The sequence below is a fragment of the Zingiber officinale genome, chromosome 6B, assembly GCF_018446385.1.
Source record: "Zingiber officinale cultivar Zhangliang chromosome 6B, Zo_v1.1, whole genome shotgun sequence".
NCBI classification, from domain to species: domain Eukaryota; kingdom Viridiplantae; phylum Streptophyta; class Magnoliopsida; order Zingiberales; family Zingiberaceae; genus Zingiber; species Zingiber officinale.
In genome coordinates, this window is record NC_055996.1 from 120,366,457 (window position 1) to 120,438,545 (window position 72,089).

General features: G+C 35.5%; 4 protein-coding genes and 2 long non-coding RNA genes across 8 annotated transcripts; all 6 read left to right on the top strand.

Annotated features, from left to right (window-relative positions):
- The first annotated feature begins 6,697 nt into the window (after positions 1-6,697).
- On the top strand, positions 6,698-9,091 carry LOC121991472 (52 kDa repressor of the inhibitor of the protein kinase-like). The gene has a single exon (XM_042545470.1). The coding sequence runs from the start codon at positions 6,698-6,700 to the stop codon at positions 9,089-9,091; it is 2,394 nt and encodes a 797-aa protein (XP_042401404.1).
- Positions 9,092-24,333: 15,242 nt separating this feature from the next.
- On the top strand, positions 24,334-24,874 carry LOC121990603. Its single transcript, XR_006114636.1, has 3 exons — positions 24,334-24,573; positions 24,653-24,782; positions 24,850-24,874. It is a non-coding gene; the product is annotated as an uncharacterized LOC121990603 (long non-coding RNA).
- A 34-nt stretch (positions 24,875-24,908) lies between these two features.
- LOC121990604 lies at positions 24,909-25,878 on the top strand. Its single transcript, XM_042544714.1, has 3 exons — positions 24,909-25,143; positions 25,226-25,327; positions 25,422-25,878. Exons 1-3 carry the CDS (start codon positions 24,931-24,933, stop codon positions 25,863-25,865), a joined length of 759 nt encoding a protein of 252 aa, XP_042400648.1. The 5' UTR covers positions 24,909-24,930; the 3' UTR covers positions 25,866-25,878.
- Positions 25,879-25,964: 86 nt separating this feature from the next.
- On the top strand, positions 25,965-26,282 carry LOC121990605. The gene is made up of 2 exons (XR_006114637.1): positions 25,965-26,003; positions 26,109-26,282. It is a non-coding gene; the product is annotated as an uncharacterized LOC121990605 (long non-coding RNA).
- A 4,409-nt stretch (positions 26,283-30,691) lies between these two features.
- Positions 30,692-43,869, top strand: LOC121989278 (transcription factor GTE1-like). Of its 3 annotated transcripts, XM_042543217.1 has the most exons (8): positions 30,692-30,906; positions 31,839-31,918; positions 38,210-38,274; positions 38,353-38,434; positions 38,599-38,697; positions 38,902-38,960; positions 42,892-43,042; positions 43,440-43,869. In XM_042543217.1, exons 3-8 carry the CDS (start codon positions 38,216-38,218, stop codon positions 43,611-43,613), a joined length of 624 nt encoding a protein of 207 aa, XP_042399151.1. In that variant the 5' UTR covers positions 30,692-30,906; positions 31,839-31,918; positions 38,210-38,215; the 3' UTR covers positions 43,614-43,869. The 3 variants fall into 3 exon arrangements, with proteins under 3 accessions (XP_042399151.1, XP_042399149.1, XP_042399150.1); XM_042543215.1 differs by having other exon boundaries at positions 38,210-38,434; XM_042543216.1 differs by having other exon boundaries at positions 31,842-31,918; positions 38,210-38,434.
- Positions 43,870-56,717: 12,848 nt separating this feature from the next.
- LOC121989279 (acetylglutamate kinase-like) lies at positions 56,718-58,185 on the top strand. The gene has a single exon (XM_042543218.1). The coding sequence runs from the start codon at positions 56,827-56,829 to the stop codon at positions 57,862-57,864; it is 1,038 nt and encodes a 345-aa protein (XP_042399152.1). The 5' UTR covers positions 56,718-56,826; the 3' UTR covers positions 57,865-58,185.
- Positions 58,186-72,089: the final 13,904 nt, after the last annotated feature.

Below are 72,089 nucleotides of genomic sequence, written 5' to 3' on the forward strand. Positions count from 1 at the left end.
TATGAAAAAACTCTATCTGAAGCATGAATTGCTGTTTAGGTTTTTATAATCTAAAACATGTATGCAGGCTGTTCACTATAACTCCTGTGGCTTGGGGTTAAACCAATGCTTCATTTTCAACCAAGATATTATCTCTTTCAAACAAATGTTGGTAGTAGTATTACTACCTATCATCGGATGCTTTATCTATCTGCCAATTGGATTTAAGTCAAATATGTGAGACACGTAACGAACCACTCTTTCCATCGACATTTTTCAAACAGATAGCCGTGATTTTTATTATTTGCCCTCGTTGAAAAAGAAAATGGTTTGTTGTCATTCTTTTTGGCCCTAAACCCCAACTTGAAGTGCAGCATTTCAAAGCATTTGTAGAAGATCACTTTGCTAAAAGATCACATCAAATCCTTATCGCTAGCAAGGCATATCTAGAAGGCACGGAGGTTGGACATGCTTTCGATCGGGAAATGGTGTCTAAAGGCAGCGGAAGTTGCTCCACTGGGTTTAAGATCATGCTTGCTAAACTTCTCCCAGAACTTGTATCCGCCTTCGGTGAAATGGGGATCGATTGCACTCTCTTCCTCAACCAAGGGAGTGACCCAAGAGAGGATTTCGAATAGCTTGGTGTTCTTGTAAGTTTCAATGATGTGCCTCGACGACTTGTAGTGTTATGTTGCCACTGTGACTCGGACAATCTTGTAGTATATTTTGGTGTTGGCTAAATGTGCTGGACTATCTTGTAGTATATTTTGGTGTTGGCTAAATGTGCTGGACTTCCGTTGGTAATTGCTTTGCTTAGTCTGCATTTGGATTTGTTTCAATCTGTCGATGAGTTCGTAGCTCAGCAGCATGTTCAGCCTGTGTAACTGGGCACTACTACTCTGTTAGCAGGGCCAACACACGCAAAATCAGCGCACCTCCTGACTTGATCCGAACTCATCGTCTCCTACATGGCAGCGGTCTAGTCATTCCGAGTCACCTCTCAACTCGACATGCCGACTTGAGTGCTCTATGCGACTCAATTTCCTGATAACTTGATGTATCATTCTGTGTTTTTCGATGAGCAATCAAAAATTTTTAGAGAGTTAACAAGAACCCAAAAATGGATAGAAATGAAAAAGAGAGATAACATCTTGCTAGCTGCATGGTCAGGTTTAGAGAGTTATTTTGGCTCTAAATTCTGCTATACCAACAGACTTATAATTAGGCCAGCTTAAGGTCAGATTTGACACAAATGAACCTTAAAAAAAATAATGTCAAAAAATAAATATAAATTCACCTTTATCAAATACATTCATTCAATTAAATAAAAAAGTTTACTGTCAAATATATTCATCCAGCTAAATAAAAAAGTCTACCGTCAAATACATTCATCCAACTAAATAAAGTCTATTAATTAATCACTGATATGAACAGAGTCCATTTTTTTTTTATCTCTTCACACATCTTGGCGATCTTAGCTGTATTACGACGATATTCATCAGCTAAATCTAGTTGACTTTTTATCAACTTCGCGAGTTCCTCTGTCTGCTCCATTTTTTCACCAGAATTTGAAGATGCAGTTGAAGTTGAACTCGATGTTGAGCTTGAACATTTTTGGACAGTAGGGGCAATGAAAGCATCTTGTTTCTCCTTGTATGAAATAAAAGCTCTAAATGCTTCTCCTTTACTGAGATATGATCTATGCAATGCACCGCTATATTTGTTAACTTGAGTATGAGTTTCTTCCCAACTATCATAAACACCGGGGTTTCGTCCAACAAAAACCACATATGTTTTTCCCTACATTACAATAAATAAACATTAAAACATAAATTCTAATCTTAAAATATAGATTGTGAAATTCAAATAGGAAGCTAAAATCAAATCAAAGGGTTTACCATTTGAGTATTCAAATCCAGCTACAACACCGACCTGTTTTATTCGATATAAAAGTTAAAAAAAAATTGAATCAAACAACATGCAAACTGATGTGTATTATAAAAGATAAAAAAAAAGCAAGAAATAGATATAAAAAGGGCACACAATATGCAAACTTATCATAAAAGGTCAAACAACATGCCAACTTATCATTCTCTCCGCATAACATGTATTATAAAAGGTCAAAAAAAAGCAAGAAACAAATATAATTTGCATCTAATTATATTTATTCAATGTCTATGATATCATAATCTAAAAATGAAAAAGAGAATTACATGAGTTCATCTCTTTCAGGTATCATAGTTCTTAGTGTCATAAACGTAAGTATTTTTACCCCAAATTGAATTCATTTATGGACACTGCTACACTATCAGAATCTAAGACATATCTCAATTGTAAAAGTGATCTGAGTATCAAGATTGTACCCATTTGGATAGGCATGAAACATCTTTGTCACAAATAGATAATAGAAACTTTAAACAAGAAGAAGCTTTCTCAATTAAACATAAACATTTAAAGAGGTAAGTGTGCGGAGAGTCAAACAGGAAGGTGATAGGCGATTCTGCTAAGGTTCGAGGAGAGGGAGGCGCCGACGCCGCTTCTGCTAGGGTTCGCGGAGAGGGAGAGCTTGCAGCTGGAGACGGCTCGACGACCAAGAAGGAGGTGGCTCGCGAAGAGGAAGGTGGCGGAGAGGAAGGAGATGGCTCGCGGAGAGGAGACGGCTTGCGGCAAGTTTTGAAGAGGGAGAGCTTGCGGCTAGAGACGATTGAGCGGCGCCGCACTCTGCTAGGGTTCGCGGAGAGGAGACGTCTCGCGGAGAGGAAGGGGGCTGGCAGAGAGGAGGTCGCTCGCGGAGAGGAGGTGGAGACGGCTCGCGGAGAGGAGCTGGGCCGCGGCAGGTTTCGGAGAGGGAGAGGAAATCGGCTTCTGCTAGGGTTAGCGTGTTGAGTTGGTTCGCGGAGTGTGCTCTTCGTGAGTTGCCTCAGCGTTTTTTTTTGTGTTTTCACGCGGCTGATGTGGCAAGCACCACACGGCACCGCACCTTATGCACCGTAGCATAAGAAATCTCTCTCTCTCTCTCTCTCTCTCTCTCTCTATATATATATATATATATATATATAGATAATGTAGGACTTTATTACGAGTCATAAGATTGAATCATAGTTTACTATTACTATTTAGTATAAAATATCAGTAAACATTATTTGGGCCCTATTTTGGATCTTAAGGAGGATCAATTGAGAATAAGTATATATAGATCATATTTCATGTCAGGTTCATACTATGCATTTATATTGGATTTATATCGTTAATGAAGTTAGTATTATAATTACTGTTAGATTTTGTTACAAGTAAGGTAACTCTGACTTCTTTAGTCTATATCATGAAATTAATGGAGAAGATTATTTAAAAGGGTATTTAACTAATAAAATTTTAACATTATTGAGTTGAACTAAGGTATTGTGTGGTATACATGGTATCACATATAGTCCAAATAAAAAATTAATGGATTAAATCTCCATTTGATGGACTTACTTGTGAATTAATACCATATATAATTGCCATTAAGAATTAAACCCTATAAGTAATTTAACACATTGTATTTTAAAGGGGTTCAAGTTATCGGATGTGAATTGCACGTGTAGAATTCAATAACTAGGTTCGTTATTATTAATTTACTGTTTATGAATCATGAAGTCAACATTCATTTGGGGATGCTGAAATTTAAAGCCGCTTCTTCCTCTCTCCCCTATTGAAACGATTCCGGTCATCTCCTCTTCTTTGTACTGCTGGAGATTGGTGAGTTAGTGGAAGCCGATCAGGAAGGGTCGTTATATAGGAACCTGGAGGCTTCAGTAGTGGACTTTAGCTTTTATTCCAGTTCGCCTTGATTATTTGCTTTAACTTCCACTCACGATACTTTAACATAGATTTTGGCCACTTGTTAACTGAAATGAAAACCAATATATGCCACAATTCTCACGTGTTTCTGGACTTGGCCGTGACCAACGATGACCATGCTCAAATACAAAGTAAAGAGGATGGCGGCCGGGGTGGCCCACATATGCTTGTAGGGTTATGAAAAAGAGGGTTTTGGAATGTGAGTGTAGCAGCCTCAGAACATTGAATCTGAGACATGCATGTCCCATTCCCCAATTGCGTGATGATTAAGGTACAAGGAACGTGCCATGCTTTTTAAGGTCACTAAATAAGATTGAATGGATCACATCAGTAGCTCTCGCTCATTGAGATCAAAATTTAAATATCATTTGGAATTGAATTAAATGATCGTCAGAAAACTAGCTCGTTACATTTGGGCTCCGCTACAGAAACCATAAAAGAATTTTTATTAAAAAAATGCATAAATTTTCTGTTATTCTCTTGATTTTCTTAATAAATTTTATCAAATGAAAAATATAGAAGTACTATCATAAATCATTTTTACTATTTGTGTAATGAAGATTAGTCTAACTTCATCGACTGAAGACATCGGCTTGAATACAAATATGATTTATAGATATATACACATAATTTAATTGCTTACTATAATTAGTTTTAAATTTATCAATAGCAGCGCAGGGACTCTTAGCTGTTTGCCTCGCCGACAACGTCTATCATTCATTCAATCATCACACATTTAATTGTGCAATCTTTTTTCATAATTCTTATGATAGAAAATATTCTCTATAGTTACAGTTAAATCAACAGATACATCATACATTTTTTTTTTTTGACATAATTATATTCTCTGAAAGATCATTATATCTTTTAATCTTTGAAATATTTTGTTAGAATATATATAAGTTTCAAATTGATCATCAAATATAAGGAAATCGAATTTGAGAAATCTTATGGATAAAATCAACTAGTTTCATCAATTTTTTCTTGTCAAAAGTTAAAAATGAATTTTATTATCACAAATATAAAGAAGTAACTTTGCATCTACCTCCATTTAACTCTTAAAATTATATATCAATAATACCATAAAATAAATCAATATAATAGTTATACAAATTTGTCATTTCTAGTATATTAGGATGGGACGACCATGTGGAACAAATCCAAAGTAAAACTCCATGTATTTTTAGTCATTGGACCCTTAAGCTATAAGAGATCAGTGGTAAGTTGTGAAGCCACATGTTGCATGTTCTAACTAAATAGAAAATTAAGATGGTATGTGAATGAGTATCATAAATGCGACTCCCAAATGACACTTAGAAATAAATTCTTAAGACCAATCTAGCTAGGAGCATTATATTTTTGAAATTAATCTTCTCTTAAAAAAATAATTGCACTTGTAATTCTCTTGATGAATTGGCACTTTAGTATCTCAATAAACAAAATATAATGAAATTATGCTTTTGTTTTGATAAAATATTAGAAATTGTAGAATGATATGATGAATATGCCAAGTTGCATTTTTCCTAATTGAAGAAATGCTTAAAAGGCTTGCCAAGGAGACCTGGTTGAATTGAATTACATCTTTTTTACGTCACCACTCAAATGAACTGGATCCTTCAGAATTCTGTAATGGCAAAAAGACCATCAAATCGGGTTAAATTTTATAAAGAAAATTTCGTGATGGATATATAATTTACATACTCATCACGGGAGCATTTGATGATTTTAATAGTCTACATTCTGAAATGACTGAAAGAAAACTTTCTTTTAAAAGAATTCTCGGCGTTTATAGAACACGTCCACTTTCTGACTCGAGGCCTAAACCAGATGCCTGAAACAATATCTGATGGGAGGCATCAAGGTAAATTGACAATCTCACTGACAGCGACAAATGCAAATTTGCCAACCATCATAAAATAATTTGACTTAAATTTACATGTTTACGGATAACCAATTTCAATAATTTCTTTAAATTGAAATGTTTCCAAGAGAAGCGTTTGTCAACTTATAGTTCACCAACAACTACACAGCGGTGAGTTTTCCTCCATCCCTCCATGTTAATTAATGGGCAAAAAATTATTTTGATGATTTATTTATTAGGTTGTCAAGTGTACAAAGTTTTTGCTTCGTGTGCCCTAGCATATCGAAGATCTATATGGTTACGTTGAAATTTCAACAAGATTGGTTTTTAGAACGACACAAATATATGCTAGCTTTAAGTGATGACGATTTTCATGTTGCCATGTTGGATTAGGTTATTAGGTATTTAGGTTGTCAGGTTGGGTTTTTTTTTGTGTAGTTTAATTTTCCTTTTAACTTGAAGGATTGATTATTGGTCTTTGAAGTAAAATAGTAAATATTTAGCTATTTCTTATTGATTTTTTCATTATTGATGGTTGCTTCATATGAATCCTTGTCAGGTGAAGACAATTCTCCTGTGTTCGGTTTTCTATGAATTGTTTTTTATTTAATTTGCTACTTTGGAGTGTTTTAGCTTTTCATCATAAATTTAGAATTAGTGTAGAGAACTTTATCACAATTGTAAAACCTATCGTCTACACTTTATAGGTTAGTATATATAATATATGAAATCTTTCTTTATACCTCTTGCTTAAATTATGATACTGAAATTAATTTCTAGGTTTTAGAATTGAGAAATTTTACAGTGAATTAATATTCTGAAATTAATTTTTAGATTTTGGAATTGGATAACCACCAACTTAGTATTGTGTAGAATACGTGAATTTTAATTTGTTGTGTTATAGGAAATTTGTGTATTTATATCAATGTGAATATATGTCTTAACTTAACTAAACTTGAGCATTTATCAGTAACTTGAAATTATATTTTCTTTATTTGTTAAGCAAATTCATATACCATGCCTCCCAAGTACATGTCTGGATATCAAAAGAAGAAAAGAAAGCTGAGAATAGAATCATTAATTCAAAGTCAAGCTGGAGATATTAATAAGTACTTTACTCCCAATCTTATAGAGAGTAAATATGTGGCTGAAAATTTGCTGAATAACGAAGAGGATATGGGATTAAATGATGATGATAAAGTGCTTGAACCTATCAATATGGATGAAATGGGTAACAATAATAATGAAGAGGTTCTTGAACCTCTCATTGTAGATGAATCCAATTTTTTTGAGAAAGATGATGAACTAGTTCAACATGAAACTTTAAGTCAAGAGACTTGTTATGATGATCCAGGAAAGTGGGGTAATATTGATCAAAAAATTAGAGACTTTTTGGTGGAGAGAGGTCCAAAGAGAGATGCTTGTACGTTGTTTCCAAAAGATAGTACCAACAGACATTTTAATGTATTGCATTATAAAAGAATTTTGTCAAACGGGGAGGAAAATGATAGAAGATGGCTATTATATTCAATTTCTTTGGACAAGATTTTTTGCTTTTGTTGTAAACTGTTCAAAAAGCAAAAGAACAAGATTGGTACTCAGTTAGCTAATGAAGGATACAACGACTGGCATAATTTGAGTCGTTGTCTTACAACCCATGAAGCGAGTAAGGAGCATATGGAGTGTATGGCTGATTGGCTTGAATTAGAAAGAAGGTTGCAAAAGAATCAGACAATTGATGCAAGAGCACAGGTACAATTAAACAAAGAAAAAGAACACTGGAAACATGTGTTGCATAGGATAATTGCTATTGTGCAAAGACTAGCCAAAAATAACTTGGCCTTTAGAGGAAAGCTTTATGTTGAAAACAATGGTCTCTTTCTGCAAATGGTTGAAATGATTGCTGAGTTTGATCCAATAATGAATGAGCACCTTCGGCGTATTAAAGACCATGAAACTTATACTACGTATCTTGGTAGCAGAATTCAAAATGAATTGATACAAATGTTGGCAGGTGAGGTAAGAAAGAAATTACTTGCAAAAGTCAAAAAGGCAAAATACTTTTCAGTCATCTTAGATTGTACTTCAGATATTAGTCATAAGGAGCAGATGTCTCTTGTCATATGGTGTTTGGATGAGTCAGAAAATTCAACAAAAGTGAAAGAATACTGGATAGAATTTTTAGAGGTGGATGACACTTCTGGGCTTGGACTTTTTATGCATCTTAAGGATGCTTTAATCCGTCTTGAGCTTGATATTGATGATATACGAGGTCAAGGATATAACAACGGATCTAACATGAAAGGGAAACACAAAGGTGTACAAAGAAGGTTGCTTGAAATAAATCTCAGAGCCTTTTATACTCCTTGTGGTTGTCATAGCCTTAATTTGGCATTATGTGATATGGTGAACTGTTGTCCTCAAGCTATGTCATTTTTTGGAGTGATACAACGCATTTATACATTATTCTCCTCTTCTACGAAGAGATGGAGAATTTTTAAAGATCATGTAAAGGGTTTGACAGTTAAGCCATTGTCACAAACACGCTGGGAAAGTCATGTTGAGAGCGTGAAACCTATAAAAGAACAAACTGCACAAATTAGAGATGTTTTACTTGACTTGACAAATGATACAGAAGATCCCAAAACAAAAAGTGAAGCAGAGTCCTTAGCATTATATGAACTTGAGAAGTTTGAATTCTTACTTGGTGTGGTAATTTGGTATAAGTTGTTATTCGCAATTAACACTGCGAGTAAATTACTTCAATCCGAAAATATGGATATTGATATTGCTATCAAACTGTTACAAGGAATTATTATATTTCTCGAAGAGTATAGAGAATCTGGTTTTGATAAGGCAATGGTTGAAGCTAAAGAAATGGCAAGTGAAATGGGCATTGAAGCAGTATTTCGAGAAAAGCGAGTTGTTCGTAGAAAAAAACAATTTGATGAAAGTAGTAGTACAGAAATAGCATTGTCAGCAGAGGAGTTCTTTAGAGTTAACTACTTTATCTTTATAGTTGATCAAGCTCATTCATCTATAGAGTCTCGATTTGCACAGTTTAAAAAATATCAAGAAATATTTGGTTTTCTATTCAATGTGGAGAGGTTACAATGTTCTGATGATGAAAGCTTATTGAGGTCTTGCGGGAATCTTGAAAGTTCTCTTGCACATAATGGTTGTTCTGTCGTTAATGGAGATGATTTGTTTTCAGAGTTAACATTTTTAAAGTGCTCTTTACCAAATGAATCAAAATCAGCTATTGATGTACTAGATTATTTGAAAAAGATGGATGGTTGTTTTCCAAATGCTCATGTTGCTTACAAAATCTTGTTGACAATACTAGTTACAGTAGCAATTTCAGAAAGAAGTTTCTCAAAGTTGAAGCTCATCAAAACTTTTCTTCGATAGACCATGTCACAAGAAAGATTGAATGGGCTAGCTATGTTATCAATTGAAAAAGAAATTATTGAACAACTTGATTATACAGACTTGATTAATATTTTTGCTGCCAAAACTGTAAGACAAGTTGTCTTTAACTGATCATTTTCAATATATTTGTCATTACTATTTAGTTATAATTGAAATATTCAAACTATTGTATATTGTATTGTATTATATATTGTCTTTAAATTTGTTGATTTAATTCAAAAAAAATTACTATAAAGTAGCATAATTAATATAGGGGTCATATTTTGTAAGTTAGACTCAAACCAAAAAACTAGTAGGATCGGCCCTGATTAAAGCCTTGAGTTTCCGTCTAATATATAATCTGCATGCGACTGATTGCAAATAGTTTGTGACTTTCTGATACCAACAAAGCATCCTCATGTGACATTTGCGCTTAAACTTTGCACATCAAATAACGGAAGCAAGGTCTTGGGCAACCTCAGACATTGGAGGCCTGAACTCCGGCACTTCCTGCAGACAAGAATCAAACCAACGAACTCATCAAAAACAATTACTATATCCACGAGATATAATAATAATAATAATAATAATAATAATAATTTGATCACCCGCTAGATTTTTATAGATGAAGCAAAGAACCCCTACAGAGTTCCAACGTTGTTGAACTTCCCCTTCTTGAATCTTGAGCAATTCAATAAACCTATCCACTTCACCCTGGGCCTAAAATTTAATATTATCTAGTACTCTCTAAATTTTAAAGACTCTGCTTTACCCAAAGAGAACCGAAATGATGTAGGGTTGAATGGCAGTGAATAGGATTACATAAACCGTGGGGCCTTGAGGATATCTAACTGTTGATTTTGTTTATTATCAAAATCTACGTAGTTTTTTTTTATAATCCAAGTATTCATGTTGTTGACGGATGACTCATATTTGGATGAAGGACAATGCGATAAATGTCATGGAAGAAAAATCTGTTAAGATTTTTTATAATAAAATTCTATTACGGTTTTATATATATTTTCATAATAGAATTCTGTTACGATTTTTCATAATAAAATTCTATTATGAGTTTACCGGATTTGGGGTTTATGCATTATTTATAGGGATCATTGTAAATCTATTGTACAACAACAATCACATGAATCATTGGATGTGATTCTCTTGTGTAGAGAGAATTCTAATAAAGCTTTGACCGTTTTTGTAGAGTAGGCACGTCGCCGAACTACGGTAACTCTTTTTTTTCTCTTCTTCTTCTCCTTTCTCGTGTTTGCTCTCCTTTTGTGTGTCTTTGTCTTGTTGTTCTGTGTGATCTCTTTCTTTCTTCCTCCTCTTCCGAACCACGAGGTTGAGAGGTGTTGTTGCCCTCTTCTTTGCGCAATAATTAGTATCAGAGCTACAGATTTTGGTGGATTTCTTCAACATGTCGAGGATGACTTCTACAAAGTTTGATAGAACCAGGAACTTCAGATTATGGCAGAGAAGGGTCAAAAATTTGTTGGTGCAATAAGGCATGACGAAAGCGCCAGGAGAATGGAAACCAAAAAGCATGGAGAGATCGGATTCGGAAGAACTTCAGGCGAAGGTAGTGACAACAATTAGGCTTTGTCTTATGGATGATGTGATGTACCATGTCATGGACGAGGAGTCATCGGCGGTAATTTGGCAAAAACTGGAAAGCCGGTATATGTCAAAGTCATTGACAAACAAACTATATCTTAAGCAAAAATTATTCGAATTGAAGATGATAAAAGGAATCGATCTGAGCCAGCACATCAACGTATTCAATCAGATTGTGAGCGATATGAAGTGAGTTGATGTGAAGATCGAAGACGAAGTCAAGATGCTGATGTTGTTGAATTCTCTACCTTTATCTCCTACATATGAGAATTTGGTTATTACTTTGATGTGAGGTAAGAAAACTCTTAAATTGGAGGAGATCACAGGTGCATTGCTAGGTTTTTACTAAAGGAAGAAAACAGGCGATGAAGTTTCTCAGGGAGAAGGATTTATGGTAAATAGCAAGGCAAAAGGTGATCACGTGCTATAAGTGTGGAGGCAAATGTCATATCGAGAAATTGTCCAGAGATAAAGAAACATGTTATAGAGAACAAAGGTAGTTTGACAAAGTCTACAAACATAGTTGAAGAGGAAAATTCAGATACCAGTGATGGAGATATGCTATCAGTTATGTCGAGTTTGAAGCAGCTGATGGATGCATGGATTTTAGACTCTGCATGTTCATATCACATGACTCCAAACAAGGATTAGTTTGATACCTAGACGGTAGCAGATTTTGGTTCGATATTAATGAGAAACGATGCGTCATGCAAAGTTATCGATATGGAAAACGTCAGAATCAAGATGTTTGATGGTGTAATCAGAACTTTATGTTAGGACCCTTTGACGACCGGCTAGAGGAGGGGTGAATACCCTTGCAAAATTAAACAGCCTTTCTCGGACTTTACAACTTAGTTAAATATAACACTTGCATAAAAAGAATTAAGAAAAATAAAGAAAGAAGATGCACAAACAATTTACTTAGTTACAACTGGCAAGGTTGTTAATCGAAGGAAGTTGAAGTTTACTATCAAAGTCTCCTTCAGGTGGAGAAGCCTCTTACAACATTGATGGCTCACAATAACAAAGCTAGAATCAAGTAGAATCGAGTAGAATCAATTACAAGTGTTTCTCAAGTCGTCTCTTAGCTTCTGAGACCAAGGCGGTATTTATAACCCTGGTCGGGGCATCTGGAAGGGTTCCAGGCGCCTAAAGGGGATAAAATTTTATCCCCGTTACAACAGATTGTGTTTGATACGTTCTAGATAAACATTACGGTCCGAGGCACCTAGACCAAAAAGTCAATATTTTTTTGACTTTCGGTCTCGATCTTCCGCTCTGGTTCCGCTCGCCTTGATCCAGATCTTCCGCTCCAGCTCTGCTCGCTTGGGTGATCTCGGCCATCCGGAATAGGACTCACTTGAACCCAACTTTCGGCCTTCTCGAGCAACCTTCCGCTCCTGGATTCTCATCTTTCGGAATCATCGCATGCTTCCTTCTAGTACGTCGGTGTACTCTTCCGCAACACCTTATCCTTTGAACACAGAGAGTCGTCAACTCTCTCTTGTGTCGTCCTTCTCTCTGGTTGCGTCTTTTGCTCGTCTCCTCAAGCAACCTTCCGCTCCGGCTTCTCGTCCCTCGGAAACATTGCACGCTCCCTTCTCATCCACCCATGTACTCTTCTGCAGCATCTCATCCCTCGGACGCACCGAGCCTATCGGCTCTCTCCCGTGTTGTCTTTCTCGCTAGCTGCGTCTTTTGTTCGACTTCCTGTGCTCCTAAGTTCTTGCACACTTAGACACAGGGTTAAAAACCAACAGGACCTAACCTGACTTAGTTGATTACATCAAAGCCACCTTGGGGTACCAACACTTTATATGATGTCAAACACATACCAGATCTAAAGAAGAATTGATCTCACTAGGTATACTGGATGGTATTGGTTGCAATTACAAATCAGTGAGCGGGATGATGAAGGTCAGCAAGGGAGCTTTGACGGTAATTAAAGGATAAAAGGTAGCAGAAAGCATCTACAAGTTGATAGAGACTACAGTTATAAGTGGAGTTGCCTCATTGGAATTTGAAATAGACAGTACAGTCTTGTAGCATATGAGACTAGGGCATATGAGTAAATGTGGGATGCTAGAACTTCACAAGAAAGATTTGTTAAAGGGTGTCAAGACATGTAAGCTTGAATTTTGCAAATTCTGTGTTTTAGGAAACAGAGCAAAGTACAATTCAAGATGATAACAAACAAGATGGAGGGGACTCTGGACTACGTACATACGGATCTTTGGAGACCAGCCAGTGTAGCATCACATAGAGGACACTTATATTTTATGAGTTTTACTGATGATTTCTCATGAAAGGTCTGGGTATACTTTATGCGTCACAAGTCAGAAACTTTTGCAAAGTTTAAACTATGAAAAATTGAAGTGAAGAATCAGACCAAAAGCAAGATCAAATGCCTTAGGTTAGATAATGAAACTGAGTACACAGATTCAAAGTTTCAGGAATTTTGTGAGCAGCATAGGATAATGAAGCATGTCTCGATTCGCAGGATACCTCAGCAGAACGGGGTAATGGAAAGGTTGAACAGGATAATCATTGAGAAGGCAAGATGTCTCAGGCTGAATGCAGGCTTGCAAAGAATTTCTAGGTGGAAGCGGTTAATATGGCAATGTTATCTCATTAATATATCACCAAGGGCAGCACTAGAAGGCAAAGTGTCAGAATAAGTATGGACAGGGAATCAAGTAGATTACTCTCATCTTCGAGTTTTTGGATGTCCAGCCTATATGCACATATCTAGTGAGGAAAGATCAAAGCTGGATGCGAAGTCAAAGTAGTGCATTTTTCTGGGGTATCAGAAAAGAGTTAAAGAGTTCAAGCTTTATGATCCTAAGGCAATGAGATGGTGATCAATAGAGATGTGTTGTTTGACGAGAAAACTATGCTACAACGTACTCAAGAAGAAGAAAAGGAAACACTACAGAGTAACATAGAGAAAGATGTTATGCAAGTGGAGCTAGAGACTCATGACTCCGATAATTCTAGCTCAGAGCACACCAAGCATCACACTATAGCTGGTGGTAGAATGAGATGAGTCATAAAACTACCCACTAAATACGGATTCAAAGACTTGGTATCTTATGTGTTTTTCACTAGTAGCGGCCAGCGGGGACCCTACATCTTTTCAGGAGGTGATACACAGCTGAGAAGGATAGGTGGACAGATGTTATGGCAGAGGAGATGGAATCGTTGTATAAGAACCAAACGTGGGATCTAGTGGAACTTTCTGAAAGAGAGAAAGCTATAGGGTGTAAGTGGATATTCAAGATGAAAAAAGCAATGTCAGAGAGAGAAGAAGTGAAGTTCAAAGCTCAGTTGGTAGCAAAGGGGTATTCACAGAGAAAGGGAATTAACTATGAAGAAATTTTCTCTCCAGTGGTAAGACACACGTCAATTAGAGTGGTGTTGGCTTTGGTGGCACATTACGATTTGCAGCTGGAGCAAATGGTGTTGGTGCAACCTTAGGTCAAGGTTGACCTGGGTAACCCGACTCGAGTTGACCTGACTCGAGGTATATTTTGATGTTTGACAAAAATAGAGAAGTTGTATTTTGATGTTTGACAAGAATAGGAACTTGGGGGATTGTGGGTGCAACCTTCGGTCAAGGTTGACCTGGTTGACCCGACTTGAGTTGACTTGATTCGGTAAAGTCCAAGTATGGAGACTTGGCACGGGAAAAGTCCAAGTATGGAGACTTGGCACGGAAAAGTCCAAGCAGGGAGCTTGGCACGGGGAAAAGTCCAAGTATGGAGACTTGGCATGGAAAAGTCCAAGCAGGGAGCTTGGCACGGGAAAAGTCCAAGTATTGAGACTTGGCACGGAGAAGTCCAAGTATGGAAGCTTGGCATGGGAAGTCGGAGAGGGCTTGGCAGCTCGTTCTCCGGACTAGGTCTGAGAGGGCTCGAGAGCTCGTTCTCTAGACCAGATAGAGTTGGAGAGGGCTCGGTAGCTCGTTCTCTGGACCGGATGAAGTCGGAGAGGGCTCGGTAGCTCGTTCTCCGGATTAGGTCAGAGAGGGCTCGGTAGCTCGTTCTCTGGACCGGATGAAGTCGGAGAGGGCTCGGTAGCTCGTTCTCTGGACCGGATGAAGTCGGAGAGGGCTCGGTAGCTCGTTCTCTGGAGCAGATGAAGTCGGAGAGGGCTCGGTAGCTCGTTCTCCGGACTAGGTCAGAGAGGGCTCGGTAGCTCGTTCTCTGGAGCAGATGAAGTCGGAGAGGGCTCGGTAGCTCGTTCTCCAGACTAGGTCAGAGAGGGCTCGATAGCTCGTTCTCTGGACCGGACGTGGAAGTCAGAAAGGACTCGGTAGCTCGTTCTCCGGACTAGGTCAGAGAGGGCTCGGTAGCTCGTTCTCTGGACCGGACATGGAAGTCGGAGAGAGCTCGGTAGCTCGTTTCTCCAAACTAGGTCAGAGAGGGCTCGGTAGCTCGTTCTCTAGACCGAGAAGGCTTTAGGATTTATGGCTGGGAAGCTCTAAGGCATTGGATCGGTCTGGTGACCGATCCAGTGATACTCAGGTTTATCTGATCGATCTGGTGACCGATCAGTAACCAAACAGTGGTTCGCTGTAGGTTATCTGATCGATCCACAGACCGATCAGAAAACGATCAGGAAGCTACTGATCGGTCCACAGACCGATCAGGCTTTAAAGCCAACCCTCACAGAGATGGCTGACCGGTCTGGGGACCGATCAGCCTAGGGCCTGATCGGTCCACAGACCGATCAGATGGCTCCCAGACCGATCAGGGTGGAGCCTGATCGGTCCAGGCCTAGCCGTTGCGACACAACGGCTAGATTTCTGTGTTGCTCTTTGTCTTCTTCACAGGTGCAGCAGGTGCAGGATATATATCGAGGTCGAGGGCCTCTACAGGAACAGTTCTTGCTCTTCCTCCTTACTGCGATTTGAGCTTTGCTGAAGCTTCGTGTGAGCTTCCCTCGACTGGTTGATCAGCTGCTGTTGGCATCATCCGTGAAGTTGCTGCTTCATCAACGGACTCCAGTCGACGAGAAGAAGGCAAGCAAACTTGGTAGAGTGTATTTACATTCATATTATCCATTGTTTCTTGCTTTATTTCTTGTACTCCTTTATTGCTGTTGCAAAAGAGATTGTGGCGAGGTTTCTCCACCCAGAAGGAGTTCTTATTAGCCGATTTTCCTGGGTCTCATCCACCGACGGATTGATAGGATTCGTCCACCTTACGGACACGCCGAGGAGTAGGAGCATCATCTCCGAACCTCGTTATATCGTTGCGTTTGAGGTTTGCCCTTTTCCATTTCCGTTTCTACGTTTATTTCTGCTGCGCTAACCTAAATTGTAGGAAGAAACGAAAATTTGGGGTCGGCTATTCACACCCCCCCCCCTCTCTAGCCATCCGAAGGTCCTAACAAATGGATGTGAAGACATTTCTTCAAGGAAATTTGGAGGAGCAGATTTTTATGTCACAACCTAAGAGATTTAGTCAGCCCGGGCAAAAGTGGTTGGTTTTCAAGTTGAAGATATTGCTCTATAAATTGAAACAATCTCTTAGGAAATGATATAAACATTTTGATTCATACATGATTCATAATGAATATAGGAGATGTGAGTATGACTGCTACATATATGTGAAGAGCCTTGAAGATGAATCACTTATTTTCTTACTACTATACGTAGATGACATGCTCATTATTGCGAAGAAGATGAAAGAGGTTGGCAAATTGAAGAGGTTACTAAACAAGGAATTTGTTATGAAAGATTTGGGAGAGGCTAAGAAGATTTCTTGGATGAAGATTCACAGAGATAAAGTTGCAGGGAGATTATGGTTGTCTCAATATAGCTATGTGGAAAAGGTGTTGGATAGGTTCAACATGAAGAATGCAAAGTCGGTGAGCACACCCCTGGCGCATCACTTCAAGTTATCCAGTACATAATGTCCAAAGAAGGATGATGAGATCCAAGAGATGACAAAAGTTCCTTATGCCAGTGCAGTTAGTTGTCTGACGTATGCCATGGTTTGCACAAGACCAGATTTAGCGCAAGCAGTTAGTATGATAAGCAAATTTCTCTCAAATCCTGGTCGACCACATTGGGATGCAGTGAAGTAGATTTTCATATACTTGATAAATACAACTGATTATGACATCATATTCAGTAGACAACCAGAAGATCTTTCAGTTGTTGGGTACGTAAATGCAGACTATGTAGGAGATTTAGATAACAGGAGGTCTACTATAGGATACATGTTCATTGTGGCAGGAGGACCTATTTGTTAGAAATCTATGATACAATCTATTGTTGCATTATCTACTACGGAGTCGGAGTACATGACAACAACTGAAGCAATGAAGGAAGCCTTATGGCTTACAGGATTGATCAGAGAACTGGGTGTTCAGTAAGGTGGAGTCAAGTTGTTATGTGATAGTCAGAGTGCTATCTATTTGGCGAAGAATCAGGTGTATCATGCGAGAACCAAGCACATTGATGTGAGGTTTTACAAGATCAGAGAGTTAATTGGTTCCGGGGAAATTCAACTTGAGAAGGTTCACACTGCAGACAATGTTGCAGACATACTGACAAAGCCAGTGACCACAGAGAAGTTCAAACATTGCTTGAACTTAATCCATATCTCTAGATATTAAAACAAGGAAGCTCATACCAAGAAATTTAGATGGAACTTTATTCAGATACTCATATTCTTCGAAGGGGTGAATATTCACCAAGGTGGAGATTGTTGACAGATGACTCATATTTGGATGAAGGTCAATGTGATGGATGCTATGGAAGAAAAATATGTTAAGATTTTTTGTAATAGAATTCTATTACAATTTTATATAACAGAATTCTATTATGGTTTTCATAACAGAATTTTGTTGCGATTTTTTATAACAAAATTCTATTACGATTTTACTGGGTCTGAGATTTATGCATTATTTATAGGGATTATTGTAAAACTATATTGTATAACAACAATCACAAGAATCATTGGATGTGATTTTCTTGTGTAGAGAGAATTATAATAAAAGGTTTGACCATTTTTGTGGAGTAGACACGTTGCCGAACCACAGTAACTCTTCTTCTTCTCCTTTCTCGTGTTTGCTCTCCTTTTGTGCATCCAAGCTCGAATTGAATTTCAACATTTGATTAATATATTTACTAGTTGAGCGAGATGTTAAGTAAGTCAATGTAACCGGATATTTAATAATGGAGAAGTTCAACTGTTCAAGTCAGCTATAGTTGACTAGACATTTGGCAGTTGAAAGCAGAGTTGTAAGGATGAAGTTCAAGTAGATTACGGTTGACGTGACACTTAGCAATTTTAAGTCCAACAAGGAGTTGGCAATGGAGTAAAGTCCAAATGGATTATGATTGATCGAACACTTAGCAATGAATAAAGTCCTAACAAGTCAAGGAGAACCAGATGCTAGGTATGAAAAGGGAAGTGCTAATAAGTCATGGAGGGTAGAATGTCAGACAAGAAGTTGAAAGTCCTAATAGGTCATAGAGAATCGGATGTTAGGCATGTGGGTGAAGTCCTAATAGGTCATAGAGAACTAGATGTTAGGCATGAAATGGGAAGTTCAAATAGATCGTGGAGAATCATATATTTGGCAATAATGAAATTTCGGTAGGTTAAAGTTAATCAAATGTTAAACATGAGATGAGAGTTCAAATAGATCAAGGAAGATCGGATGTTTGACAATAGTGAAGTTTCGGTAGATTAAAATTGACTTTAAACTAATAAGATTTTTTTTTCTTGACTTCATGCTTTCCTCCTAAATTATAGTATTAAAGATAAAAAAATTTAAATACTATGTAAAATATAGTCTTTATCTTTAAAGAAATATTATTTTTTTAAAAAAAACATTGAATTCAGACACTGAATTACTGTACCGTACACGGAATATCATAATATAAATATATAGATAAAGAAACACCTAAGTAAAACAACATTAAATATTCTTTTCCAATATGTGAGAATAGAAAGATATAAAGAATATACACAACAAAAAAAATAGCATTTAGCGACGGAATTAGAGACGGAAGTATAGTTCCGTCTCTAATTAGAGAATTTTGGCCGTTTTAAATTTGAAAAAAAATGAATTTGTAAATATTAGCGACGGAAATAAAGTATCCGTCTCTAAATAGAGACAGATATTTTGATTCCGTCTCTAATCAGGGATGGAATTACATTAGACAACGAAGAATTAGCGACGGAACTATAAGTTCCGTCGCTAACTAGCGACGGAATATAAAGTTCCGTCGCTAATGTCGCGATTTAGGGCACAGAACAGAACCCTCGCGTTCCTCTCTGCGCGCGTTGTGTTCTCGTCGGCGATCCCTCGCGGCTTTCATCTCCTCTCCGCAGCGGGTCGTCTCCTTCTCAATTCCCTCTCGGTTAGTTCGCAGCAAGCTACGCCCTCGCCTCCTTCTCCTCTCCTCTGCGCTTCTTCTCTTCTCATCGGTGCCACCTTGGTTTCTCTTCTCACTCGTCTCCTTCTCCTCTCCACAGACCGCATCTCCTCTCCGCAGCAGCTCCTCTCCACAGAACGCATCTCCTCTCCGCAGCAGCTCCTCTCCACAGAACGCATCTCCTCTCTTCTCATCGGTGCCACCTTGCCAGAAGTGTGATCGGTAATCTCCTCATTTGATTTTGCTAGGTTTAGTTTTAAGTCAGTTTCTTTAAGCTAGTTTACTCCTCTGGTAATTTTTATATCTCATTTAATTTGAATGTCTCTCTTTAAGCATGTTTAGAGAATTTTGATTTGGAGAATTGCTTTCTTTGTATGTTGATTGCCAAATGGAGATTTGGAGAACTTTTATGCCTCTTACTAGGTTCTTACTTGTAGTTTTAGGTTAGAATAATTGATTTCTTGTGAAACATACCTACTCATTTAATTTGAATGTCTCTCTTTAAGCATGTTTAGAGAATTTTGATTAGTTTTAGGTTAGAATAATTGATTTCTTGTGAAACATACCTACTCTTAGCATGGACTTTAAGAATTTTGATTTCTTGCTTGTGAAACGGTGGCATGGTTCTTACTTGTGAAACATGCCTCTTACTAGGTTCTTAAAGTCAGTTTCTTTAAGAATTTTGATTTCTTGCCAAATGGACTCTTAGCATGGACTTAGTAGTTAAGGACAACTTCTTAATTATATACTTAATATTTTGTATTCATGGTATGATTTTGGTTGGTCCTCTATTCTATTAATTGCATACTTAGTACCTCTATTATATTAATTGCATACTTACTAAGTTATTAATCTAGTACCACAATTCCTTCTTTTACTTTTTTTTTGTTGTGCCACCTCTTATGGTCTCACACCTACATATTACAAGTCAGTAAAAACAATGTCCGCCTTTAAAGATACTAACAATGTTTTAGTCTTAGTATAAATTTGAAGTAGTTACTAATTCATATTCTTCACACATTAATTGTTTTTTTTCACCATGGTTGTTTTCAAATGTATTGAAATACTTACAAATGCATATCACAAAAGCATTACGGCCAGCACTCATCGATATGAAAATATTTGTTTACTGATAAGAGTAAACACTCTTAACACTCTAAGTTGACTAAGCTATGAAGATACTAATGATTATCTCCTTACATGCTTGCCTTTGAGTATTCTTAATGTGCCATTGTGCCAATGGGAAATTTATTCTTCAAGCTTTTTTGGAATTCATCACATGCCAGTTTTGCTCAATGGTTATACAATTGTACTCATTTCTACCATATTTCTTGCTTTTGGTTAAATTTTCTTTTATGATTTCATATTTGATGCTTATTGAAATCATGTATATGTAGAATCATATAAACAAGAATGTAACTGAGAGTTTGAATAGTTACTTGAGTTATAGGAATCCACTCATTTGTATTGCTCCACAAAATGTGATTTCACCATCTCCTTGCGAAAAGTGCATATCACCTGTACTTGTATTTGCTCCTTCCACTAATACTGGAAGATACACTTTTGAGCCTGTACTTAGATTTTTGATGTCACAATTCCCTCCATTTTCCCTTCCAGGAATTGTCCTTGCAGCCTCGTTTGCAATCTTTTCCCATTCGGGGGTTCCTTCTTTTACCTACAAGTTTCAATGTACTTGAACAAAGATTGGATGTACAATAGATTAGAAAATGGATTTATCCGAGATGACTATTATGCTGGAGTTGAAGAGTTTGTGAACTTTGCGAAGAGTCATCCAGAATGTATGGATGGTGTCATGTTACGTTGTCCGTGTAATCATTCCAAATGTAGAAATAAAGCTTTTCATGACGAGGATACTGTCAAAGTACATCTATGTAAAAAAGGATTTGTTCCAAATTACTACAACTGGTACTGTCATGGAGAGCCTTATTTGTCTCACCGTATTGGAACCTCGGATGCTTCATCATCAGGCACAACTCCTTTAGGGGAATCATCATCTAATGAGAATGCAATGCAATCAATGGTTTATGACGCTATTAATGCTGTTGATCATTCAAATATAGATGATGTACCAACACTTGAAGTTCAACAAATGTATGACATGTTAAAGGCTAGTGAAAGAGAAGTGTGGGAAGGGATTCCATCTTGTCATTCTCAATTATCAGCTACTGCAAGATTATTGAACATAAAGGCAGAGCATCATTTTCCAGAAAGATGTTACGATGACATCTGTCAATTGATGTCTGAGTTACTTCCTGCGGATAACATAATGCCTGATAGCTTCTACAATACAAAAAAATTGGTGAGAGGTTTAGGTTTGCCGGTAGAGAGGATTTATTGCTGCATTAATAACTGCATGATATTTTGGAAAGAAGACAGTGAACTGATTGAATGTAGAATCTGTACTCACCCTCGTTATAAGCATAGTAGTCGAATTCCAGGGAAGAAAAATAAAAAGGTTTCATGGAAAGTTATGTATTATTTCCCGTTAACTGCTAGACTCCAACGCTTATACGCATCTACTGCAACAGCAAGCTACATGAGGTGGCATCATGAGCATGTACACGAAGAAGGTATAATGTGTCATCCTTGTGACTCGCCTGCATGGAAACATCTTAATACAATATTTCCCTCATTTGCAATGGAGCCACGTAATGTGAGACTCGGACTTTCTACAGATGGATTTCAACCTTTTGGTCAGTCTGGACAGCAATATTCATCTTGGCCCGTTATAATAACGCCTTATAACTTACCACCATGGATGTGTATGAAAGATGAAGTCATGTTCCTTACTGTACTTATTCCAGGGCCAACTAATCCAAAAGAGAAGATTGATATTTTTTTGCAACCTCTGATTGCCGAGTTGAATGATTTATGGAATATAGGGTCAGTAACTTATAATGTTGCAAGTAAAACTAATTTTAGATTGCATGCTGCATTATTATGGACGATCAGTGATTTTCCAGCATACTCAATGTTGTCAGGATGGAGCACGTCTGGTAAATTAGCATGCCCACATTGCATGACAGAGTCTGATGCATTTTCATTACCCTGCAGTGGGAAGGTATCTTGGTTTGATAATCATCGTAAATTTTTACCAGTTGACCACCCTTTCAGGCGAAATAAGAAAAATTTCATTAGGAATGTTGTAGTCAGAAAACTTCCTCCAACAATCAAGTCAGGTGAAGAAATCCTTGACCAAATAGACAGTTATGGTTTTCTACCAGTAGCTGAGACTAATTCTGATGAGATCAATAAATACATCGTTAGGCAGTGCAAGTGTGGTTGGAAGAAAAGGAGTATTTTTTGGGAGCTACCATATTGGAAGTATCTACTTATTCAACATAATTTAGATGTAATGCACATTGAGAAAAATTTCTTTGATAATATTTTTAACACTGTGATGAATGTGCATGGAAAAACTAAAGACACTGCAAAATCACGCGAGGAATTAAAAGAACTAGTTAGCAGGCCAGAGTTGCATCAGGATGAAACAACCAATAAATTCCCAAAGGCTTGTTATACATTGGACAAAGACAGTAAACAAGTTTTATGTAATTGGTTGAAAGAAATCAAATTCCCAGATGGGTATGCCTCAAATATGGCTCGATGCGTGGATATGAACAGGTTAAAGATGTTTGGAATGAAGAGTCATGACTGTCATGTATTCATGCAAAGACTTATTCCAGTAGCCTTTCATGACTTACTTCCTCAAAATGTTTGGCAAGCACTCACAGAATTGAGTCTATATTTTAGAGATTTGACTGCGAGGTGTATTATGATGGATGATATTCTTCGACTAGAAACAGACATTCCTCTCATACTATGTAAGCTTGAACGTATTTTTCCACCCAGTTTTTTTGATTCAATAGAACATCTACCAGTACATTTAGCATACGAGGCACGAATAGCTGGTCCTGTCCAGTACAGATGGATGTATCCATTTGAACGGTTTTTAAGAAAATTAAAGAATAATGTTCGTAACAAAGCTAGAGTTGAGGGGTCAATTTGTAATGCTTATCTGGTTGAAGAAGCATCCTCATTCTGCTCCTATTATTTTGCTGATAATGTAAAAACCAGACATCGCAAGTGTCCTAGAAATTCAGATGATGCACAACCTATAGATCCATCTATGCTTTCTATTTTCAAGTTTCCTGGCAAGCCAATGGGAGCATCTATTTCTAGATGGTTAACTCCACAAGAATATCATGCTGCGAGGACATACATACTCTTAAACTGTGATGAAGTCAAACCCTATATAAAGTAAGTTGACTTCTGGAATCAAACATTTATCCAAAAAAAAAGTTGTTTCCCGATACTGTCATTTTCTAAAAATTAGCTTATTTTCCAGCTTGTATGAACAACAACTACAAGTACAAAATCCATCAATTTGTGCAAGTGAGATAGCTGAAAAGTTAGAGACGGAATTTGCATTATGGTTTCAAATCTATGTAAGTTAGAGGATAGTTTTAATTTCTTACATCCATATTAAATTATCAGAGGCTTATTTTATATTCTACTATTGTTATAGGTGTCTGATCGAAGAATATCAAATGTGCAAGATTCCAGGATAATCAATCTTGCATTAGGACCTCTCCGTAAGATAGTAGTCTACTCTAGCTACTATGTTAATGGTTTTAAATTTCACGTAACACAACGGGATTCACGCAGACTAACTTTCAATTCGGGTGTTTGTGTGAAAGGATCTATCAACAACAATAATTCTGAGTTTGATTATTATGGGAGACATGAAGAAATCATAGAAGTTGAATATCCTGCTTTACCCATCAAAAGATGTGTGTTATTTAAATGTTCTTGGTATGATCCGACTCCAAGAACAGGTACCAGAATACATCCAAACTACAATTTAGTTGAGGTAAATGCAAACAAAAGCTTCAACAAGTATGAACCTTTCATTTTTGCGATACAAGCGGGGCATGTTTTCTATCTTGAATATCCCACAAAGAGGAGAAGAGCTAGTGAATGGTTAGCAGTTTGCCGAACAAAGCCACGCTCTACCATAGAAATGCCCAACTCTATCGTGTACCAAAACCACGATGCATTTCAAAATGATATAGTAGAGATATATTCAGTAGATTCTCAGATTCAATCAACATCTCAATTACTTGTAGATGTTAATGTACCTTATGAGGAGATAGATGATGGAGAAATATCCAGCAGTGAGGAGCTTATCGAACATACAGAGTCTAGTGAGGAGGATCTCCAAAATGTTAATGATTAAAATTGTTATATATCCAGATTAAGCATTGTTCAGTTAAATTTTAGATCTAAATATTCATAGTTATATCACTTGTCTTACTCTATTAGTCATTATTATTTGTTTGATTAAACCTAGTGTGCATGCGTATGTGTTATAATGTAATTCTGCATATATAGACATGTCTGATGCTGGTGGCAAGATTGTTCTACGGATTATCGGGGGTTGGTAAGTATTGGTGTTATTAGTCTTATTCGCTGCATCTATTTTTTTAACATATTTGGTTTATTTTATTTGTTAAATGCAGTTTTACCCCAGATGGTCATAGAGTAGCTGCATACATCACCTCGAAATTTAAAGAGCGATTTAGTCCCGCTGGTACTACATGGAAGCGGGTAGACCCAGATATGAAGCAATTTTATTACGATGAGTTTTTGGTAAGCCAATTTAATTATCATGATTTTGTTATGTTTTTTATAATAATTTGTGAATGTATTATTGCAGAAAAGATATACTTGGGAGATAGAGCACGAGGCAGAATTTTATGTTACCTGGAACGCAGCTTGTGCCAAACTATACAAAGACATGCTATATAAAGCAAGACAAAAGGGAATAAAACCATCCTATGTACCTGAGAACATTTGGGATGCATGGCGAGCCATTTGGGCTGTAGACAGATGGCAGGAAAATGCAATGAAAGCTCGAGCCAATAGAAAGAGTGAGCTGGCTGGCCCTAGTACTGGAGCAACAAAACATACCGCTGGATCCCGATCGATCGTCGAGCATGCCTTAGACTTGGTTAGTTTCCAATTTTAAAATTCTATAAGAGTTTTGTACCTAGACTATATCAATGGAATTATTTACATTCTTTAATATTCAGGAACATGATCTACAGCGACCTCCTACTTGTTGGGAGATATTTACCAAGACACACAAGTCAAAAGATGGCAACTTTATAGATCGTCGATCATCGGCATTAGACGTAAGATTCTACACTTGAATATATATAACTATTAACAATGATTACCTATCATTTTAGTAAATATCTGACAATACTTTTTTTTTAATGTAAATAGGAAGAAATTGCTGCTAGGGTTGCACAGGCGTCTCAGCCTAGTTTAGAGGGAGGTGAGGAGCAGACTCTATCCACTGACCAGATAAATGAAATTTATTATGATGTGGTTGGTGGAAGGAAAAAGACCTCCACCCTATATGGTCTTGGGGCTCAGGCGAGAGTTGTATATGATCAAGCGATGGCTCCTAGGGCCAGGGGTCGTCCCAGCACATCATCGAGTGCATCCGAATCATCTGCTAGAGTAGACGTCTTAGAACAGGAAAACGCAGATTTGAAGACTCGACTCTCGACCTTGGAGGCTGAATTTCGAGTAGAGCGGCAATCCCGATTGGATCTTGAGAAAATTGGGCGGGATATGCAGGCCTTCTTGGATCAAATGAGTGCAACGCCGCATCGTTTTGCCTCTCAGGAGACTCAAGACCCTAATAATCCTCCTGATCCATAGATTGTGATAGGTATCTTGATGTTTAACTTTTTAAGTTTTTTTTTCACTAATGAAACTATGTCTAACATTGTATTATATCTTTTCAGGAACGTTGATGTCTATACAACACCATCATCATATAACCAAACTAGCTTTCAGGTATGTAAAATAAATTCATAATATTAAATTTAATATGTTACTCATAATTGTGAATTAGTTTATTCTTTGTTTTATTAGTAATCTATCGTATTAATATTTTTGCAGGATTGATTACTACTTGCTAGCTTAGGATTGGATTTTCTTTGCTAGATGGTGTTGTATTGTGATTTTAAATTTCAGATGTTGTAGTACTATACAATCAGATGTTTATGGTTGGAGATGTTTGGATATTTATCTATGTTTTGTGATTGGATGTTTAGTTTAAATTTTGTGCTTGGATTATTGTTTTGTGCTTGGATAAAGTTTTTTGTATGAATGTATTGTTATTTGGTGAGTTTTGTGTTGTTTGTATGTGATGGTTTAGATTATTATAAAATGTAAACAAGGATGACTGCAGGAACAGAAATGTGCTGCTGAAATCTCCAGGTATTAGAGACGGAATTTTAAAATTCCGTCTCTAATTAGAGACGGAATTTTAAAATTCCGTCTCTACTTTCACCATGGAAAATACTGTTATAACGATATCTAGCGACGGAACTTTAATTTTCCGTCGCTGATTGCCCTGAAATTGTTTGAAATGTCGATACCTTGCGACGGAATATTTAAGTTCTGTCTCCAATTAGAGACGGAATATTTACGTTCCGTCTCTAATTAGAGACGGAACATTTAAATTCCGTCTCTAATTAGAGACGGAACATTTAAATTCCGTCTCTAATTAGAGACGGAATTTAAATGTTCCGTCTCTAATTAGAGACATAATTTTGATCAAACCAGAAAGAGGATTTTATTGTTAGCGACTGATGATTAAATTCCCGTCTCTAATATTTTAGAGACGGAATATATATTCCGTCTCTAATTAGCGACGGAATTTATATTCCGTCTCTAAATCCAGCCAACGACACAATTTGTATCGACGCAATGATTCCGTCGCGAATCAGTCGCTAAACTAGTTTAGCGACGGAATATTCCGTCTCTAATGCTGAATTTTTTTGTAGTGATATTTGATAGGGGAAAAGGAATATAAAAAATGGAAATATGAATAAAAGACTTGTTTGATTTAATAAGCTAATTATAAAAAAGAAATTAGAATGTAGCAGCATTTGTTTCATTCAGTAGTAATTAAGTTCGGTTTTGGAAGGGTTATTTTTCCAAAGTGTGGAGGTTGATATGAATTATACGATAGTATTAGAAGGAAAAAAAAGTGAATGTATATAAGGGCATAAATATTGCAAAAAATTGATTTTAAAAAATAAATTAAAGATAAGGTTTAAAAAAAAAAGAAATTAAAGTTTTTTAAGAATAAAAAATATTTAAACTTGACATGATTAATAAAAATAAAAAATCAAAATTAAAACATTTCTAATTAATATTTTTATTTCGATAATAAATATAGAATAACTATAATTCATATTTAAGGTTTATTTTTTTATTTTGAATATTTATTTTCATATTTACGGAGTGGAATCTATAAAAGCAACTGCAATTTAGAGTTTTATATTTAATTATATTTGAATTAATATAATTTTTTATTTTACTTCTTCTTGAGAGATTTTGATGCGGCCTTAATTGGTATCAAAGTCGAAATCTAATAGTTCAATTTCAATGCTATTTAACTTAATTATCTATCATCCTCAAATTTCAACTTTATGACTTAGTTACATTATGATATTTGATTTATTTATATTTTTCTTAGTCAATGTTTTTTTAACTGATATTAATATTCAACTTATGTCAACTAATTTAAAAAATAATCGTCATTATTTTTCTATTTACATTTGTCCTTGAATTCTAATAAATTCTTATACATTCTCATCATCTGTATCGTCAACTCTGTCATCATCATGTATCATGAGCCTCGTCAGCCCTATAATAAGAGAAAACCATTATTGTACTCTAGCAAAAAAACAAAAATTTCAGGCAAAAAGTCAAGAAAAAAAAAAAAGAGAGGATGAGACGGTGAGAAAAAAAAACAGAGAAACAATATTGTTGAAAAAAATAATTTAAAAAGTAGCATAGTAGATTTTGTATTGTTTCTAAATGGATCGAGTGACTAGTAATTTGACAAGACAAGAAGTCTAAATGATCAATTAAATCAGATAATTGACAAAGATCAGAAGTCATAATAAGTCAATCATGACAGGATATTAGACAAAGATAAGGAGTCTAAAAGAGGTCTTTAATCTGTGAGAGGGCAACTCTTAATTTGGGAGGAGGATAGCCACTTGCAATTTAGGCAATTGATTTGACCAAGCAACCAACATATATTTTAAAGTCAAAGTCAAAGTCAAATAGGCATTATACTAGCGTCCACTGGCTTGTAACAAAATATTTCACCAAATTTAACTTTTGAGTCATAATCTTAGAAAAGCAACAGTAATTTAATTTTTAATTATTATTCAATCGTATATTCCCTTATATTGTTTTCATTTTGAAATGTTACTTTGTACTCATTTTTATTCAAAATATTGAGTTTGGGTTGAGAAAATTGCAGGATCCAGAAGGAGCTTATTCATTATCTATCAACTCTAATTAAGCCACAATTGGTCTATTGGATGATGTTAGTGTTGGACAATCTATCTCGTTGAAGATTACTATAAGAGATTACATGGAAAATTTGTTAAATTAAAATTATATGAAATCAATCTTAGACTTATTTGTTGAGTTTTGAACAGATAATCTTAAGTTATTGGTGCTAGAAGTATTAGATAATAGAACCTGATTTTAATGTTGGCAAATATTCAAAGTTAAAATATATTGTTATTCTAAGGAGTTTGATTAAATGTGTAAGAAAGTCATAATTAAGGTTAGATAAAAACTTTCTAGTTAAATGGACTGGGCAAAGAAGTCCTGATTAAACTGACTATGCAGAAGACTTGGTAGATCGAGGACGTTGGACAAAAGTTACAGGAGTCGAGGATACTAGATGAGAAGTCTTAGGGGTTGAGAACACCAGACAGAAGTTTAGATAAGGTCGAGTACCGGACATCTAGCAGGAAGTCCCGAAGATTAAGATCAGATGTAGAGCAAAAGTCCAAATAGGTCTGAAGGACTATATGTTTAGTACACAGGTAATCTCTCTTTAGAGGAGTGAGTGAGGACATATTTGCTAAGAGAAAATAGTAGGCATCGATCTGATATAGAATTTTATTGAAAATCTAAAAGTCAAGACCAGACAATCCAAATTAGATTGACTACTTTGCACTTTATTATTATTATTATTTAGTGCTAACTCTGTGATGCAAGAGTTAAATTTTGAAATCAGCTGATCCAAGCGTTTGGAAGAGATTCAGACACCCTAAATCCAGTCTGACAGTACGATGAGGTGGCAACTTCTGATTGGCCGAAGCACATCAGCTTCCAGGCATCTAGAAGGGATACAAACGTCTGGATTAGGATAAGTTTTGACGGATAGAACTTCACTAAGATCACACCGTATCAACCTTGATTGAAGCGGCTAGAAGGGATCCAGGCGTTTCGAAAGAATTATAAAGAAGGGTTCGACCTACACCTCAATCATCAATTTCTCTACGGCTTTCGTATTTGTGTATTGCTCCAAAAACTACTCTACGACACTGAAATACTACTCCAATAACTAACGCTCAAGATTCTACATTATTCGGTTGTTCCTATAAGTTTTATTACCATCTTCAATTGTATTACATATTTGTACTATTTGTGGTTTGAGTGAATTGCCTAATGAAATCAATTAATCATCGTGGATCTTGGACTAGCAGTCGCTGGATTGTGAACCAAGTAAAAATAAATGTGTCAGTCTTGTACTTGCTATCTTTTATTTTCCGCTACGTAATCTCGAGTTTCTTTAAGAAAGTGAAAAAACGACGCACATTCATCTTTAATCCTACAATTGATATCAAAGTGTGGACATTTTGAATTAGTGCAACTACTGTTTGAGTAATTATTTTTAGTTTTTAAAATTGTTCAAAATTATCGTAACACTATTCGAGTTGATTTTTATTTTTATTTCTTTATTTTCACACTACTAATTTAAGACTAAGTCTTGACACTTTTCCGAGGAAGGCTTTGGCTATTCAAAAGGCCGAATAAAATTATTCAAATTGTTTATTTAATTGATATTAAATGAAGATAAATAATTATTTACTAATGAAATTTGTTCACGAGAATTAATGTATAACCATAACATAACACGGTGGCAAAAGATGAATACGTTCGTCCCCGTCAATTCGTCACAGGGCCAACACGGAGGAGATAATTCATTGACGGTTATTAGTCTTTGGAATAGTGACTAGCACATAAGGAAAGTATTTTCTTCGATTTTATCAAGACTCTAAATCCTAAACCTTATGATGACATCACCTGCTAACGACATAACATTATCCAACCGTCCCTGCCCCACGGGGTTATCCGAAGTGGTTAGGGTGTAGAAGTTTGTCCAATGAGAACGTGGGTTCGAATCGCGGCGGCAGCAAGAGCGTAAATCCCTTATCCCCGTGTCCCTCAACCCACTGCGCCCTTAACTCCTTCGATTACCGTGATTAATCCCCCTCATGATAGCCTTGGGCAAGGTCCACTGGGGCGAGCGTTATCGCCTTTTTGTCCAATGATCCAACCGTCCCTGTCATTAGCATTCGACGGACGAGAACGTCGAATCATTTCGGCTAGGGGCACGGACAAGGATCGGACGGTCGAGTTCCTTAGCTTCCCTACGCGTTTCATCCAGTTCGTCCCTCCGATACTGGGGCATTCGTAGGGTCACGCGAAATCGGAAGTCGGAACTCTCATCCCTTGTCTTCACTAGCCGCCTTGGCGCCTCGCCGCCGGTTGACGGAGAAGCGGTTTAGATCCGCCGCAGGGAGGAGTAAAGAACTATTCCTTCCTATTCCCACACTCCTCTCCACCGGTCCGACACTTCCCCCCTATTGCGGTGAGTTCCGACCAACATTCCTCCCTCCTCCTCCTCCATACCAGCTGCTTGATATTTACACCCAGCAGTCGTACCTTCCTCCAACATCTTCTCCCCTTCCTCCTCCATACCAGCTGCCGAATCCTCGAACATTGCGCTTCGCGTTCCCATCCTGCCACCGCCTTATCTTTGCCTTCCTCCTCCATCGACATCACCCCACCTCACCTCCTTTGTCGACGTCCATGCTCATTACGTTTTTGATCGATTCTAAAAGCATCAGGATGTTTTAAACACTTCCTTCGAATTTATTTCATAAGCAAGACTTCAACTTTGAGAGTGACACAAGTAGAGCACGCTTAAAGATTATCCTTGTATAATTTCAACGATTGATTCTGAAATGCATCTCTGCTACTTGCAATCAGTCTATGAACACCTATGGTTTGATTTCTTTCACTAAAATTCATCTGATTAGAGCAAGGTGAAGCAAATCTCTAATGTACCCTATGAATAAGGTGGAATTCACATGCTGATTAAATCATAGATTAGCTTATGTGCCAATCATAGTTAAAAGAGAACACAAATTAATGTTAAAAAGAACTACTACAATATTAATCCCACTTAATTGTTTGTTTCAATCATGTGGATGTTCTATTTGGATTCTCTAAGTGTGATTTAGTCATGTTTAGGTTAAATATCACCACTATATGTTATATAATTATGCTTAATTGTAATTTATTTTGTTGCCATATTTTACTCTATGCTTGCCTAAGTGGACAAATTTGCAAATTTACTTACAAATAACCATCTATATATTTTTGTTGCGTGTCTTAAATCAAAAGTTGCTGGAGTCTTAGCCTCTTTGCATAGACCTTTTGTTTGCCATGAAGTAGAAAAAATGATTTAAGGGAAAGTTGATATTTGGTTAAACTAATTCTTCTTTTCTTCGAACACAGAAGATAGCAATCCACTCAACTATCGCATTGAGAAATTCTAGACGTGTAAATTTGTTGTTGCTTTTGCAAATCGAACAAAGGTATCTTACAAACTCCTACCTTTTTTTTCTTAGTTGTGTTTCTTTCCTTCCAAATTTCAGTTGCATATCTGTCTTTGTAATAGAGGGTGCACTTACTTTTGTGTTTTGGTGATCTTTAGTATTGTTTTCTTAGTCATGTAAAATTAGTCTTCTTTGGGCCAAAGGTTCCTTTTGGCTGCATCTGTGAAATAATCAAGTACCAAATAGTAAATAACTAGTTCAAAGGGATGACTATTTTTTTTTTTGGATGGCAAAAAAAAAGTTTCCCATGGATATTGGGCTAGAAAATGATCAATATATAACTTTAACCTAAAATTGTTCATGATCTCATTTTCTTTTTTTTTTTTTAAATTAAAATCTTTGTATGGTGCATATTTCTTTGGTAGAATGGCAATTTTTTCATGTTACCTTTTGTGGTGCATATTTCCACTTGTAGGTTTGTTGAAATATTTTGTTGTTTAAAGAATTTTGTATATTGTGTTGGTGCAATTAGGTCCAACTTGGTCCTGATAGATGAAGGATTGCCTTTTGATGTTTAAACAATATGATGCTGTAATCATGTCATGGGCAACATAATTGAGGTAAGTATAAGTTAGGACTGATGTGTAAGTAGGTCAAGACTGATTGAACACTTGACATTGGACAAAGTGCAAAAGGGTTAAGGTTGACTAGATATTTGAGAAGTCCAATAGGTGTTAGCATTAGTTGAAGTCAATTGGTGTTGATAGTGGGTCTATGTAGAACGGATGTTTGGCAGTGAAAGTTCACCTGATAAAGTTTGACCTGAGATTAGGTAAAGGGGGAAGTCCTCGAGATTTGATTTATAGACATTGGAAGTCTTTGTAAGTCGAGGTTGAATTGTACTAGGCAATTGAGTGAGTCCTAGAGATATTGAATCTCTCAGCTTTAGAGTTGGATGGAGCCAAGGTATAACTGGACTGATGTAAGGTTTCAATCAGTTGCGTAGGTCAGGTAGTCAACTTAGGTGGAAATGCTAGCAAACAAAATTTTTTTATTCGGATCTATTGAGGTATCGCCAATCAACATTATTATAATCATTAAACAAAATATGATTTGAAGAAGTCGACATTTATCACCTAGAATCGACCAATGATGGCAGAATAAAATAGTCGCTAGAAGATTCGGTCAAGGATAGATAGTGGATAAATTGTCTACCAATGAAATAGTTAACAAAGGAAATGGTTACGAGCTAAAGGAATAGTCAAATTGATCTAGATAAGTTGACCAATGGTAAAGAATAGTCGGTTGATGGTAGAGAACATGATTGATGACAACCAACAGAAGGACCTACTAAATCTTAGGGAACTAATTTAATTGATTTGGATTAGTTAACTGATGATAGAGAACAGTTGATTGATGACTTAGCCAACAAAATCCAAGTGCACTGCTCGTGATCTAGATGAATTGGTCATGAGCTGATTTGGATCAAGAAAATTCTAGAAATCAACAAGTGACTATAAAAGGAGGAAGGCTTGGTTTGACATCATGTTATTGAATGCCTCTTTTAAGATTTTGACACGACTAAAAACACAATTTAAATATAACCATAAACTTAAACCCTTCGCCTAACTCATCAAAACACTTAACTGCCCGGGAGACGAAAGTCCTAACAATTTCCTCTTTTTGATGAATAACAATTCAATTAAGTTATTTAAAATATGATGCAGGAGGATCTGCAGATTATTATTATTATTTTTGATAATTTTTATTCTTTTGGTATTTAAGGTATTTTAGGTGTTTTAAGTATTTTTGGTAATTTCTATCTTTTGTATTTTGTTAGATTTGAGTCCGTTAGAATTTTTAGGATTGTGAGTATTACTATTTTTTCTTTATTTTAGAATTTTTTCCTTTCTTCGCAAGATAGGAATTCAATTCCATATATTAGGATTTGTTTCATTTCTTTTATTTTTGGGTTTAGAGTCTATATAAACATTTGTTTAGCTGTATGAGAAATAATCCTCTGTTATTAAATAATATTTCCTTTTTTGAAAAACATAGAGGACGGTGATTTTCTCTTCTTGTCTTCTCCTTAATTTCCCTCTTCTCGTTAGCCCGCACCTGCCCGATGTTAGTTGGTATTAGAGCAAGGTGCAGACCCAATGGATGATCGTTGTGCTCGTGGTCATGGTAGGCAGGTTCCGATAGAGGAAGCCGAGCACCATGAAAGACGGTTGAAGATTGAGGGCTTACAAAGGCAAGTCACAAATAGAGAATATTGTTGATTGGATCAACAAAGTGGAGCATTGGTATGGTAGGAGCACTTGGAGGAGGTAGCCGCCTCCTTAAGGCTGGGGAAGCTCTGTGTGGACTCACCGGCGAGGAGGGAGTTGGGTGGAGGCATATTCACGGCCATCCACTCGTGCTTCCGGGCTTTTGCTTGCTTGGCGACATTCGCGTATCGTCTGCAAAACATAGTCGTCTTTGGGATGAAGTTTGACTGTAGCTACCAGAAGAAAATTTTTCTTTGATGTGCTTGGTATATTGAATGTAGTGGTAAATCTCCTAGTGTGGCTCAAAATTTTAAAGTAATTCAAACCCTTATCTCGTAAGAGATAGACTTTGCAAAGTAAAGACAACAGCCACCACCAAACCTTATTCTACTATGTGGGGTCAGCTATATGGATTTTTCTACGCCATTGGGCTCTATCTGTTACTATATCATCATTTATATTCAAATAAATTTTATCTTATTTTATTGTTACTAATCAAGTCATTTCTATTCTTTCTCTTTCTCATTTGATGTACACGTTTGTTATAGTTTCATATCACCTAACTGCAACATTTATTGATCATCTAAGAATATACCATCTTAAACATGTCTCCCGAAATTTTCCCTCACTAGGTGTTAACCTCATCTCTTCAACTCTCATCTTTTAATCATGTGCTCGAGCCATAGCCAACATTTATCTCCATATAACATAGCAGGTCGAACTGCTATTTTGTAAAATTTTCCTTTAAGTTTTTTTACGATCACAAGACATCTGACGTTTTCCTTCATTTCAACCATCCCACTTATATTCTATGTAAGATATCTCTATCAATCCCTTTGTTTTTTTTTACAAAAATGATTCTAAATACTTGAAACTCTGAATTACATAGAACTTGTCATCTCCTATCTTAACAATTGTCTCATTATGTCTAATATTACTAAACTTAAATTCCATATTTATCTCTTTATTCTACTAAGCCTAAAACCTTTTTTGCCAAGATTCGAATTTAGCATTTACTCCTTCATGTGTTCATATACTAAAATAATATCATCTTTAAACAACATGCACCTACCTTGGTACCGTATCTTGGATGTGTCTAGTGAGTTCATCATGATCAGTATAAAAAGATAGAGACTTAGAGTTGATCCTTGATATAACCTTATCCTTAACGAAAACATTTCGGTTAAAAAGACTTTCCTTTTGTCATTACATCTTCGTATATATCCTTAATTAGTTCAATATACTATGCTAGCACCTCTCTTTTATAGAACTCTCCATATAATTTTCGTTGAGACTATCATAAGTTTTTTCTATGTCAACAAATACCATATGTAAGTCTTCAGTTCCCAATACTTTTCAATTAGTTGACTAAGAAGATGCATAACTTCTATTGTCGACATTCTAGTTTTCTAGAACTCTCCATGTAATTTTTGTTGAGACTATCATAAGTTTTTTCTATGTCAACAAATACCATATGTAAGTCTTCAGTTTCCAATACTTTTCAATTAGTTAACTAAGAAGATGTATAACTTCTATTGTCGACATTCTAGACATAAATCATAATTAATTTTTGGGCATATGCTATTGCAAAATTCAATATAATTTTCTCTTCATTTCTTGTTCCAAACCCATAACTCTTATGTCGCCTATCATATTCCTTATTTTTCACTTTTGCATGCCCATTTAGATCTCCTATTAAAATCATTTTGGTTGGTAGAATATTTTGTAATATCTCATCTAGGTTGTCCCAAAATCTAGATTTAGTGTGCTCATCTAATCCACTTAAGGTGCATATATTTTAATTATATTAATAGTTTTTTTTGGCGCTACTAGTTTGAGAGCTATAATTACATCCCCTTTCTAAATACGACTAGTTCATCTTTTACCGAACTATTGACAACAATACTTACATTTCTTGTTTTGCTCCCCGTGTACCATAACTTCAAATCCAAATTCTCTATTTTCTTTGTTTCTCTCCTACCCATTTTATTTTTTGTACCTGAAAAATATTTAATTTTTTCCTAATCATTATATCTACTACCTCCATTGCTTTATCAGTGAGTGTTTCTATATTCCATGTTCCAAATCTTAGAAAATTAGTTTTTTAACCCAACCTATGGTGTAAGACATCTTGTATATTTAACATTATACTAAGGTGACGTTTGGTTCTTTCCTAGGAATCAGAATGAGAATGAGTATCATAGTATTGTGGAATGAGAATGGGTATGAGCTTGGGTATCATTTTTAAAAATATTGTTTGGTTAGTTGAATATTTTCAATCGGAATGAACTTAAATTTCCTTTTTTACCCTTAGAGGAAAATAAAAGAAAAAATTAGATGGAAGAGAAAGTTGAATGTGAGAGAAACATATGATGAGAGAGAAAGTGTGATGAGAGAGAAAGTGTGATGGGAAAAAATGAAGAGAGGGAAGGTGTGATGAGAGAAAATGAGGAGAGAGAGCGTGATAGGAGAGATTGAGAAGAAAAAAAGTATGATGAGAAAGAAAGTGTGTTGAGAGAGAAAGAGTGATGGGAAAAAATAAAGAGAGAGAAAGTGTGATGAGAGAAAATGAGAGATTGAAGAGAGTTAGTATGATGAGAAAATGTGATGAGAGAGAAAGTATGAAAGGAAAAAATGATGAGAGGGAAAGTGTGATGAGAGAAAATGAGGAGAGAGAGTGTGATGGAAGAGAATGAAGAGAGAGAAAGTGTGATGAGAGAAAATATGAAAAGAAAGTATGGTAAGAGAGATTCAGGAGAGAGAAAGTATGATAAAAAAATGAGGAGATAATGAAGAGAAAGAAAATAATGAGAGAGTATGTGATGAGAGAGAATACAGAGAGAAAATGATAGAGAATGTGTGATGAGAGAGAATGAGGAGAGAGAGTGTGATGAAGAGAATGAAGAGAGAGAAAGTGTGATGAGATAAAATATGGAGAGAGAGTATGGTAAGAGAGATTGAGGAGAGAGAAAGTATGATGAGAGAGAGTATGATAAAAAATGAGGAGAGAATGAAGAGAGAAAATAATGAGAGAGAACACTGAGAAAAAATGATAGAGAATGTGTGATGAGAGAGAATGAGGAGAGAGAAAGTATGTTGAGAGAGAAAATGTAATGATAAAATGAGGAGAGAGAAAGTATGATGAGAGAGACAAGGAGAGAGAGTGAAATGAAAAAAAAATTGAACAAATATACTAAGGGTATTTTCGTTCAAAACTTGATTCTTATTCCCATTCCATGAAAACCCAAGGGAGGGGGTGGGTATCATCCATACCCAAGTTTTTGGGTTTCATTCCAAAATCTTGATTCCATTCCCATCAACCAAACACAAAATTTGAGAATGAATCCATTCTCTCATTCCCAAACCTCTAAACCAAACGCCACCTAAGTTCTTATAGAGATGAAACAGTCTTTACCGAGGCGTTATAGTCAGATCCTGCAACGTGTTCCTTTCGGGGAGCATCCTAGCATTAGCACAATAGTTTGATGAATTCATTCATTAAACATTTGTCTGGAAGTCCATGTTGGCTGACAACCTAACGCGCAACTCTGACCCTTTTTCATCCGGGCTTGGGACTGACATTGGCGGGTTTACAAAGTAAAAAAATAATCATTGTATTATTTATTGTACGATGAAAACAATGAGTGAATTCATTTTAGGTCTTGTGATAACATGTCTCATAACATCTCAAAATTGACTATGCTAACCAAAAATAGTGAAAGTAGAAACCTTTTTTTTATTCTAAACAGTAATAACATAAAAATACAAATTAGATTATGAAGCCATGTTTCATCATACCGGTCTTTAATCTACTTTTCTTGCATGGATAGGCTTTCTCGCAGACCATGAAGAAGTCAAGTAAATTGCAATTTTCCTGTTATTCTAATTATAAATTGTGACAAATTTATTTAAATACAAGCTTGGGCAAAGTCATTGCTCGTGAAATGTATTTGTTGGCTGCTTCACTAGTCAAACAGTTTAAGAAGATATCCCTTAAAAGTTCAGTTATAATAAATTTTATTCTTCCAAATAGTTTTACTTTATCCTTTTGTGCATCTAGTTCATTATGAAGCCCATGGTTTTTGGTACAATCAAGAACCAGATGGAAGCGAAGGATGGCAATTGGTATAAGAATGTTCGTGAAATATATGCTGATGTAAGATTGGTTTTCACTAACGCAATGAAATACAATGATGATCAAAGTGATGTTCATGTTATGGCAAAGTCATTGCTGGAAAATTTTGAAGAGAAGTGGCTGCCATTGCTAGCTGAAGTTGCTGAAGAGGTTGAGTTGAGCAACTCTTATTTCTTCTCCCATCTTCTTGATGTCTTCCAGTCTAACATTTTGTCTTCCATTTTCTTCATGGATATAGTTTCTTTTAACAGCATCAAATTCGTCATAATATCTTTTTGTTGTCTCATCTCATTTTCCCTGGGGTTACTTGCCAGGAAGCAAGGCAAAAAAATGAGGAAGCTCAAACCCTTGCAAATATGCGGAATTCTCGAAAGGCTGCATATTCAAAAATAGCTAGAGAAACATACAATGAGGTAGCCTGAAATATGTATATACTCATAATGTGTTCTTGTTACTTTCCATTTCTAGGCACTGATCGTATTTTTTTTTTTCACTCTAGTGGCAAGGCTGGAGTTATGTGACTTTGTTAATATTATCTTGGTCTGTACTGGTTAATAGGAACTAATCACGCTAGAGCACAACTCTATTTTTTCCTAATTTTTTAATCCAATTTTCAGCTTGATGAACTCAACTCGCAATTGGAAGAGCTAAGGGCAATGGTAATCAAGAAATGCAGGTAAACAATTTTGCCCCATCCATCATCCTTATAGAATATTATATACGCACAAACATACACTTTTTTTCTGTTTTATTTGAAAGATTTAATTTAGCTAAACTGCTGAGCAGCTATTGACCTTTTGAAGGTTTATCATTCAACAGATGCAGGCAAGCATTAGAAAACCAGCCTGACCTTATATCATTCTTAGCTACAAATTCACTTGTGATTAAGTAGCAAAATATCTGATTAAGAAAGATAATCAGCAAGATAGTAGATCTGGAAAAAATATTTGTAATATAATTTGAAGACCATGTAGAATGATAAGGCAGATAGAACTCCTGGCAAAGCTTTTTATATAGTCAGTCAAGGGTTAAAGAATCATTCCTAGCTAGGATATTGATCCCCAACCCAGAAATACTGTATTGATGCCTTGTTGGTATGCTGGCAGTTGGTTTTGGTGGCTCGGATTAGGAGGATGAAGGCATCAAAAAGAAGAATCCTAACTGATTCCTTTTGTCTTGATGGTTTCTCTCCCCAACCCTATTCACCTCCTCATGTCATCTGGAGCATATTGCAATGGAAGCATCAAATAGTTGGCTTACATGTCTTGCACGTGTTCTGCATACCAATTATCTGGAAGAATGATATTGCTTCAATTGTGCTAACTGAAAGGATTTTAATAACATTATATATTCACTTCATGCCATCAATATCGACCATTCATCCTATTTTTGATAATTGTTTTTTCTCCTTAGTTCTTAACTTCTGTACAACTAATTTTAATGGTTATTTGAACTTCCATAGTAGACATTTATTCCTAGTTAAGACAGTTATTATGTAATTTCACAAATGAGTAATGCTTATTAAATAAATATACAAGATTGAGATTTTTCTCTTGTGGCTAGAGAAATATGATTGTAGTTGTACCTCCATGTGAAGGGGAGCTTTGGCACAAGAATAAAGTTGTTGCCATGTGACCTAGAAGTCACGAGTTTGAGTTTTGGAAACAATCTTTTGCAAAAGCAAGGTAAGGTTGCGTACAATCGACCCTTCCCCGGTACTCCACATTGGTGGGAGTTTTGTGCATCGGGCTGTCCTTTAGTCGTACCTCCATGTAAAATATTTTCTTCGGTTTTAGAAATACTAAAACAATTCCAGCACACATGAGAGTTTTTAGGATCTATTTATAAATATGTTAGGCACTTCTGTGTAAACAAAAAGATCTATAGAGTGTAAATTGTAAAGATATAATAATGACTATAAATAGAGGTAAAGGGAAGTACCTAGGGATTAAGCTGATTGTAACATGTTATCACGGCCCCATGATAGCTAGCTCCATGTTGATACTTCTCATCATCAATCTGATTGCCTAAGCTAGCATCTTGCAATTTCATCTCTTGCTTGTGATTTTTATCTTAGCAGTGTGTCACGATAGGGTTGTTTTCCAGTTATGTTTTCCATCACCTGCTGTGTCAATTTCCTCTCAGTTGCATGTCTCAACCCATCAACAAGGTTGCTGTGAGCAGGAATCATTTGCCAGTTCTGATTTCCATCACCCACCGCTCGTAATTTCCTATCAGCTATTCTTCCCAACCACTCAACAGTTGCGCCATGAGCAGGGATCCGTTGCCAGTTCTCTTGGTAATTGGGTTCATAGGCATCTTCCTTTGAAAGAAAGATTACAGGGCATTTCTTTTCTGACCGTCTCTGAGAAGCCATTGAAGTACTTCCCTTATTCTTCACATTTTCTGCAAAATAAATGTAGTCTCATTCGGCGAGAACCCACCAATTTCTCATCTTTGGTTATAGGATGTTGAACACTTTATTTGGTTTCTGTCAACTCTATATATAAATCTTACAATTATGCAGAACTTCACAACACTTGACCACTGCATCACAGTTGCTACGTCAGACCTACAGTAGTTATAATTTAAAACAGAGCTAACTGAAAACTACAACAGAAACAAATTGAAAGATAACTTTAGTCAATGATTTTTTTTTATCCCTTTGCTTCAATGCATAGGTTGTGATCGCCACTTGCTATGTGAAAACTATTGATAAACATGGAGTTTGCTTTGTTGTTGGGAAGGATATAACTGTTGGTGCTGGGCAACATCGAACCTATGTTTTGATGTATGGTTAAGTTTAAAGTTAGTATGCTTTGTGTACTGATGAAATATTGTCAAGTGTGCAGGTGTAAGTTACTTAACAAGAGGAAAAGTCTTAGCGAGGCTAGGCAGTGCAAGTCCTGGTTGGGAACAAACAATGACTAAGTCTTAGTGGAGCTAGGCAACTAAAGTTCTGGTTGGGAACCAGACAGTGGCTAAGTCCTAGTGGAGCTAGACAATTGAAGTCCTGATTGGGAATCAGGCAGGAGCTAAGTTTTATTTGGGAACCAAGCAAGAAAGTCTTAGTTGGGAATTAGGTGGCTTGGCAGACAAGTCAAGTGGAGTCTGGGAGCTGAAGGCTTGACAAAAAAGTTCAACTGGAGTGAGCTATAGCTTGACAGCTCAATCTATATGGGTCGAGCTGAACATTTACACCCAAAGTAAGTGCAAGTAACTTAAAATATCATACTCATTACGCGTAACCATTGTAGGGAGGCAAAGTTTGACGGTTCTAGGCGATTGGAAAGAGTTCGGGTGATAGCTCTCGACTAGCGAAGTCGGAAGGTCTAGGCGACCTTAGCTAGTTCGGGGCGACCAGAGCTACTTCCAAGCGACTAGTTGATGATGAGTTCGAGTGATCTAAGTGAGACAGTCAAGATCAGGTTTCACCTTGCTCCAGGCAACTTCCAGTCGATTGGAGGATGCCACGTTAGCAATAGCAACAAAGACTATATATATGGCCTCGAGGTAGTGCTTTTAGATCACTCATTTAATTGATCCCTTTTTGAATTCAATTCATTTGTGCTCGTGCCCTTGTTCTATCATGCGACAACGACACGCTGCAACCTAGAGCTTCAATTGTGATCGGCAACAGCTAAGCATAATCTTTCATTTTTCTTGCGTTGCCATACTTGTTTTATTTGTGCTTAATTTTTTAGATTTTTTTTTTCAGTAAGGTTTCTCTACCTTTCCAGAGGAAAAATTAAGAAATAAGAATAATATTTTATTATTATTGTGCGTGTCTATCTATGCTTTGATTGATAAACTGCTGAACAAGTTTTGCATGTTTACATTGCTTTGTTGCTTTTGATTATATCTGTGCTAATTATTATTTTAATTATTTCTGCTGTGCTACTCTGTTATTAGTGATTTCTGAAAATATCATCTCGTAAAATTTGTAACGCTATTTACTCCCTTCTAGCGTGGAGTTTGATCCCATGTGGATTAGATTTATCATCTTTACAAAACCAGAAAAGTTGCATTTGATCTTTTGGATGTATGCACGTTAGAATTTTCCCACATGAGTAATTCCCAATTTTGTTATATCCGCCAATTGGTTTTGGTGCACTATTCTACGATGTGCATATCAAATAAACTCCTACCTGAATATGAAAATATTTCAACGTAATGAATTTTTAATAAGGATCACATCTTGCATCAATTTCCAGACCCACTTGATGGGAGATTATTTCAAACTTGAAAGTTGGTAAGTTAATAGATAATTGAATATCACATGATTACAAACATTCTAGTTTTTCTTGTTGCTCTTCACTTACCAACATATTTAATTTTGTATAAGAAATTCTTTCCACGTATTTAAAGAACATTGAAATACTAGTTTCACTTTAGAAAATTTAATCTATTATTGTCAGCAACATAACATTACTTCTAGGAAACTGGCTATCAATACAATAAATACTTCCAACTTAAATACAGGGCACCCTCAATTTGTGTGCAGATGGCATAATCTCCTTTCATTTAGGCTTGCCATCATGATTTCCGGCAGTGTGAAAGTGAACCACGATTATGGTGTGACTAATGTTTAAATTTCTTTGTTTCAGAAAAATGACTACAGAGGAGAAAAGGAAACTTGGAGTTGGCCTTAGCACTTTATCCTCTGAAGATCTTAACAAGGCTCTAGAGATTATAGCTGAAGACAATCCTGGCTTCCAAGCTACTGATGAAGTAGTGGACCTCGATTTGGATGCACAGGTATTTCTTTTTTCCTTTACATATTTTATTATTGTACTAGAAAAATTGGCCAATGCAGTTAAGGGAAATAACCTCACCTAAGCTTAATGTTGTCTTATAGACCTTTTGGATTGAATTTGTAACTTTTGCTAGTGGGTCACTACGTTCTTAAAAGTCTTTCCATTTGTCACTACTTTTCCAGTGAGTGCATATTTTCATAGTTTTCCAGTGACATAGTGCATATGCTTTTTTCACAGATGTGCTAAAAGTGGTTCACTTTACTCTCCACGTTTCAGATACCAATCTGAAGTTTGTATTGATAACATGCTCTTATTTTGTCATTCTGATAGTGGCCTTCTTCGGGGCATTCTTCTCACTGATCAGAGAATTCAAGTTGCTTCTCTTTGTATTGGTGCAGAGTGAGAGCACATTGTGGAAGCTCAAATTCTTTGTGAAGAGGGCATTAGAGAATCAAGGAAAGAACTCTGCAAGAAAGGCGGATGACAACTTGAAGCGAAAGAGAGAGATTATTTGTGAAGCTTTGGTGAAGAGCGCAGCAAAGAAGAGAAACAAAAAGCTTCCGGTGTCGTGACGTTGCTTGATGTTATACATGTAAATGTAACCATGTTTTTGTTGCTAAAATAATTTAGCTGGAACTTTTGAAGTAGGTTGCCTATGTTGTTGTCCAAGATGTTTGAAAGAAGTTTTTTTTAATCTTTAAACAGCTTTTTGCCAGAGGTAACACTTATGGCAAACTGCAAAAGTTAAGCAATATGGTCATGGATGTATAATTTCTAATGTTTGCTCTAATTAATGGCAGTGCCTATCGATGTGGTATATTCGCTTTATGTTATGCCGGACTAGTACGTGAGAGAAGGGAAAGAGATTAGTAAAAATAGGTGATTTACTTTCTATAGATATGTTGATAATCCTTTTTCTTTCCTTTCTCTCAATTACCTTGCCGTCCAATTAAAACTCAGTCCATCTAATATCTTGATGTTTATAGATTGAGAAAAAAAAAAACTTCGTTGGCCAAGGAAGCAGTGTGATGTGGACATTGTTGCCCCCTAAGTGATTTGATCATGAGTTTTGATATTAAGAACAAAAGGTTTAAATTAGATCTTGTATTATATTTTGATTTGGAGAAATGATATTCATCTAGAATTTTCATCTAGAAAATTCATCTAGATAGACACATAAATGATGGGCCCACAAAAAGTGAAATGGTGAGTCCCATCATTTATGTGTCTATCTAGATGAATTTTCTAGATGAAAATTCTAGATGAATATCACAACTCTTTGATTTGTGTCTACGGGTGTAGAGATTTCGATATACACGTAGGATGAGAAGCATTAGAGGTGGTTGTACTAGGAGAACGGTGTCACATCAATAACTTCGATGTTAGCAAGCATTTCATGGAGGCTATTTAAAAGAGTTAAAGCCTCGAACAAAAAGATTGTCTCCAATATTTAATTCTTCTAAAAAGAGAAATATTGTTGCTATTCTTTATATATTAATCTTTGATAATGCCCCTAAACTCATTCTGTAAGAGTTTCTCCACCTCCGTCACATTATCAAAGGAGAGAAAAGTAATGGTTCTACTTAAGATCATAAGTCGACTAGGAGCCTGTGAATTGCCTAACTATGTTACATGGCTGTGTCATTCTTTGGTATGTGTGTGGTATTTTCTTATGCTTCCGCAGTTAATCTATTTTATGTGCCTTTGCTAAAAGCACAGCAAGAGAAATACATCTTTCATCACAAAGACACCTACAACTTGGGGATACAAAAAATATTGTGAGGACGTGATAGAAAGGCATATGAATCTTTTCCTACTCAATCATCTATATGGTCTGAGGATATACCTCATGTGAAAACTTGGCATTTAGACAGTGACAATTCATCATGTAAATTGCTTTCCCCCCTTCCAATACGACACCGCACCCACCTCCCCTCCTCTCTCTCCCTGTCAAATGATAGTTTTATCCTTTTTCTTTTCTTAGTTTATTTTTTTCATCAATACTTATATATTTTTAATTTTATTTTTTAAATTAATTTTGATTATTATTTTTAAATTTTATTTAATTTTTATTTTTTAATCAATTTTATTTATTATTTTTTTATATATTTTTTTTATTTTTTTCAAAACATCATCTTCTTTTAAATTACGCATCTTTAACTCTTGATATATGTCAGAACCTCTATTCCCTTTAAATTACTCCTTCCAACTCTTGACACATGTCAAAATCTCTCATCTCTTTAACTTATCCCCCTTCCAACCCTTGACACATGTCAAAATCTTTCATCCCTTTAAATTATCGCACTTTCAACTCTTGACACATGTCAGAACTTGTCACTCTCTTTAAATTACTCATGACAAAATCTCTCATTTATTTAAATTACCTTTCTTCCAACCCTTGACATATGTCAAAATTCTTCATCCCTTTAAATTATCACACTTCCAACTCTTGACACATGTCAAAACTTCTCACTCTCTTTAAATTACTCATTATCCAATCTTTGACACATATCAAAACACTCTTCTCCTAAAATCTATAACTAAAAATAAACAAAAGATTATAAATATATAATAAAAAAAATATTAAAAAAATAAAATTGATAAAAATTAAAAAAACTGATTAAAAAAACAAAACTTAAAAAAAAAGGAAAACGAATAAGGGACAAAAAATAAAAAAATAAAAGGAATAAAGAAAAGGATAAAAATGGAAGAAAATTAAAATGAGAGGTGGAGTAGAACGGAGGGGTTTGTCAGAAGGGGTGCGAAAAGCAGCCCTCCTCATCATATGGAATACACTGTTGTGGCATTGTTTTTTTAACCCTTCGGGGGAACTTAGGAGGTGCTTGGTTCGGGTAAGGGAATAGGAAAGGATATGAGATTGATTGCAAATATTAATGAAATGGGAATAATACTCATACCCCTCATATTAGTGGGGAATGGCCCATTCCTCTATTTAGAGGAATGAATCCGTGGGTCCCACCTTCATTTCCCCAAACCAAGCACAGGTTTCATTCCATTCTCATTCCAAACCTCCCAAACAAGCACCCCCTTTGTGTCAAGACATAGGTTTGGGGTTGTAGCTTCTCTGAAGGGATCATGTCAATGTAAGACTCATACCACGAATAAGATCGCGGGAAATGAACGGATCAAGCTTACCAACAACAATCTCAGATTAGCTGGGGTTAATGAGGACAATCAAGGGCGTGCCCTCCATGATCAGAAAATGGAGCTTTACAGACAAAAGTCGTAGTGCACAGTAATCTCTAGCTATCTTAAAGGGATGAGCTTCAAATCAAGGTTGAGGGTTGGGTTTGATGTGGAAGAATGATAGTGGAGAGTCTAGGGAGGTTGTGTGAGATTGTAGAAGGTTTCAGAGTGGTCAGAGGTAGGATTTTAGTGGTGAAAATCAAGGACGACGACGAACTCTAGGGGTTGTAATCACTTGCTCTCCACACGAGCTATTTATAGAGTTGCGACATAATTGACGGTTCAATGATGGTAAAAAATGAATACGTTCGTCCTAGCGCCCCTATTAATCCGTCTCAGGATCAACACGGAAGAGATATAATCGACTGCTCAAGATTTAGTAGTTGATTGCTGGCCTTAGGTCGAGTGTTGCAATCGACCCAGAATAGGCCAATCCATTCTCTGTCGATGTATAGTAATCACACTCTACTAGCATGAAACAGTCGGCTGAGAAATCATGAATTTCCTGAAATCTTTAGCTGTGCTATTTTCAAATTTTTTGAAATGGTTTGTTTGGCTCATACATGTCTAGAAAAATAGAAAATGTGGGTAATTTTCAAATTTGACCAATTTCCTAAAAATATCTTAATGGTTCAATGAATCTGGATCATAGAATCCTAATTTTGATTTCTTTTCAATGCCCTTGCCAAATCCAAGATGGAGTGCTCCCAAAGCATCATTTTATTAGGTATTCCATAAGATTTAGGTCCTAAGTGTGCCAATTTGAGTTCATTTTGGCACACTTACCGTGTCACCATTGTCATGATAGGGTTAACTACCCTTAATTATGGTTGACACATCTTAAATCTTTTAGGGTGCGTTTGGTTGGGGGTTATCTTGATAACCTTAGTTATCCATCCAAGATTATCAACAAAAACCCTATTTGATTTAGGTAATCGATAATTCCTGAGTAATGTTTCATGCTCGATACGTCAGCAAAAGGGGCATGCAACCAGGAATCGAAAAATCTTGAAAAACTGAGGTTTTTCTTGATTCCGGGGTTAACGAATTTTTTTTACCAAAAATACCCTCGGATAAGAGAAAAATATGACAAAAAAGAAAAATGTAAAGAAAAAAATGAAAAATATAAAAAATAAAATTAAAAAATTTAAAAAAGGGAAAAAAACCCATAAAAAATAAAAAAATTGTAAAAAAACTTTAAAAAAATAAAAAAAACATTCAAAAAAAAAGGAAAAAACATAAAAAAAACCTAAAAAATAATTAAAAAAGTTAAAATAAACTTTAAAAGATGAAAAAAATAAAAAAAAACAAACAAAATAAAAAAAAAGGTAAAAAAATATATAAAAAAATATAGAAAAACGTGAAAAAAATAGTAGAGTTTAAATAATAATAATAATATTATTATTATTAGTATTATTATTATTATTATTATTATTATTATTATTATTATTATATATAGTTGGTTTTGTAACTGAGGGTAATATAGTAAAATATTAAACTAGGTTATTCATTAAAACCTTCAAACAAACAAGTTTTCATTGCATTATCTAGATTGAACCAAACAACATTTGGTTATGTTTTATTCTCCATAATATTGGTTATGTGATTACCTGGTAATCACATAACCAAGATTATACATAATAACTTGAACCAAACACACCCTTAGTGTGATCAAATTGCACCCTTAGGAATCCGACATGTATGGGAGCTCTTTAGGTTAACTAAGTATTCGATAGGGATAACTTTCATAAATACCATTGTAATATAATAGTCCTCTTAAGTTTCTTAGAAGCGTTGATCATAGAAGTGTCAACAAGGTTGACTGTTGAGATGCCCTCCCTTATTGTCTTGACTCCGCTTCTAGATGTAATTTTGATTCCATAATCACAAAGAACTCCATGATAGATTGATATGCTTTCCTTCGACTTTGGTTTGTAATCCAACCCTTTCTTATCCATGGATGGTTCTTGCCTTCTTTAACTTAAGTTTCTTTTGTTGAAATTTATCATATTCTCAAAGGTCATTTCCAATGATCAAGCCTTGACCAAAGGACTTAATTTTCCTTCTCTAGACCATTAATCCTAAATTTTTCATATCTACCTTGGATATTCTTTTTCTTAAGTATATGTCTACTCTTTTTTAGTTGATTGTCTTGATTCTTCCTCTCTAACTCTCTAATTTTAGATTTTTTTTCTTTCTTAACATAGTTTGGTGAATTTGCCATAGGAGTATCAAATGTTCTTTTCCATGATAATAAGTATTAAAATTATAATAGTTATTTCTAGCATATTTTTTTATCATGAAATAAAGAAATATTTTTATGAAATGCAATACGACAAGAAGATACTTTAAGGTTTACCTTAGAAGCCTCCCCTTAATTTATATTTCCTTTTATGCATTTCTTGGATTGCTTCCCCCAAGACATTGGTTTCAGTAATGTCTTGGTTGCAAGCGAAACAAACAATTACTTCTTGGCCTTCCTTGTCATAGTTTTGGCCTCCTCTAGCTTCTCTTTTACCTTGGAGGACTCAATAGGTTGAGGAAGACAAGGTATTAGGTAGGTAAGAAGTCCTAATAAATCGAGGATGGATAGATATACACATGTAAAAAGTCCAAGAAATGACCTATTAGGAAACAAGGTTGAGAGAGAGAGCGTTTCTTAATCTTGGGACAAGGGTAGTCCCTTGAAACCTAGGAGATTAACTTGATCATAAAACTAATAAGAGTTTCAATGTCAAAGTCAAACAAGCAATTGACTATGGTAACTGATCTGTAAATAATTGATCCATCAAATTTGTCTTCTTAAGCCATAATCGTAATTATCATTATTTATTCTCACAGGATACACAGTGAATTAAAAAATGACAGATTTACTATAATGAAACAGGAATTAAATCGAGATGAGCATATATTCTTGGAAAACAAAATTCCTCTCACCTTCTAGCTATTTGCCGATCGACTATAAGCTATCTTGTGAATTACCTTATGTCACATAATCTTGGGATAGACTGTAAGAGACACCTGGATGAATTAATCACCTTTTACTATCATGATTATCCGTATTTAATCTTTATTTACTTCTATTTTATTTATTTCAATATTCAATGTTGTTTGTTAATATTTCAAAAAATAGAATATTAATTGACCATATTGCAAGACTTAGTTACGTTAATCACATTGACAACTTGTTCAATTCTTCGAAAGAAATAAAAAAAATCTGAATTGATCAAAGTTGGTTGACAAAATGGTGATAGGTGGTGGACCATATATATATCAAATCCAACAAAACCGGAGAAAGGATAGAATTCACACAAACTGGTCGACCACATGAACAATACTAATCAATCACACGCTCAGTCGACAACTAGTATGGTCAGAGACAAAGTTCAGTGATAAAGATCACAACTAAAAATTGAGTTGGTCAACCATATGAATCGTAATAGTCAATCATGTGCTAAAGTATGATCAACAATGTGTTGGCGGGGCGCTGAGAACGAACATATTCATCTTTTACCATTTTTATCAACAATGTGTACCCGTGTTGATTGACCAAAGTTTACAAGCGGTTGGCCAGATGACACAATTGAACATATGAAGCGTCATACCTGGTAGTTGACCTAGTCTACCATAAATCCATAATGCAAAATGTGGTCAACCAGATGAGTTGGTCGATCAACTAGAATGACAAAGTTAGTCGACCAAAATTAAAATAATCACTCCTATAAATAATGATTGAATCTCTCAATTCTTAGTCGACCATGATGAACAAGTTGATCAACTAGAGCATGTTTAACTGCAACTATAAATAAAGGCCTATGTTGCACATCTAGAATAATGACGGAATAATAGAAATTTAGAAATATTCAACATACTCTCAAAAAATCTTACAATTCCTTCCATCTAGAAGTTCTCTACTAGAGTTCAGATCCAACAACCTGTATATTTATTTTAGTTATTTATTTAGCAGTTGTTATATTATTTCCCTATTGCATTGTGTTTTAGCTTTCTTGCATTCAACTTTAAAATTTATCTTAAAAGCCAACATTTATAAAAAGGTTTCTTAAAAGAAGGATTTTAAGGAGAAAGTATACTGAAATATTATCATGGAGTGATTGGCCTAATGAATCATATATGTGATGGAGTAGAAACCTAAATTTTTTTTAACTATGTTAAATCACTATGCTATTTCTTTTGTTAATTGTTATTGCTCTTAGTCTTAGCTCATTGTTCATAACATTTTATTTGATTTTAAAATTAAATTTAATCTTGAAAAATCAAAAATTTATTCTGCGTATGTGATTTAGAAACATAAGTTTTTAAAATAATACTTTAATTTTTTATAAGCATTATTCACTCTCTGCTCTAGTGTCCATCCCGATCCTGCAAACTCTTCACCAATCGACTACAATGTTAGTTCAGACTTACTAAAGATGAATCTTAATTATTCCAAAAAAGGTAGATCCGCTACCTTAGCGGTCCCCCTAGTGCCAGCCCCACGGATATGGAGGGAGGTTCATGCAGGTACACAAGCCATAGGCGCATGGCAGGGTAAACCCCAGGTCGTCAGTTCCTGAGAATCGACCCCTGGCCATTACGCCAGAGATACCATGCGCCCACCGTCTGTGCTACACCGTCTGAGAATCTTAATTATTCCAAGAAACTATGTCCCTAGGACTTTTTCATCTGCCTAATCAAGTTGATCTCAACTTACTAAAATTTCATCTTTACTGCATATCTAGTTGACCTTTCTTATGCAAATGAAAATATGACACAGATCTTTATCTATTGACTGAACTTATTGATCAGTCGACCTTAAAATGATTCAAACAACGGATTGAGCGGGATTAGATTTGGTTCAGTTGGCTGAACAAAGATTTTCGGTCGATCAGAAAAATCTTATAAAAGAAGCTCTAATCTAAGGCTTAGAACATCAATTCTATCAATTTGCATTCAAAGCTCTCTTGTCCAAGTGCTCAAAAGTGCTCTAAGTTCAGATCATGCGATTCGGAAAGCGCCAACAAAAATATTGCGACACTCAGGGCTTCTGATTAGATCAACACAGTTTTAGTTTGTTTTTCATTTAAAAGTTCTTATTACTACTTTTTATCTTTGTGATTGTACTTAATTATAACATGTAAGAGATTTCTCCATTTTCAAAAATATTCAAAAAAGAGAAAGAAAATAGTGGAATCACGCCAAGTACATTGGAGTAGCACCATACGGGTGTGAACCAAGTAAAAACTCATTGTCTTTATTTTATTTCTGCTGCATTTACTAATTTGAATAGTGAAGAATGTGAAGCAAGAAAAAACATGAGTCTTATTCATCCCTCCCTTTAGCATACGTTTTGTTGGGATCTTTGTGTTGGTGCAATCTGAGCACAGATAGAATGACGGTATATCATCGTTTTGGCGAAGTCGAGGTTAGAGTTAGACTCTATCTTTAAGACGAATTTACCCCGCACACGGTACTCACGGAACACAGTAATCGTCTCCCAAGATACAACGACTTTATCTTGCGATAACATCACTGCAAGTCACAAGACCTCCGAATCGAAGAAGGCTTCTCGAACTTTCCAATGCAAGTATGGAATGCAATACTTGCTTTGCTTAGAAGGAATTGAGTCAGTGAAATGAGGATGTGATAAACTTTATTTATACTAAATGAAAGGGTATAGGAATCTTTTGGTTCAATTAGATCTCATCCATCTATTTTAAATTGGATAATGTAGGTCGCATCCTTTCATAAGAAGCATACTACCTCTTCATAAGATATCGCGCGCCCTTTAACTATCCAAAAGACACTTAAATCTTTTAATTTTTCATTTATAATTTCTAACACTTTTTAGTCCTTCAATCAATTGGTATAGAGAGCTAGGTGGACTCTTGCCAAGGGAGTAACAAAGTTAGAGGAATCGGTTTGAATTTAAATTTGTACTCATTTTTTAAATTTAGTTTTCCTTATTATACAATGGAGTTCAAAGAAAAATAATTAAGGAGAAATATCTAGGATCTAAAAGTGTACGAGCAGGACGAATTCAACTTCTGGAGATTAACAATGGAAACGTTTGTGTTGATGGATGGCTTCGACTGCTAAATGACATTGAAGAAACCATCAGCTGTAAAATTAGAGGAAAATAAAACATAATCTTCTCGGAGTGCATGGTACGATGGTTAAGACATGAGATATTACCACATGATATCTTGGAGTCGAAACTCTGCGTGTCTGAGTATACCTTCTCCATATCTTGACTACTTGCACTAATGGGTAATAGTCATCCATGATTTACTTCCTCTATGTTAATCTAATGACAAATTGACAAGGGCACTGAAGTGAATGAATCACTTTTTTATTTTTGGCTACACAAGAGGCAAACAAAAAGATAACAGATTTAATTTTAGAAGTTTTGCTTAAAAGTTTTGTGTGCAAATTGGGAAAATTCAAATGTGCACATGATTTATGGACTCGGCTGATGGAGTTCATTGAGAAACCCTCAAAGCTAGAAGGCATGCTCAGGAGGATCCGTTAGAAGATCAAGCTGAAGCAGAGTCCTTACAAAGATTCAAAAGGTAATAATTTTAATACAATTTTTAAATTCCATATAATCTGTTTTTAAGTGCAACGAAAGAGAATACTAAAAAAAAAATAAGTATCCTACTTTAAAGAGTTGATCTACACAACTATCAGTAAAAGAGAGAATCAATGTCTGGAATATAAAAAAATAAGGAATACATTGTGTACTTGAAGTGCAAGTTGTCCGGACATTATAAGAACTAATGTCCATAGTGGAGATCCAACTATCAGGATAGCATTAAAGGTCAATAAATTCAATAATTACGAAATTCCAATTTTTAAGTCATGCTAAATTTAATTAATTCTAATTTAATTAAGGATAATAAAAGGTTTAATAAGAAAATTTTAATTAATCAAAATAATCAAAGTAATAATCTCTTTAATTAAGATTTTGATTGAGTTAATCAAAACTTTAATAAGATCAATCAGAATGAGTATCCAGACATTGATCAATTTAATCAAAATCAAAATCTAATCAATCAAGATATTAATCAAAAGAATAATTCCATTAATTTAAATACAATTAATAATTTAATTAATTAAGATAATTTAAATTAATTAATTTAAATCTATTTAATAATTTAAATTCAAAATTAATTAATAATAATTTGAATTTCATTAATCAATATTTTACAAAATCAGAAAAATAATTTTTATAGTCAATATTTAAAAACCAGAAATCAAAATTTAAAAATAAAAAAATAAGTTTTCAAATTTTAAAAACAAGGAAAATCTTGTTTTAAATTTTAAAAATCATATAAAAATAAAAATCAGAAATCAAAATTTAAAAAAAAATCAAACTAAACTTCAAAAGTCATGTTTAGTTAATAGGTTTGGGAATAAAATTTTTGGAGTCCATCCAAAATAATTTGGAATAACAAAATCCAATTAAACAAGTGGGTTTAGAATTCATTAAGATGCTTTAAGAGGAGAAAAATATTGACCTTTTTTTATCTCTAATAAAAGACTTTTTTTTTTTTTGCATTTCTTTATTTTTGCCCTAAGTCCGACTTCTTCCAGTGCGACAACATCATCGGCTCTCCAACGCAAGTCATCTTAGGCTCTTCGAGTGTGTTTGTCGTCGCCTCCTCTTCGATTTCATCTTCCTATTGTTGGGATATGCCCGATATAGTGTGTACTTAAAACGTTTTGCAAAACATATAGCGGAAGCAAAAATATGATAATAAAACTATTTTATTACATCACACATACTAAACACATGCATGATATAACTCATGTAGACATAATCGTAAAATAAAAATTTAAGAATAACAATTATTCTGGGAGTGTCTTACGGATGATGCATAAAGGAAAGGACATCAACTTTATGAATGATGCCTACCTAAACTTCCAATATTGTTCTTAAAACTTATGTCAAATTTTTTACACATATACACTTCACATATATGTTAGATAACTGAGGCAAGGTTGAGTTGGCTAGTGTGGGGTAGAGTTACTACAATAGGGCAAGGATTTGAATCTTGGTAAAACCAAGGAAAAAAGTCCTCTCCGCACTAGTCAACTACAGTTTTCCGATTTACCACCTCACAGATGGTCGTAGGGCCGACCGTGTGAGACTGCTGGGGCGACGGATTCCATCTTTTGCTACAATAGATAACAAGTATTATATAACTTAAACTTTTTCATAACATCAAAACTATGTGCTTAGGACTTATTGCACCAATATACTCTAAGGTTTTCCACAATGTTAATGGAAACTCTATGGCTATTTTGTTGTTGTAATCATGTTCTTAGGTAGTCTTCGATGTTTGAACAAAAATTTAAGTTAAAATATATTGTGTTTATTAATGAGGTGGCTAAGTGTGTAGGTGCAAGAGGAAATCTGTGTAGGTCAAAGATGATTAAATTCTTAGTAAAAGTTTTAATGAATTAAAGATGATTCAACGCTTGGCAAAAGAGGAATGACTATAACTAAGACTTTTTGACATAAGAAGTCTGGCATAGGATACTTTTGCCAATTTTATTTTGTGGAAGTATTGGAGAAGGAAACTTTTGGCATTTTTAAGTGGCGTTTGATTCTCTCCTAAGAATTAGAATGAGAATGAGTATCATAGTATTGTAGAATGAGAATGAGTATGAGCTTAGGTATCATTCTTAAAAATAATATTTGGTTAGTTGAATATTTTTAATCGGAGTGAACATAAATTTTCTTTTTTATCTTTAGAGATAAGGGAAAAAATTAGATGGAAGAGAAAGTTGAATGTGAGAGAAACATATAATGAGAGATAATGATGAGAGAGAAAACATAGCGAGAAGGAAGACAAGCTCCAATATGCTACAGTCCAATGGATAGCGAGAAGTAAAAAAACCTATATTGTAAAAAACCTAGATTGTATGTTTCGTCCGTCGAAAATTGATTCTTTTCTCTATTATAATAAATATGTCATCCTCTAACAGGTCCGACTCAAGACATACACTATTAAGGCCTATGCCTAGGGCCCCAATATTACTGGGGCATTGATTAAATAATTAAGTAAATATTAAAAAAATAAATTGGGCCATTAATATTAATTAATGATAGCATACACGTTAATAAATATCATGCTAACTCATTAATTGCATCTTATCAATTAATTCATTATTCTTATTTATACCTTACACGTATCCTTATTTCCTCATCATTACTAAGATTTTATTTTATTTAATCTTATTTCCTCATAATTACACTTAGTCAATATTTTATTCTATTTAATTATATATCTTATAAAACTAATAAACTAGTGTTTCGAGAGAACGCTTCTCCTCCCTCGTCCATAAATTAATAAAGTTTTATTTACGTTCAATAATGTCTCAAAAAAATTAAATAATTTAACAATGTTAAAAAATATCTAAATATTAGCGAGAAAACTAAATTTTATATAAAAATAATATTTTATTTTTAAAAAATAAATTATTTTTTTAAATAGATCATTCTTAATTCCAAATTCAAAAAGAAAACACTTGAGAAAAAAATTTAAAATTATATTAAAAGACTTTTATTATTATTATTATTATTATTATTATTATTATTATCTAGGGCCTCGATAAATCTTGAGATGTCCTGCCCTTTAATCAATTGGAATTCTATGAGGAGTCAATATAGAAAGTGATTTTTTTATATTTTATTCATTTTTTTTTTTTTGTGTTGTTGTTGTCGTCGTCTATTCGTGTTTTCTTTTTTTCTTTTGTCTATTGTAAGTTAAGTAAGTTAAGGGACGTGGATTCTTCAACTAGATTGATGAGAACATGTGAAATTGTTAAAAACTTAAGAAGGCCAAAATAAAATTAAAAATATTTAAAAATAGCTAAAGATATAACATTGTGACAAAAGATAAATACGTTCGTCCCAGCGCCTCCGTCAACCCGTCCCAAGATTAACACGGAGGAGGTAAATTACGGGTGACTACTAGCCTTTGAAATAATGACTAACACATAAGGAAGATATTTACCTCGACTTTACCAAGATTTACTAAAGAGATAACATATTCTTAGTAACGTTGATGGTGCTTGGAGCTTATCACATCAATAATTATTTTAATTGTGTTAAATTTACTACGTATATATGTGCGTTGTGCTCTCTTAACTAGTTTTGTAATTATATGAGTTTATATTTAAAAATATTGTAATAAATTTTAAGATTAAATTTAATAAATCTTACAAATTAACAAAAGTTAATGGAAATACTATTTAATATTAATATAATATTTTAACGGTAATTGGATGGATTACAATGAATGTTAAAATTTTAATATAAAATCTAACATTAAAAAAAAAGATTATGCTAGTTTTTTTTAAATAATAAATTTATATATTAAACCTATTTTTTTTTAAAAAAAATGCATGTTGTTTTTATTAAAATTTATAAAATTGTGTGATATTTTTAATAATTTACTCTAAAATTTCTTCCCGAACTGGCCGTTTCGTCCCCAAATCTTTGTGCTGCCTCTTTCTCGAGCGATTAATTCGGCGAACACCTCGTCGCTGCCGGCATCAGTCACGGTCACGATGCTCTCTGCGAAAAGCTATACTACTCCTCTCCGCTTCTCGCTTCCGTTTAAATCCCTTCAGGGACATAGCCCTAAACCCGGCTTGCTCCCAGCGAGGCCAACCCACATGAGCTCCATCGTCGCCGCTGCAGCCGCCGAACCCGCCGCCGTCGTGCCTGTTGCACCTTCGCCGCCCGTCAAGACACCGTCTCAGACCCGTGTCGACATCCTTTCGGAGTCTCTTCCCTTCATTCAGAAGTTCCGTGGCAAGACGATCGTGGTCAAGTACGGTGGCGCCGCTATGAAATCCGCCGATCTTCAATCGTCCGTTATCAACGATCTCGTCCTTCTCTCTTGCGTCGGTCTCCGTCCAGTCCTGGTCCATGGAGGCGGCCCGGAGATTAACTCCTGGCTCCTTCGCCTCGGCCACCAGCCGCAGTTCCACAATGGTCTCCGCGTCACCGACGCGCTCACCATGGAGGTTGTCGAGATGGTTCTGGTCGGAAAGGTAAACAAGTCCCTAGTTTCCCTCATTAACAGCGCAGGCGCCACGGCCGTAGGCCTTTGCGGTAAGGACGCACGCCTCCTCACCGCGCGACCTTCTGCGGACGCTGCCGCCCTAGGGTTTGTAGGGGATGTTTCGCGCGTAGATCCTTCAATCCTCCTTCCCATTCTCGCAGACGGTCATATTCCCGTCATCGCGTCAGTGGCTGCCGACGATCGTGGGCAGAGCTACAATGTGAACGCTGATACTGCTGCAGGGGAGATTGCCGCAGCCGTGGGGGCTGAGAAGTTGATATTGCTGACGGATGTGGCTGGAATTTTGGAGGACCGAAATGATCCAGGCAGCCTTGTGAAGGAGATAAACATTAGTGGTATCAGAAAAATGGTGGCTGAGGGGAAGGTAGCTGGTGGAATGATCCCCAAGGTGAATTGCTGTGTGAGATCGCTGGCCCAGGGAGTGCACACTGCTAGTATCATCGATGGCCGGGTGCCACACTCCCTTCTTCTTGAGATTATGACCGACGAGGGGGCTGGGACAATGATCACTGGATGAGTCTCGTGGGCAATGTGATATGAGTATTGGCATTGTACTGGTCTGCTGCTAGCAAAGGTAACAGTCTCTGCACCTTCTTAGTGTTTCAAAATAAGTTATGCCATTTTCTTTTTGATCTATAAACAATTGGGTTCAAGAAGTTATTTAACTGGTCTTTTTTTTTTAATTTCTTTGTCAATTTTTTCTGTTAGTTATCTCAAGTCACCTGCAATTTAGGTTGTATCTTGTGTTCTTGCAAGACATACATTTAGTATGCATGAATACCATGTGGCTATTTGATGTATCAATTTTCCCTTTAGAATAATTGTTAGAAAGTTATTAGCCTTCATGTCAGAGTATTGTTATTTGGATCTTTGAGAATGAATCTTTCGTAGATTGTAAGTGAAGTAGTTCTCTAGAATCATGAGGTTCTTGCATTCATGAATGCTATGAATTATATGTGAGTTATTGTTGGCATTTTAAAGTCATTTCAATATTTTAGCTTTTCTTGTATGGTTTATTGTTTTAAATACCTCTGTGGTTTGAGTAAATTGAAGTTTAATTTATTTTTTTTAAAAGAATCTTCCAAAGTTGGTTCTTCTTTACTATATTATAGAAGATAATACTAGTTCTCTTCTATTGTCTGGATAAAGATTTTGTATTTGAGTATCTATAGAGAAATCATATTGACGTATACATTGAGTGAGTGGGACATGCACATTGAAGCTTGGCATTAATGTGCATGAGAATTAGACTTCACAACCTCTAAATGGCACACTATGATTTTCTTGACATGAAAATACTCCATAATATTTTTTTCCCAAGTTGTTACTAACAAAATGTAGGCATAACAAGTCTACAGGACAATTGCCAATTGCTTGGAGAAAGGCAAAAAAAAAAAAAAAAAAGAACACCAAAGACAGTAGTGAGGTACAATTCCATAGACTACATTGACGTCATTTATTCATAATTAAATACCATTTACACCAGGGACGAAAATGGAGACCCAATAATTGGGAATCTATTGGTATTCAACCCTTTATTAGAATCTCGTGGTCGAGCTAAGCCTTGCTCTCTATTTAATTTGAGCCAATGGAATGCCAATTGAGTCAACTCATGAGATTTAAGGTTAATTGAGTATACTAGAATGGATCTCAGTTAGCAAAATAAGGTTTGAGTTATCAAATCATTGTAGAGTTGACTGAAGTTGAAAGTTGTTGGCAGATAAGTTTGTAATCTTATCCAAGTCAATTGACTAGACATAGTTGAGTAGATTGGATGCAGGCTAAGTCGACTACTAGTGCAATGATGCATTTAAGATTGCTAGAAGTGAAGGTGTGAATAATATACCTGCAAATTAAACAACTAATTTCTCATGATATGGTCAAGGACACACACGTTAGCATATAAATAGTCAACACATAATCACAAGCATACCAAGATAAATACGAGGACTTACTTAGTTCACAACCCCTAGGTTGCTATGTCCAAGGCCTATGCATATGATGTTCACTATCTTTCAACTCTTTGGCAAAAAAATTAAATGTGGAGAAACCATTTAGCACAGCAATAGGTAGCAATAGAATAATAAAATGGGAGGCTTAATAAAGATACACCAATTTAATTAGATGTATTCGAGTGTGGTATTATTTCCCTCGAACCTCTATTCCCATTTTATTGTCTCTGCCTCCAATAGTCGAGATTGTTGATTTAGCACATCCGATCGATCAAAAAATCTCATTTGATCGATTGCATAGTGCTCAATTAGTTATCGGCTTCATCCACGAATATTTCATCAATTATTGCCTTTATTGATGTAGCAGTCTTTCGATTGATTGGATCTGTTATGATCGACGGATCCACCGATCAATTAGATATCTACCTGCCTCGCCTGAATCTGACCTAGATAATGTTCCACATGTACTTCTGGTGACTGGCACTATTTTCTAGTCACTTGAACCTCCTAAATCAAACGACACCCAACCTATAAAATAAAGGGCATAAACTAGTGAATTGGTTGATAGATTTTCTTGTTTGATTGATCGAAGTTTTTCTTGCATGAAACCCAATTTTGATCACTTTGAATCCTATTTTGGTCATTCAGAACTCTGACTCAAGTCTACTAAGATCGAGTTTGTCTTCGTTGAGTTTTACCCTTCACCCCAAGTACATTTTCACTTGATTCATCTCATAAGGTTTACTTATGTAGTCTTCTACCCGGTTTTTTGTCCCTTAAATGCAGCGAGCCCTTCCATCTTACTTCCTGTGTTTCCTTCTTGCTCCACCGGTATACTCTTCTACCATGTCTTTCATCTCTTGAATGCACTGAGCTCATTGATTTACTATTCGTGTCATCCTTCTCTTATACTTGCGCCTTCTGCTCTTAAGTACAATAATCTTTGACACTCCTCGTCTTTTCAGTCTCTTAGGTGTTCCATGCCACCTTTCTTTGATCTTATTGAAGAAAAGGCATGGAATAACTTAAACTCATTTGCCCAAATGTTAAAATCATTGTCAAACCACTCGAGGCACCAACGATTGCTCACTCAAGTGTTTAGGGTACCAACAATCTTTTTTTTTTGTTTATGTTTGACAAACAATATTTAGGTTTGGGTAAATCAACAAGAATATAGAATAATGCAAAATAAATAAAATAAATAATTAAAAGATTTTAATCCTGGGCTCTCGCTACATCTATTCTTCCCCTACATTCAATTTGGTCATGGTTGAATACCAATCTAACTTAACCTCCTCCCACTTTCACAACATCAAAAAGGAGTCCAACGGAGTTATATGGGATTAAGATTTTCAAAATAAAAAATGGGTCCATAATCTCCTTGTTAATTTTAAAGCTAAGATTGATTTTCGAAATCAAGCCATTTCAAATATTTAAAAATTTATGAAGTTTTAAAAAATTTAAGTCGGACCATGGCGGTCCCAATCTTGAATAAGAAAGAGTGAGTGTTGCGTTAGGTTGCTTGCTAGCGTTGAATTCAGATAAATGTTTAATGAATGGATCCATCAAATTATTAGCAATTATGCTAATATTAGGTTCATCTCTGGAAGGAGCGCATTGCAAGGTTCAACTGTAATGTCTCGGTAAGACCCGCTGCATTTTCATAAGAACTTGGGTATAGTGCTAAATATATAAGAGTTCGTGTTGCAGGTTCGACTATAACGTATCAAGAAAGATCGTCGTTTCTCCAGGAGAATTTAGGTGTAGTTTTAAATATGCAAGAGTTCTCTTATCATAAGTTGGATATATGAAACTAATGGTCTAAGATTCATGGAATATAAGAACACTTATTGATAAAACAATGAAGGTAATAGATACGATGATTAGGAGAAAAATAAGAGACACAAAATGGGTAGGAGAGAAGATAAAGATAATAGAGAACTTGGATTTTAAGTTATGGTATACAAGAATTAATAAAATAAGAAATGGAGTAGGTATTCTTTTAGATAGTATGTTAAAGGATGAAGTTGTAGGAGTAATTAGAAAAAAAGATAGAATTATAACTCTTAAGATAATAGTGGCAAATGAAACTATTAACATAATTAACATATATACACCTCACATAGAATTAGATGAAGAAATCAAATTTATATTTTGGGATGATTTAGATGAGGTATTATAAAATATTCCACTAAATAAAATGATTTTAATGAGGAGATCTAAATAAGCATGTGATATTGGAAAATGAGGAATATGATAGGATGTATGGAGGTTATGAGTTTGGAATAAGAAATGAAAAAAAGGAAAATTATATTGGATTTTACGATAGCATATAATCTTATACTAGTTAATACGTTTTTTTTAAGAAAAGAGTATAACAGTTGATCACGTTCAAAAATAAAAATAATAAATCACAAATTGACTTTCTTATGATTAACAAGAATGATAGAAAAATTTATAAAGATTGCAAAGTTATCTCTGGAGAAAATATAACTACCCAACATAGGTTAGTAGTATAGGATATACACCTTAAACATAGTATCAATAGAATGAAAATATGCACAAATTCTAAAATTAAGTTGTGGATGTTAAATGATAGAAACAAAACATATTTAAGGAGAAGGTAGGAGTATAAGTATTAGGAGAAATATAGGGCGATTCAGATACGACATGAGATAAGATGATATCAAAGTTGAAATAGTAGCCAAGAGTGTACTCGGTAGAGTTAAAGGGATGTGCACTACTAAGTAAAGAATTTTAGTGATGGAATGAGAAAGAGTAGGAAAAAGTAAAGGAAAAATGAATAACTTATAAGGTATTATATACTTATAAAAATGAGATTTTTTTTAATAAAAAATACACAATAGCTAAGAAAAAGACTAAAAAAAATCAGTTAATGAAACTAAAAATGGAACTTTTGAATGCTTATATCTAAAATTGGATATGAAAAAAGGGAAAAAAATATTTATAGAATAACTAAAGTGAGAGAGAGAGAGAGATAAGAGATCTTATCCAATGGAAAATAAAGAGCGGTGGAAGATATAGAGAGTCATGAGTTAGAATGGGCAGAGGAGAGGAGGGATGACATAGAGGGAGGAAATGTCATTAGTGTTAGGTTTACAAATTGATGTCGGACAGAATAGAGAGATTATTCTGTGAGCTCGTTTCCTCATAGGAATTGTAGAGTAAGATATAGAAAATTTAGTAAACGAAGAGGAGTCGCCTCTAGGTTTAAATTAAATTAGTGTTAGAGCCAAAAGAATTCACATATTTTCACAATGGTATGATATCGTCTACTTTGGGCCTACGCTTTCATGAATTTGTTTTTAGGCTCTTCCTAGAAAGCCTCATACCAATGGAGATATTTTTTGTATTTTAAATCTATAATCTTTTCCATGTATTTTCAATGTGGGACTTTAATTGTATTCCCTACAATCCTCTCCTCAAACAAAGGACCACCATTACTCTCATGGGCGAGCCTCCACTCAAGCATCCTCCTCGTAAGCATTTGGTCACTTTTGATCTGCTCTGAGCCTCCCCGTAAGTATCTATCATTTTTGACCTGTTTCAGGTCTCCCTGCAAGCATTTAGTCACTCTTGACTTACTTTGGACCTCTTCACAAGCATCCGGTCACTCTTGACCTGCTCAAGCCTCCCCTTATTTTCGTTCAAGGCCACTCTACATGACATCTGATCTGGACCATGACTGTGATGCTACTTGTTATGTTCAAAAGAATTAACATATCTCCATAATGTTATAATATGTCTACTTTTGTTCTAAGTCTTCATGAATTTATTTTTGGGTTCTTCCTAAAAGTTCTCGTACTAATGGATATATCTTTTATTTTTTAAACTCATGATCTTTTTCATGTATTTTCAATATGAGACTTTAATTGAATTCCCAATAAAGAGTTTTATTTTTCAAATCAAAAGAGCATCCTAACATCAATCTAAACAAGTGTTTAAATAGATTTCAAATCCTAAGGTGCAAAAGATGAAAACAACCCTATAATAGACTCAAAACTCTCATGCAAAAAGACAAAAATAATCCTAAATAATGACAAAAAATATTCGGAGCCTCGTGCATCAGTTGCTTTGGGTTGAAAAAAACTCATCCTCAAGTTTACAATAGTAACATCAGGAGATAGCCAGGGAGAAGATCTTTTGTTATCAACTCAGCAAAATCTCCTAACTGTTGCACTTCTGCTGGTCCTTTAACAACTCCATAAAAAACCACCATGTTGGGATGATGGAGCTAGGAAAGGATCTCAGTTTTCGGCCAAAACTCTATGGTTAGTCTCTCTTCAATTTCATTGTTTTTTAAAGATACATATATATGGCCTGCATTCCTTAAAGTGGCTAGAATTGGTTCAGTTTCACTTTTGACTGATTCCACAGTATGCTTCTCATTATTGATCAAAAGGACTTGATCTTGCATGCTTTTTGAAAATAAAATCGATATCCGAAGATGTTTGTCTTCAAAGTGTTGATAGTCATATATTGCACTCCCAGTATATATTTCACAGTTAGCATCTTTTGTTCTAGAAAGATCTTTCTCACTCGTTAGTATTTTTGGCTTGAACATAGATATTATCCTCTGGTCGAAACATTTGTTGATCTGGTTGCTCAGCATCTTCACTGATAAAGTCAAAAGTATTCCTCAACTTCAAGCATTTTCCATAAATTGATGTTCTCATGAATCGCATCCATGTCCTATGCATGACAAGTCTTCAAAAGATAATTATCATATTTCTGATAGGAATGATTTTAGGCATTTATGGTATCCGCAAGATCACTCAACTCCACATATTCTTCCTTGATATTTGGATTGTCTTGGTTATGAATACAAGAGGTTGCTTCATTTCATGAGCAACATTTGATATACTCTACCGCTTAAGCTCGTCAGTCAATTTGGTAAAATCATCATCAATTATTTCATACGGGAAATCAGTTGCATCTTCAACAAGGCTACCATACTCCTTCCTGCCTAAATCTGTTGTAAAGTTGGAAGCATTCTCCTGTTAATTCTTTGCGGTCTCACTCTCCATGAAATTGTTGAGCTCAAAAAATTTATGAATAGTACTACATAACCCCCACTATCTGACAACAAAACAACACCATCTGTCTCCTCTGTCTCAAATAAATTATTTCGGGCAATCAACTGGTTAAATTCCTCTGTATGTAGTCATCAATCGATTTTGCACCTTGCCTCAACGGCTGAAGTCGTTGAAACAAAGTTTGAGTCAATGTTCTAAAATCGGTTTGGCGGCTGCCTAGGTGTTAGGCGCTAGCCAACAGTATCAAGAATATGCTAGTTGGCTAACTTAGGCGGCCTTAGGAATCGTCTAGGCGCTGCAGGAATAGTGCAGGGTTTTTATTATTTTTTAGTTTAGACTTATAAATTTAAAACAATTAAAAAAAAGTGAAATGTAACTTGTTTTTTTGTGTTGGGTTTAAGTTTTATAAGTTCTAAATTTTGGTCCAACAAGAAAATTGATTTATTGGCTTACCTTAGCAGCTAACATTAAACTTCATCTCTGTACTAAGAACTAGAGTTGGAGAAATCGGAGTGAATGAAGAGAGAAATCAGAGAGTTAAAAGGTTAGAGAAATCAATTTAAAGAAAAATTTGTTGCGTGATATTTCCTCAACTGCGCGACTTGGAAGAGATTGAATTGAAGGTTGGTCAAATCTCATCTTTTGGAAATGCCATTTCATCAAACACTCGCAATATTCATTGAAGTTGAAAGGTAATTTGTTTTAATTTTGATACTTGCAAATTGAAAGATAGTTTGTTTTAATTATTATATAATTTATGTTAATATCATAGAATTTGCCTAATGGCGCCTAGTCCCCACCTAGGTGACCAAGGTGCTAGGCGCTAGTTTGACACTCGAATATCGCTTAGCAAATTTTAGAACATTGGTATGCGTGCAACCGAAAGGAAGAAAGTGACTCTTCATCTTCTCTTAGTCAATGATCTTGATTTTGCCTTGTTGATCTCATGAGCATCACAATTGCTCCCATCGCACCGATGCTCGACTTTTAAGTCTGATGACAATCAACTTTACTTTCACATGATCGGTTACTTTCTTATAATAAAAAATTCTCTCCACTTTATTAAGTCAATTAACAAATCCTTCATCGTGAAACGTACTAGGGAACTTGTGAAGATCGACTTGAAATTCGAGGTTTCCATATCGCTCCTCTCGACCACGATGTTCACAATGGTGATATAGATTTTTGAAAGTGGGATTAAAATTAAGATTAGATAACTTACTATCTTTAAAATCCCGCGCCACCAAACGATCAGTTAATTTTGCAACTTTCTCTGTAGATCCTCAAACATCTTCTCATGGACGCTATGATCACGATGTGGGACTTTCTCAATCGAAATGTCTGTCACGACCATGACGACCATCCACGGGATCTGATAGGCTTTGATACCGATTGATGCTAGACAGAATATAGATTATTCTATGGGCTCATTTTCTTAGTAGAGAATTTGATAAACGAAGAGAAGTCGCCTCAAGTTTAAATGAAAAGAGTTTTATTTTTCAAAGAAAAAAAGCATCCCTAGCAACAATCCAAGCAAGTGCTTAAGTAGATCCAAAATCCAAAGATGTAAAAAAACGAAAACAATCCTAAAATGGACTTAAAATCTTAAGATACCAAAAGACGAAAATAACTCCAAACAATGATAAAAATTATCTGGAGCCTTCTGTATCACAAACTCATATGTGACAATAAATTTCCATAGCAAAAGATCATTATCGATGTGAATTTAACACACCAAAACCGAAGAAATCTATGACATTCACTGAAGATAAAAGATCCACTTGAGATGCCCTACCATCAGTCATAATAAAAAAATCTACTGTAATGTCATCACAATATTAAGCATCTATGAGGGTGTTTGGGTTTAGGGTATTCAATTAGCTAGAGGGTGACAGATATGGTACAATAGGACAAGGAATCAATTCTCACTCCTTAGTCACTTGATGATTGACTAATCCTGTCACTAGCTTCTTTTCACATAATTTGAAGACGAGTTGTAAGGGATGCGAGTGTAAATATCTTTTGCTACAATATGAGGGTGTTTGGCAATTACAAGCGCCATAGAAAATAATGACATATGAGTTGTTGTCCCAACCTGCGATAGCAGATGGCTTATACTTTTGTAGGGTTTTCTGGTTTAAAGGGCAGTGTGGTAGTGAATCCAGGAAAAACGAAAGAGACGTGTGACCAAGTTAAGATGAGGCAATTCCATGAAACGAAAAATAAAGAAATTAAGCATCTCAATAATTTGGCAGTGAATGACATGTTATTTATTACATATTGTTCACAAACTTTGTTTTTTCTCCATCTATGAACTATGTATACGTATTCCCTCTCAAGGGAATTGAATTGGACCAAATACTAAATTTCTTCTTTCATTTTCATCAATTTAAATCATTTTTTTCTCCAACGAAGGCCAACTAAACAACATCAACGACGATAAAGAATACGAAGGTGGTTGGGAAAAGGCCGAATATAATGAAAGCACCATTAACAAAGAATATTAATCCTTTGTCGTGCGGGGAACAAGATCCTTAATTAGTAAGAGATGCTTTGCTATGCATCACCATGATTTCCTTAATATGAAAAATGAAGTGGGTGGATTTTGTATTAATTCCATGGACGACGATGAAGACGAACTCAAGTGCTTTGCTTTGACCAAATCTGCGTCGCTCTTTTGGAAATGAAACCAATTGCTGTCCATGGTGACAATGAGGATGCTGGTTGCCAGTCAAAAGTCAAATCATGCAAGTTTTAAAATGCATCGACCAGCTTGATTCAGTTTCTTTTCCATTTTTGAGCTAATCAGGTTGACAAATCTAAGCTATCATGGCAGTGCAGGTCCCATCAGTTCATCACTTTGCCAGCATCGCATCCAAAATGAACAATCCCGCTGCTAGTGCGGTGTCATTTCATTTCTATGGCACTAGGAACAAGTTCGGTGCACGCCTTGAAGCTCTAGGATTCATTTATGGACGTTTGTATAAGTTATTTGTTGAATTATGATGCTTCAAAAATTTGCTTCCTCATTGGATGCTAAATGCTAGTGTTGTGAAATTTTAGGATATGATAGCCTCGAGGAGTCTCTACTTTGTTGGATTGTTATAAGGGCTAAACTCTACTTTTCTCTCTCTTATCTTTATTTGATTTTCGCCCTCTCTACATTCTCTATCTACCTTTCCGTGTGCAACTTGACTTCATGGGTCATCCGAATTGGTAAGTAGTGGTTCGTTTGCCACTTGAGAACGCGGGATCGAACCACGAAATTATTAGGGCGTAAATCTCCAGATCTTGTGCACCTCACCCTATCCACTACTTGTCTGCTCGACTGTCGTGATTTACCTCTGTCGTGATAGCCTGAGGTCGGGTGCGGCAAGGACGTTAGGGGTGAGCGATTTCGCCTTTTGCCACTTTCCATGTGCAACCTCTATAAGTTCATGCCTTCGTCTCCTCCTCCTTTCCAATCTCCTATAGATGGCCTCTACGTCTAGGTTCTCGGATCTGGCTAGTGGATATTTTTTTTTCCCTTGATCTGGCTAGTTGAACCAATGGTAAGTCATTGATCACTACACGGAGTGACATCATCTTCCCATAAGAACGAAGTTGGTTTGAGTCGCTCCCACAGACTTAGCTAAGTTGGTAAGTGACAGGTTGATTGTCACATAAGGTTTTAGAGTCGAATCTTGAGGTTGACGGGGCATAAATTCCTGCAATCCGTGTAAACTCACTCCACCTGCCACTTGCCTTCTCAGTCACTATGATTTACTTCCTTCGTGTTGGTCTTGGGGGAACTAGTGGGAGCGCTGGGATGAGCGTATTTGTCTTTTGCCACAAAAATTGATTTGAGTCACTTCTCACCTTATTAACCCTAGTTGACAACCGAACAATCCAGGAAGGACTCTATATCCCCCTAGATTACGAGATCATTATCCCAAAGCCTTCTAATTGTTCCTATCTATCATCAATCGAAGCCCTAACTATTTTTATGGGCCAATTTGATAGCAACCTCTAGCTTCCCCTTCACTGATTTATCATTTCCTGAACAACTTGTCCCCAATTCTTTTTGTCTCCTTGCTAGAAGTGTTCCAACACTTGAAACTTCTTCTAAATTATCCTATGTTCCACCCCCTCTTCCATATGAAAATGGTTAAAGATAAAGTATTCTACTTCATGGCCTAGCCTACTTCTCAGTTCTTGGGAGCTAGCCTGACTTCCCACAAAGGCTAAAAAATTTTATAATTCTTCCCTTAGACCTTCCTTTGCCTTCCCTTTTTTTTGACTGGTTTGGAGAACGATTTACCGTATGTCCCTGAGCTAAATAAGTTTAGGGAGTCTATCACCTTCAAGCAAGTCACCTTAGCCCTCCAACGGCAAGTTGATGTGTGTCCTACTGAAAGTACATAGTGTTGTTAAATAATAAAAAATATTGTCCATTGAGACTGTGTGTTGAGTATCAAAATGTTCATGAAAATAGATTATCTAGAGAATCGGAAGTCGAATGCGCTGTGGTGAAGAATCAAAAGTGATTGAGAGAAAATGGTTGAGAAAACTATTTAAGAAGGCAATTCTAGGGTTTTAATTTCACTATAATGAATGCTGACGAATGTAAGTCCTCTTATCTCAATATATGATTATGAAATGATTCATCTTAAGGTAATGAGTGTGTCTAAGAGGTAAAGAAAAGAATGAAAATACTGATGCGCCTATCCTAACTGTAACTGATTAGGGTAGACCCTTTAAGTTTTAAAACAAATCATGAAAGATGAGAGAGAGAGAGAGAGAGAGAGAATCACTTTCAAAGTAGTCATGCTAGAGATCGCTTCTAGGAAATACTCTTGTCACTAGAGCTCCCTGAACTTCTAGACGTTATCCTATTTTGTGATACTCAATCTACTTTTGTAGACGATTCTTATCAACCTTCTTCTATCACTTCATAGATCCGAGCTTGATCTCGTCTATCACATGGGATGTCTACCTACTACTCGTAGACGAGCTCTCAAGTTGGTTTTAGAGGTCGAAGATTAGGATTCACCGATAAGTATGACCCCTCTCTTTATTAATCCGATCGTATGTTTATATGCAATGACAATGGCTTGGTTTCACCTCTTGGTCTATCCTGGTGAGGTTACTATCTAGTTGAGTCCAACAACAAACAATGGATGGAGTGAAATGAACTAAAACCAATCGATAAACACACATGTCAAAGATAAAAATGATGATCAATGCATTAAACTCATCCAACAAATCAAGTTACACCCTAATCCTAGAATTAGGGAGACTACTCCATGATGGAGTTACAAAATGAAGACATAAGAGTTGACTTTAGAAAAGAACAAATAATGGTCTTCGGTGGAACTCCAATCGCTCTTGGCAGCGGCGAAGTCTCCACTCCTTGCACGACAACCCTCCCAACTTGGGTTTTTGTCACAAACCCTCGTGTATTCAATGATCCTTTGGATGGGGGTCTTGGGTTATTTTTATCACTTTTGAAATTGATTTAGTCTTCAACGGAATTTGAATAATCAGGATGAACTCGAGTCAGCATGTCACGACCGTGTGGGAGAACATGACTTGGATGTGTTGGCTCCTGGAACCTAACTCCAGGAAGGCAGTGGCTGACATGGTCATGCCAGGCGACATGGCTTGCTCATGTCAACCCTTGGTAGTCCAATTTCTAAGTTGAGATCAGACAGTCTTAATTGTCAGTTTTATTCATGTATAAATTATATTATTTCTAACTTTGTTTTGTGAGACCTTTATTATTACTCTTGTTGTGCTAACTTTGTTTTGCAAAAAATAAAGTTCAAGTAGATCGAAAAGATTTGGTCAACCGAACAAAGTGGTTCAGTCGATCGATCATATAGGAATAGATGCAGATCAGATTGAGATGATTCAGTTGATCGTATTGGAGTAGTAGTTGTTGAATTGTGAACCAAGTGACTGAACGTGTCTTCTCATTTTTTAGTTATTTCACTACTTATCTCTATTTAGTTTTCAAAGGAAAACTAGTTTTTCAAACTAGCAATATTCACCCCCCTCAATCGTATATTTCGATCCTACACTGCCAACTTAAAGACAGAACTTCGTCATAAGTTCTCGATATAGCAGTAACAGTACTTGTATGAACAAAATAATATAGAAGTAGAGATCGTTGAGAGAATTGAATATAGAGCATCATATCCTAAGACTTCTTTTATAGGCTTCATCTAATTGAGTGAATCTTCTATCAGGCGTAGGCTTCATCTAATTGACTGAATCTTCTATCCGGCGTCCTTGCTTACTCCGATTAAATTAATTCCATAAAATCCACTTTTTCGCTCAACTAAACATCTATCCAGGTGACTGGACCCCAGAATTTCGTTTACTGTTTAATCTGATCATATCTGATCTATGCTTTCCATACTTGTTCAGTCAATTGATCCTTTTGATCAGTCTAGTTTGGACTTGATCATAATTAGGGATGGAAATTTGCCTCGAATCCGATGGGGAATCTGATATCTTACTCAAATAGAGGAGGGTATGAAAGGAATTTTTAGACCCAATTAAATAATCGAGTATTTAGGTATGGGTATTTTTGGGTTCGAGTATGGAGACAGATGTGATAAAATCTGACCGGATACCCGATATATATATAAAGCCTCATTGAGAAAGAAAAAACTTTAGCCCACTTCCTGCCTTGGGAAAAAATGTTTTACCTTTTTACCCACTCACCAACATGTATTTCATTTCTTTTCCATGAGAAATCCTCACCCAATTGAAGGAGGGCAAGGAGTACAAGAATTTAATAAATATTCATAAATTCATTGAAATAATTTATTTTTTAAAAAAAAATTATAAGTAATAATAAGATGATGGGTAGGATATGGATACCTGATCTTCTGATGGATATAAAGATGATGATAAAAGTTAAATACCCAATGAGTATAAAGCTGGATGTGATGATGGCTTTTATAAATAGGGATGGGTACGAAGGATATGAAATTCGATCTAAATCCTACCCATTGTCATCTCTAATCATAATATGGTTGTGTTTATCTTCTTAGGATCAATCAACTAAACTTCCTTGTTCAGTCGACAGAACCATTCGTTCATACCAAACTTTATTTTTCTATAAAACAAAATTTGCATAACAAGATTTAACAATAATAGACATGCAAAACAAAGTTAGATATACATAAGTATGCATGATTCAATCTTAACAGTTAGAACTATTTGATCTCGACTTAAAAATCTCCATTGGTTTCTTTAGTTGGATCAATGCCTAAAGTTATCCCAATTGGGACACGCCCTCATTGCCTTCTAGAAAGAAAGTCCTCTCTAGGACTTACCTTATTTACCTACCAAATATTTGGTCTGACTGCCTTGTTTGAATTTCTTCTTCTGCTTAATATCCGATCAACCTGATCCACTAAGACTTTATGTAAGATTGAGATGTGCTTGGGGGGAGGGGTGGGTGGGGGTGGGGGTGAATAGCACTAGAAAGAAAAATAAAATAATGCTGACACATTTCTTTTACTTGGTTCGGAGTCTATGATGACTCCTACTCCAAGGCTCGCGATCATTAATCGTTTTAGTTGGGCAACCACTGTATATTCAAAAAGTTACAAGAATGATTACACTTTGAATATAAGTAACTTAAAAGAATACATACGACTTGGAAAGTTGGAGATTTTGCATAGTTATCGTCGGAGTAGAGTTTTGCCATCGTAGAGATCTTTTCGGAACAGTGCGCA

What these genes read in the sequence shown, in the direction of transcription:
- LOC121990604 (XM_042544714.1), top strand. Translation starts at nt 24,931, where the DNA reads ATGCTATATAAAGCAAGACAAAAGGGAATAAAACCATCCTATGTACCT. An exon ending in TCGAGCATGCCTTAGACTTG is followed by an intron (nt 25,144 to 25,225) that starts GTTAGTTTCCAA and finishes TTTAATATTCAG; the next exon opens with GAACATGATCTACAGCGACC. An exon ending in GTCGATCATCGGCATTAGAC is followed by an intron (nt 25,328 to 25,421) that starts GTAAGATTCTAC and finishes TAATGTAAATAG; the next exon opens with GAAGAAATTGCTGCTAGGGT.
- LOC121991472 (XM_042545470.1), top strand. Translation starts at nt 6,698, where the DNA reads ATGCCTCCCAAGTACATGTCTGGATATCAAAAGAAGAAAAGAAAGCTG.
- LOC121989279 (XM_042543218.1), top strand. Translation starts at nt 56,827, where the DNA reads ATGCTCTCTGCGAAAAGCTATACTACTCCTCTCCGCTTCTCGCTTCCG.
- LOC121989278 (XM_042543215.1), top strand. Translation starts at nt 38,216, where the DNA reads ATGAAGCCCATGGTTTTTGGTACAATCAAGAACCAGATGGAAGCGAAG. An exon ending in TAGCTGAAGTTGCTGAAGAG is followed by an intron (nt 38,435 to 38,598) that starts GTTGAGTTGAGC and finishes GTTACTTGCCAG; the next exon opens with GAAGCAAGGCAAAAAAATGA. An exon ending in ATGGTAATCAAGAAATGCAG is followed by an intron (nt 38,961 to 42,891) that starts GTAAACAATTTT and finishes TCTTTGTTTCAG; the next exon opens with AAAAATGACTACAGAGGAGA.